Source organism: Capsicum annuum, chromosome 4 (genome assembly GCF_002878395.1).
Source record: "Capsicum annuum cultivar UCD-10X-F1 chromosome 4, UCD10Xv1.1, whole genome shotgun sequence".
Taxonomy (NCBI): Eukaryota; Viridiplantae; Streptophyta; class Magnoliopsida; order Solanales; family Solanaceae; genus Capsicum; species Capsicum annuum.
In genome coordinates, this window is record NC_061114.1 from 217,833,502 (window position 1) to 217,905,590 (window position 72,089).

At 36.1% G+C, this 72,089-nt stretch overlaps 3 protein-coding genes, 1 long non-coding RNA gene and 1 pseudogene across 4 annotated transcripts; 3 read left to right on the forward strand and 2 right to left on the reverse strand.

The window, feature by feature from the left end:
• The first annotated feature begins 11,377 nt into the window (after positions 1-11,377).
• On the forward strand, positions 11,378-44,221 carry LOC107867321 (symplekin). Its single transcript, XM_016713495.2, has 27 exons — positions 11,378-11,839; positions 12,968-13,127; positions 17,189-17,281; positions 18,472-18,568; positions 18,799-18,964; positions 26,561-26,735; positions 27,579-27,707; positions 27,821-28,390; positions 28,499-29,140; positions 31,321-31,401; positions 32,617-32,730; positions 32,802-33,038; positions 34,208-34,255; positions 34,379-34,522; positions 35,961-36,125; positions 36,206-36,268; positions 36,865-36,975; positions 37,064-37,147; positions 37,234-37,281; positions 38,377-38,451; positions 38,842-38,937; positions 39,211-39,291; positions 39,366-39,437; positions 42,695-42,739; positions 42,825-42,908; positions 43,004-43,107; positions 43,463-44,221. Exons 1-27 carry the CDS (start codon positions 11,637-11,639, stop codon positions 43,578-43,580), a joined length of 4,005 nt encoding a protein of 1,334 aa, XP_016568981.1. The 5' UTR covers positions 11,378-11,636; the 3' UTR covers positions 43,581-44,221.
• A 1,015-nt stretch (positions 44,222-45,236) lies between these two features.
• On the reverse strand, positions 45,237-45,721 carry LOC124897741 (annotated as a pseudogene).
• Positions 45,722-47,274: 1,553 nt separating this feature from the next.
• Positions 47,275-52,936, reverse strand: LOC107867320 (probable beta-1,4-xylosyltransferase IRX9H). Its single transcript, XM_016713494.2, has 4 exons — positions 51,123-52,936; positions 48,518-48,767; positions 48,194-48,411; positions 47,275-47,776 (listed from the first exon to the last, which is right to left on the reverse strand). Exons 1-3 carry the CDS (start codon positions 51,860-51,862, stop codon positions 48,241-48,243), a joined length of 1,161 nt encoding a protein of 386 aa, XP_016568980.1. The 5' UTR covers positions 51,863-52,936; the 3' UTR covers positions 47,275-47,776; positions 48,194-48,240.
• A 5,201-nt stretch (positions 52,937-58,137) lies between these two features.
• LOC107869480 lies at positions 58,138-58,916 on the forward strand. Its single transcript, XR_001673818.2, has 3 exons — positions 58,138-58,264; positions 58,349-58,435; positions 58,513-58,916. It is a non-coding gene; the product is annotated as an uncharacterized LOC107869480 (long non-coding RNA).
• An 11,295-nt stretch (positions 58,917-70,211) lies between these two features.
• Positions 70,212-71,717, forward strand: LOC124898077. The gene is made up of 2 exons (XM_047411699.1): positions 70,212-71,144; positions 71,370-71,717. The coding sequence occupies exons 1-2, from the start codon at positions 70,212-70,214 to the stop codon at positions 71,715-71,717; spliced, it is 1,281 nt and encodes a 426-aa protein (XP_047267655.1).
• The last annotated feature ends 372 nt before the right edge of the window (positions 71,718-72,089 follow it).

The following is a 72,089-nucleotide window of genomic DNA, read 5'->3' on the forward strand; positions in this document are numbered from 1 at the left end:
GCTCAGTTGGAAAAAAATAAAAAAAATAAAGAAAAGAAAGATCAAATGCAAATAATTTGAAGAATTTGGATAGATAAAAAAAATGACGATGAAGAAGAAAATTTGGAAATTTAGGAATAAATTTTAGGAGGAAGATGAATATATAAGACAATGGGGAGGGGGGAATGACCGTTGGGGGCCAAATGACGGCAAGTCAGCAAAAAGTGTCAAACTGACACATTTGATGTATTTTATTTTACGTATTTAAAATGAACACTGTCTACTTGATGCTTATTTTATTTTAGGTGTTTGAACTGAACACCGTCGATGGGTTCCGCCTTTTTAATTTCAATTCACTTTAACTTTTTTACACGTAGTGGCAATTTTTTATGTTCAACGAAAGTTGAATTTTTATAATGCAATAGATTCTCCATCCGTTGTAACAGTTATTCTACATGTTCTGACATATAGTTTATCTATTGCAGTAGGCTGGCCATCTGTTGTATTATCTCGATATTTCTATCTAAGTCCATCTGTTGCAATAATGGGAAGACCTGTTTGATAAATTCCAACAGATTACCTACCTGTTGCAACATATGTCTAAATCTGTTCAATTTTTTTCAATAAATGTGTCTCCTGTTGCAACAGATACATTATCTTTTGCAATATTTGAATCTAGTATTCATTTCAATTAATAAGTTCAAATTTAAGAAAAAATAAAATTCATAGACAAAATTAAATAAATTAAAGCCTTCAGAAATTAGCTGAAATAAGTCAACGAATAATTGAAATGTAAAAAAATTACTATGGGCACAGATCTCAATAAATACATCAACAATAATTTAAGTATGATGCCAAATATTACTTTGACAGGCTCAAGCTATAAAGATCTACTCAATATCGATAAGTTGTTCTTTATCCGGTTCTATGAAATTCGGCTTTGCTCGTTGTGGATCTTTATTGTCGCTTACGTATGGTTTTCTGTGCTTTTTGTTCTTCATATTTTCATAAAAAGAGTAACATATTGTCAATGTTGTTCAACAGTAGCTTCTATATTTACCTGGAAAGCCAGAATTGGTCAATGCTAATCACGGAGATACAACAAAGTGAAAAAGGATAACTCATCTGTTCTAGCAAATCAAATAGGTCTTTCTCCTATTTTAAATTGTCCCAAATAGATTATATTTCTTTTGCAATAATGAATCAACTGTTGGGACAAATTTTTATATGAGGAAGACCTGTATGATAATTTCCAATGGATGAACCATCCATTGTAACATATGAATCATGTATTGCAGCATATAGGTCGTATATTGGTACAAACAAAAGAGGTACAAAGAGATGTCTGATTTTCTAAAACAAACGAGACATATTTCACAACAGATACTTTATCTGGTGCAATAAGTTAGTCAACTGTTGCAACAGATGTATATATCTATTTGATAACTTTCAGCAGATGTATCATCTGTTGAAACAGATATGTGTCTGTTTGTTTTGTTAGTTGAAAGACATATTCGTACTGCTCTCCTTTGGACATTGTACATTGCTCAGTGCAACACACAGACAGAGGAGTTGTAATTTTGCTTTTTTGGATGCTTGATAATGCCTCGGAAATCACTTTCCTTCTCCTCTTAGCCCTAATCTCTAATGGAGCAAATGGAAATAAAATCTTCTTTGATGGAATGAGACCCCTCTTAGATGTCAATTCCTTTATAGAAGTAGTTAATGCATTAATAACATTAATCACTACATCATATTTCACCCTGCAGCCTTGACATTTGCATGCAAAACATTCGCTGGGAAAGGCAAAATCTGTATAACCAGTATGATCATACTCATAATGATTTGCTTTAAATACTATAAGAGGAGCATCATTAGCACCAACAGCAACACCACTACCACCACCAACAGCTCCATCACCACTAAGACCATCAACAACAACAAGCCCACCCTCAAAAATTATTTTTCTTGTAATGGATGTTGCTCCAAATAATTCTATTTTTATTCTGTCTATGACCTTAAGGTCCGATAAAGTTTGCACAGACCGTAAAATAAAAAAAATGTCATCTTCAACTCTCGATTGGTCGGAGCTAGTGACAGATGCACAATCTAACATAAATCATTATATATATTAGAATGATGATTAGATAATTCAAAAAAATTATTAATTAAAAAAATTAATTATAATTATACTTACTGCATCCTTTGGGGGGTGAAGAGATCAAGAAATTTTGCATTTTTATCAGTTTTAGCCGACAACCATCTCAAGATTCTTGGACAGAAAACTCCTTCCTAGCAGTTCACTTGTTGTCTCAAATAAGGAATGACTTCAAATGCCCAAGCCTATAAAATAATGCCAATGAATCAAAACCATTATTGAGTAAAAAAAAATAAATGATATCATAATAAAAAAAAGAAACATTTACCATGAAAACCCATGGGAAGCCATATAAGTTTATTGTCTTTGGTGCTAACTGAGTCAACAAATATTTGACAGTCATTTTGAAGCTTTCATAACTCCAAGGATAGCTGTTAAATGCCTCAAGATCCTTGGAGAGCATTATTAAACTGAGGCTTATGTTGTTGTTAATGTTTCTAGCCCAAAGAATATTATGTACAAACCAAACCAAACACAATGACTACTTGTGCTTCTTTGAAAGTTCTTTACCTTTCAATGCTTCTATTAAATTTTTGTTTTTAAAGCTTGGACCAATAGTGGACACCAAGTCATCACGATCACATGACTTGCTTTTGCCTTTTTGGGTATGCGGGATGCTTTTTGGGGTTAGAATAGGTATAACTTGAGAAGGAGGATAACATTTTAGTCCAGTAACTATGGCAAACTCCTTCTAACCAAAATAAACAGGCATGCCATAGTAATTTGTCCACACCTTATCCATCATATCTTTGTTTTCATACATAAACCTATGCTTGAGAAGTTCATATACTATTTTCATTTGGAAACGAGCATTGTTGCTCTCCGACAAATCAAGATATTTCTCAAAGCAACTGTTACTAAAATAAGCATCCAATTTTTGTTCCCAAAGTATTTTTCTAAAGGCGTCGAAAGATTTTCCCATGGCTGACTTAACCACGAAATCACCCATTAAATCTGTGGCACCATCGCACTACATTCTCACATGATAACGATCAATGATGGAGACTTTGACCAACTCTTCGGTGGAAGAGCTATTAGCATTTGCATCATCTCTTTTGGAATATTTCTCCTCCCCGTGTTCATCATATTCTGCTCTCGATTGAGATAACGCTTGTAAAGTAAGCTTATAGAGTGGTGGATATAGCCGAACTGCTTCACTTGTTCCTTTACTTGAACTTGATTCAGTTTCTATTCTTTTGAGAACCATATTATCTAACATTATGAGAAACATAAAAAATATATTTTAGTTGATTAATTCATGATTACAAAAGGATAGCAGTAAATCAAACAAGTAAAATAGTAAAATAACAGTTGCAACAGATCACCGCTCTGTTGCACTTGGAAGTATATCTGTTGCAGCAGATAACCAACCTATTGCAATGGATGAGTAATCTGTTGCAATAATACAAAACATATCACTCATCTTTTAAGATGGATAAATGATCTATGCAACAGATCATATATTGTTGCGACATATGAGTGATCCATTAGAATAGTTAAATTACCTGTTGCAACGGATGAGTAATCTATTGCGATAATACAAAATAAATCACTCATCTATTGAAAAAAATGAATGGTCTGTGCAGCAGATCACATATCTGTTGTAACATCATCTATTGCAATATATGAGAGATTTGTTGGAACAGTTAAATAACCTATAACAATGGCTGAGTAATTTGTTGCAATAATACAAAATATATCACTCATCTGTTGAGAAAGATGAATGGTCTATGCAATAGATCACGCATCTGTTGTGACATCATATGTTGTAACATATGAGTGATCTGTTGGAATAGTTAAATAACTCGTAGCAACGACTGAGTAATCTGTTTTGATCATACAAAATATATCACTTATCTGTTGAGAAAAATGATTGGTCTGTGCAACAGATCACACATTTATTTCAACATATGAGTGATCTGTCGGAATTGTTAACTAACCTGCAGTAACGACTGAGTAATCTATTGCGATAATACAAAACATATCACTTATTTATTGAGAAAGATGAATGGTCTGTGCAACAGGTTACACATCTGTTGCAACATATGAGTGATTTGTTGGAACAGTTATCAACGGTCAATATTATTTAGATTTCTTCCAACATAGGGTCATCTATTGTAGTGGATGAATGATTAGTGTCACGCCCCAAAATCCCATCGGGCCGGACTGGCACCCGAAGCCGAGAAGGCCCGGGAGAACCTATTCAAATACCTGTACTTTCACCTCCATGTCACCAAAAATTTGGACAGAACTTCGTTGCATATAGAAGGGTCTAATTACCTGTATCAGCACAACACACACAAATATATATATATATATATAATACTTGGCCGTCGGGGCCACCACATATACAAATATAACATCACTATATAAACTTTCATGACTTTACCCTTTCTTATGTCTACAAAGCCTCTAGGATATACATGACATAACTAAGGTCGGGACAAACCCCCACCCACATATGACTCCTGTACAATAATAAAACATAAGGGATCGACTTGGAAAGCTCCGAAGCAAACTGGAGCTCACCAACAATAGATGTATGACCTGGCTCCTATCTATGCTGTGAATGAGCTGAAGCACCTATGCCTGCAGTATGAAATACAGGTCCCCCGTGAGGGACGTCAGTACGAAATATGTACTGAGTATGTAAAGCTGTAAATAATCATATGTGGTATGGGGGATCAAGAAAATCAGACGCAAGTGAATAAATCATAATAGAAGTGAACCACACTTCATAAACACTTTTAGGATCATGTACATTATCTTATCATTAATCTGAATTGGGTTCTTGAATTCAAACACATTTGTGGAACGGTATATATTCGTTCATTTCATTCTTTACAATTATCATTCGCCATTACCTCCTCCTCCTCCAACCACCTAACAATAATCAATACTGTACCGTACTGTGACCATTAGGCTGCCCCCAGTACATATCAACTGTAATCATATCAAATATCGGGATCAGCCCATGCTAGGCTTAAGCCCCTGAGCTACCACCCACACGTATATCAAGTAAAACACATAAGAGATCTTTCCAATAACTTAGTTCAAAAGCTTTTGAGATTATTACATTAGTGTTCATGCCAATATAGTACCTTTGGAATAATGATACATCAATAGGAACCAAGTAATAGACTTTCTATACAATAACGATGTAATAAAGACTCATTGGTAGATCAACAATGTGTTTCGGAATCATCAATATCACAACAATGAAATAGGAGCCTTTCGGTATATCAATGAAACATTTTGACACTTTATAGAATGGAAACAACTTCGTTGGTAATGTAGAACAATACATGTTTTTGGACAACCTCGGAATCTTACTTGATGGAACATTGGTGTTTTCATGCCAAAGAACATCGTTAGAGTATGCTTTACATACCTCGTTGTAGATTCGGATACTAATTCAACACAACTTTCCGCCTTTACAAATCACTTATCTACAATGAAATGTTTGGCATCTAGTATTAGCAACCCAACACCACAATTCCCTTCCATAATTCCATACAACCAATATTTGCAAAGCATTCCAAAAACCAACTTGAACAATCGGTTTATGTGTATATATATATATATATAATCATCATTTCAATACCACATCATCACACCAAATCCCTTCACAATTCAATATAATCCAACTATGCACAAGAATAATCCAACATCATTTCCAATCATCTTTCAACAACAATCAAATAACATACTTCTTATGCTCACATGCATATATATATACATATCCATATAAATAACACCAACATAATTTACATCCTTACCATAAAATGGCCCTTTTGATTTCGAAGTCCTGTTGGCACAAATAAGGGGTGCTTCTCGAAGCCCTCGAGACGGTGAACACAACTACGGAATCAATTTGGATTTTCTACGGTTGAATCACAAGATAATTGGAGTTGAACTTAGGCTAGGGTTTCTTATTCTTCAATAGTTTGGATGATAAATGATGGATATGAGGCTAAGTATATGCATATAATGACCAATTTTCGTCCATGAGGTGATGGAAAATGACCATATTGCCCTTAAAATTTAAGTAAATCAGAATCTGTCCATGGTGGACTGTTTTGATAAGCTAAAGTAAATCGACCATAACACTTTGCTCCGATATCGGATTTGGGTGAAATTGGTATCGTTGGAAAGATAATTCAAAGGGCTTTGATTTAATATAAAGTAGGCCACCCAGTTCGTCCTGTACAAGGAGTTATGATCGTTTGAAGTTGACCCTAAAGATCTATTTTGAGAGGCTGAAGTAAAACGAGTATAACTCATTACTTAGATGTCGGATTTGGATGAAACCAATTGCATTGGAAAGAAGACTCAAAGATCTTTCTTTTCATAGGTGGCAGCTCTCCCAGTTCATTATATTAAGGGAGTTATGATCGTTCAAAGTTGACCCAAAAAAATGGCTGACCTCAGTAGTTTGTGTGCAGGAAATTTTCCTGCACATTTACTATTCCCAATATCCCGGCCACCGTTTTATAGTTTCGAACATGCTCGATTATATCCGAAACCTATCCGTTTTTGGAAATCTTTATATCGTTAGAAAGCTTATTCAATAACCTTCGTATGGAACCATCGACGGGCAAATTCCGGTATAAATAAAATAAAATAAAATTGATTCCATATAAATAAGACCAATACACGTGCTTGAATACGCCAATATATGTACTTGAATACGGGGTGTTACAATTAGTTGGAAAAATCAAGTCTTGGACATTTTCTGTTGGAAGAGTTGATAGAATTTTATCCAACAGGAGGTTCATCTGTTGCATCAGATTTTTTATTTGATGCTTAATCTGTTGCAACATATGGTTAATATGTTGCATCAAATAGTTAATCTGTTGCATCAGATAATTAATCTGTTGTATTAGAATTATATGACAAATCTATTGCATTAGATGGTTAATATATTGCACCAGATGGATAATCTGTTGGAGAAAATAAAAAACAGTAGCACGATTTTGTTCAACAAAAAAAATATCAATATCACTATTTTTACCAAGAATAAAAACAGAACAAATTTACCCAAATTGTTGTTTTGTTTTTATAAACACAAACAATAAAAATCAAACTTCAAAAAAATGCAACAAACAACAAAAAAACATAATTCACTTCGAAAAGAGAAGAGAAGAAATACCAGAAATTAGGATTTTATTCAGATCACATTTCAAATTAATGCAACGAATATTAAAATTGTTAACCAATGCTATAAGAGAACTTGGCTCAAGTTCCTCGTTTTCTTCAAAACTAAAAAGACCATAATTTTTTACCTGTGAAAGAGGAAAAGGAACGATGAAGAATTCGAAGTTGTTGTGGCAGGAGAGCAAGGCTGTCACGTTGTTTGAAGGTTGAAGTCGAAAAGAAACTCGAAGCCTAACTATTTGTAGTCAAATGTTGAAGTCGCCGAGGATTGAAATGAGAAATTTATAGAACAGTTGGTTGGGAGAGAGTTGAGAGAAGCTGTCGAAAAAGGGATGAGAGACAGGTTGATTTGAATTGAAGATGGGAACTCGAAGCTCAACTATTTATCGCCGGAGATGGAAGTCGTCGGGGATTGAAGGAAAAAAGTTTACAGAACTGTCGGTTGGGAGAGAGTTGAGAGAAGTTGTCAAGAGAGAGAAGAGAGTGGTTGATTTGGATTGAAGAGGCATGTGGGTTATTTGTATTTTTGAAAAGATTAGAAAGTTTTGAAAATATTAATCGAGTCCACAATTAACTTAATCAAGTTTCCTAATGATGTTTGACCCTTTAAGTTGGTCAATGCCACCAATCATTTATTCAAGACTTAAAAGATACATTTCCTTCAATTTTCTCGAGTAACTAAGGCCCCATTTGGCCATCAAAATATAATTTTTCGGAGTTGGAAATAGAGTTGGAATTGGAGTTGTGTTTAGCATAAATATAAATTGAAGTAATTTTGTGAGAGAAGTAGGAGCGAAAATAAGTTTTTCTTATTTTTTTACTTTTCCAAATACAATTTCAAATTGTATTTGATGTTTTTATGACCAAACGTTTTCACTTTTTTCACTAGTGAAATAATTTTTTGAAAAAAATGGAAAAATACTCATGATCAGACGACTACTAAATAGCGGTCACTAAAGGTTGTTTGGATTAACTTATTTTTTCAAGCTTTTGACTTTTAAACATTTTAATTTTTTTTGAAGGTATTTGACAAAGACAAACGGTATTTTTAAGTATTTTACTTTAGGCTTAATAAACATAAAAAGAAAAAAGAAAAAGAAAAAAATTGGTTGCTATATACTTTTGGCGTTTAGCTTTTAAGTTACTTTTAAAAAAGTTCATCCAAACACCCATTAAACCGCTTAAATAGGCGTTTGGTCATTAAAAAAAATGAAACTGTGTTCAACTATAAATAAATATAAATTGATGTTATTCTTGAATTTTTGTGAGAGAAGTGAGTGTAAGAAAGTGAAAACGAGTTTCAATTGTTTTTACTTTTCAAAATCCAACTCCAAGTTGTAATTGAAATTCTTATGGTCAAAAATCAATTTTAAATAAAGTGAAACTTTTCAGAAAAAAAGTGAAAAATTATTATGGCCAAACAAGGCCTAATCTAAAAATAGTTGGCAAGTATATATTATGTGTATAATTTATATATTTTATGTGTATAACTATGTATATCCAGAGATTTCTTTTTATTTTAAATGGGAAAAGTGTAAGAAATGTGATTGGCTAATTGTATAAAGATTTCTTAATTTTCAAAGTTTTGTTCTAGAAAAATGTTTGAACATAAAATAGTAATAATTTTTTGGAATCATTTTTAGGTTGAATTTCAAAAAATCAAATCACTCACACAAATTCATGCTCAATCATAACTCTGATTTCCAACTACTAATTTCAACCATTTTGTGTGCATTGAAACACTTGGGAAAGCCACCCGAATATGGGTATTGTAGGCATATAGGGTGGAGAAGGTTAAAGATTTCTTATGATGCGTAGGAGTAAAGTAACTGGATCATACGAAGTTCCGCTAGAATTTTGGAAGAATACAGATAAGACAGATATAGAGTAGCTGACGAGGTTGTTCAACATCATTTTCAAGAAAGCAAAGATGTCAGAATAATGGAAATGAAATAACATGATCCCTTTGTATAAGAATAAGAATGACATTTAAAATTACAACAACTATAAGGGTATTCGTTATAAAAGTCATTTATCTCGTAAGGAGGCTAATGGAGTTGTACGAGGAAAAAAAAAGGACTTCACATAATATTCATCGATCTGAAAAAGACTTTTGACAAAGTTGCAAGGAAAAATTTGTGAAGACGTTTAGAGAATAGAGGTGTGTATGTGGGATACACTAGGGTAACTAAGGATACGTATGAGGGAGTCAGAACTCAAGTAATAATTATGGGGAGAGACTTGAAGTACTTTTTAGTCTTGGTTGGGTTGCATCAGCAGGGACGACTCAAGCAAATTCGTGGCCCAAGGCTAAAATCAAACGGAGGCCTTATGATTTAAGAAAAAATAATTATTTTTATAAAGTCTATTTTAAAATTTATGTAATCGATTTCTTCTAATAATTTTTTTAATTAATAATAGAGTCAATACATTAATTTCTTAACACATAGTATTCTGGATTAGGTATATCAAACTCCATCTAAATTTTTTTATATTTAAAATTTATTTTTTTATATAAAAAAATTATTTTTTTCATAAATAGTATTTAATATATTTTTAAAAATTTATAATTTATTATTACTAAAAAAAAAATGAGGCCCTCAAATTTTAGGGACCTTAGGTGGCCACCTTTTTTCCGAAAAGGTTGTGCCTCCCCTGTGCATCAGGACCAGTCATTAGTCCATTTTTATTTGTCTTGGTGATGAATGTATTGAAAAGACAAATTCAAAATCAGATGTCATGGCATATATTATTTGAGAATGACATAATTCTGATTGATGAAACTCACGATGAAGTTAGTGTCAAGCTAGAAGTCTGGAGACAAACACCCAATCTAAAAGGCTCGGGTTGAGGGGAAATTGTTAAGCTTTATCAAATTTGGAAAATGTTGCTCGTCCCTTCATTTTTACCCAGGTTTTGGCTTTGTTATATATTTCCTTGATCACTTTAGTATACTTCACAAGTACATCTACAACCTTCAAAAATATTTGTGAAACCTTCATTGTTACTTTCTCGTAAGCCTTTTCTAAATTGATGAATACTATATGTAAGTAGTTTTTTCTCGTTGTACTATTTCAGCAGTTTCCTAACTGGATAAAAGGGCTTGTATACTTAAACGTCTTGGCATGAGTCCGAACTGGTTCAAGAAATAACCATGACCGACCTCACTCTCGTCCCCACCATTTTCTTCCAATTTTTTATAGCGTGGGTTAGTAACTTGATACCTCATATAGCTGTTACAAATTATAATTATGAATGTCACCCTTGTTTTGGCATAATAAAATCATGGTACTCCACCTATATCCTTATGCCATCTTGAAGTCTGAAAAATCATTAATTAACTTAGTTAGTCATTCCATACCTATCGTTTTCGCACTCTTTTACAATTCATCAAAATCTTCAATGGTTCGATCTCTTTGCTTACACATTTTACGAGTAACACCCTTAACCTCCTCAACCCTCATACACTTAGAACACTTAAAATTGTGATATACTGCTTTAAATCCCCAAGCAAGATGTGTTTGTCTCCCTCTTCGTTCAAGAATTTTGAAAGTCCAGTCATCTTTGTCTAATTAGTGCCTCCTCTACCCGTACTTTACTGTTCTCGTCCTTGATACACTTCATTTGATCCAGGTCATGCCCCTCATTTCTCTTGCCTTGATTATTCTTTACGTACAACTTCTTGTTTTCGCTTTTCTTCTCTAATTCAACACACAAGCGTACAAAAATCTTTGCTTTTGCTATCGTAACCACTAACTTCACTTCATTCTTCACCACCTTATACATTTTCCTATTCGTTCTCTTCTTCTCCTCACCCAAACAGATAATATTTAGTACTCGTTTAGTATGAGGGATAAAGAATAACTAATTTTGGGATTAATTTTAGAATGAGCTTGTACCATGTTTGATTGGAATAAAATTGACAAATAACTTACCCAAGGATTGTCATATTATTTATCCCACATTGAGGCTAGGATAACTAAATAATTTGTTCCCCAACCAAACGAGCCCTTAAGCATCAACTTTGAAAGTGCTTGTCATATTTTACGGGCCTTGTGTCCCCTAGTTGTATGAACTCGGCCCAATAATCGATCCAAGCCCCAAATTCCCTCAACAAATTCAAAATCCTCGTACAGATATCCCACACCCCAAAAAATTGTTCAATCCAGAAAAACATTTTAATATCTCCATTTATTATATAATTGTTTTGTTATATAACATAAATAAATCACTATTCCATACCTATTTTCTCTCCGGCGGCGGAGCACGGCGGCGGCGGACGAACTTTTTTCTCCGGCGTCATTGGAAACCCTAGTTTAAATAAACCCTAGCTACCGTTAACATGGCGGGACCAATTCGGGAGCAAGCGTTACCGTTACTGGCGGCGGCGAATAACAACGGTGATTTGGCAGTAAAGTTATCGTCGTTGAAGCAACTGAAAGATATATTGTTATCGGCGGAGCCATCTCAAGTTGCTGAGCTTATCCGGTATCTAATTGACCTTCAGTCTTCGCCTGAAAGTCTCGTACGCAAATGCCTCATTGAGTAAGTTCAAATTGAACCTTTTTAGTGAAATTTTAGTGGTTCTTTTTGGTGATATGGAGTTGTAATTGTTGGACAGTGGGTGCCTGAATTATAATTGGGTTAATTTCATACTAAGGAAATAAAATGTTGCGCTTTATTTGGTGATTGAGTTGGTTCTTTAAAATAAATTTTAAAATTGTTTTTTTTTTCTGGGTAACCATGACATTTGGGCCAGCTTTCGCGCACCTTGACTAAATCCACAGGATACTTGCAACCTCCCACTAGCAATAGATATACCACAGATGGGAAGAATCACCTAATGATTTTTTGGTCTCTGCTAGGATTTGAACCTGAGACCTCAAGTTCTCAACCCACTTCATTGACCACAAGGCTGCATCCTCGGGTGCTAAAAAGTTGGTTCTTTAGATTTGTATTAGAAGCTTATAGTGGTATATAGGAACTAAATATGTGTTTCAAGGTGTTTGGATTGTGTTGCATTTTGTGTCAGATATGGATTGAAAATTACACCTTGAGACCTTCTTTTTCCGTGCATAAGAGGCGAGTCTTGCTAGAATTTGATTACCGTCTCGATACGAGAGGGTTGCTATAGCAGTTAAGAGTCATTTACCTCTAATCAAAAGGTTAGGGGTTTAAAAGGATGGGGATTTGAGCATCAATTAGTGTTTGACCAAGCTTTTTAAAACTGCTTCAAGTATTTTTCTCAGAAGTGATTTTAGGAAAATACTACTTTTTAGCTTCTGAAACAACTTCTGCTATTCCGCAAAAGCACTTATTTTCTCATAAAAGCTTTGGCTAAACACCCTACTTTTTAAAAATAAGCACTTTTGGCAAAAAATAAGCTTGGCCAAACATGCTATGAGTCAGCAAAGGGGGAAGTGGTAATACCAACTATTGATCCTTGTATAGAGGATTTTCTCGGGGATGGTGCTGCGCACCGAACTGAAAATTTAAAAAGTAGAAGATTTGTTGCTGTTGCAATAAGTAATTGATAAGGTGGCATCAGCTGATGCCAGGAGAGGGTTGGAAAAGATGTTCTTTTGCATGCTTTTGGTATTTCTGATTTTTTGTGTACTTGTTTCTTTTCCATATTATTTTCATCATTTTAACTTTATTTTGTATGTATATCAGGGTAATTGAGGCAATTGGGATGAAAGCGAAGGAACATTTGTTGGTGTTAATGCCCGTAGTATTTGCATGCTTAAAAGATATGAATTCTATTGTGGCAAAACAATCAATTATTTCTGGCATGAAAATCTTTTGTGGCGTATTGGAGGAATTATCATCTCAGGTTACACACTTGTTCACGATTTTGTATTTGTTGTTTCTTGTTGACCGAGACCGAGCCCTCGCGCAACATAGGCTTGTTCCACTATAATCATGGTTGTGAGTCTTTTGAGGAGACCCTTGGTCGCTTTCAGCTCTTATCCCCAAAAAAAGTTCTATTTCTTCTGTGCGAGTCGTGTGCACGGGACATGTCATTTTTTTCCTGATGTTATTGTTAGAATATGGGTAGGAATAAGAATAATATATATAATCCTACTTGGAAAGGGAGTAGTCTAGTGTCCTACTTATAAAAGGATTGGAATGTAGTGTCCTACTTGGAAAAGGATTGGAATGTAGTGTCCTACTTGGAAAAAGATTGGAATGAAGTGCCTATAAATAGAATCTCAGTGTAATAATGTAGTAACAACAATTCAATGATATATTTCTCTAATATTTCTTCACATGGTATCAGAGTCTCTATGATCTTAACACAGAATCAAAGAGCTCCTCTTGCCGGCAATCCATATATGTCTCCTGTTTGGCCAATGACTATGTTAGCAAAAGTTGGGTCATCGTGCTTCTTTTCGATGACTCCTCAGATTTCATTTGCATAGTTTTGTACGTGTTTTCGGTGACTCCTCATATCTGATTTGCGTAGGGTCGTGCCATTATTTCGACCCTATCCATGGAATTTCTCTTTTTCAGTAGGGTCGTGCAGTCATTCCGACCCTACCCATATAATTTTTCTTTTCCAGTAGAGTCGTATCATCATTACGACCCTACCCATATAATTTCTGTTTTTCAGTAGGGTCATGCCGTCATTCTGACCCTACCCATATAATTTCAGTTTTCCAGTATTGTTGTGCCGTCATTACGACCCTACCTATATAATTTCTCTTTTGCAGTAGGGTTGTGCCGTCATTCTGACCTTATCCATATAATTTCTCTTTTTCGGCAGGCTTGTGCTGTCATTTCAACCCTACCCATATAATTTTTGTTTTCCAGTATGGTTATGCCGGCATTCCTACCCTGCCATATAATTTCTATTTTCCAGTAGGGTCGTGCCGTCATTTCGACCCTACCCATATAATTTTTCTCGGATATTGACCACTTTTCCGCCATCAAATCTAATAATTCGGTGCGTGAGTATGTTCCGCCCTGTTTTTCGACAAGATCGAGGTGACCCATATATTTTATACCAATTTTCGACAAGTTTCCAGTGATTTTCGAAGACGTTTACTACTTTTCTGTTCACTTTTTCAGCTTGTTTCTTTTCCAACTGCGATCGCCCAGACGTCCTTACCAGTTTTAATGTAGATATATTCACCAAGTCCCTCACTAGTCCTCGTATTAATTACATCTATAAAAAGCTCGGTCCATATTGACCGGTATGCACCAACTTGAGGGGAGTGTTAGAATATGAGTAGGAATATGAATAGTATATAGAATCCTACTTGGAAAGGGAGTAGTTAGTCTAGTGTCCTACTTAGAAAAGGATTGGAATGTACTGTTCTATTTGGAAAAGGATTGGAATGAAGTGCCTATAAATAGAGTCGTGTAATAATGTAGTAACAACAATTCAATAATCTCTCTCTTATATTTCTTCCCAGTTATGTTTACAGTTCTAGACCTGCTAGTATTTTAAGGCCATAATTGCACAAGTTGCTCAATCAGAATTTCGGATGTTATTTTCTGGCTACAGATAATATTTTAAAGAAGGTTGAAAGCTGATCTTGTAGGCTCTCTTTCAAGTTCAGAGGCACAATGTTTGGTTCTGAAATTTTTTGTTGGTGTTAGTTTTCTCCGGATCTTCTAAAACAAAAAAAATGTGTCTTAAACACATACTAGCTGGCATAGCTAAACATCTATATTTAATCCTCCAGTAGTGTTTCCCCTTGTTCATTTAGTAATGGTTGGTTGTGGGTGGACAAAGTGATTTTGGAAACCAGCGTCATCGACGATATCTTCAATATAGAGGGTTGTGCGGTATAAAGAACATGTAGGCAGGGAGGTTGAAGCTATAAATGTGCCTCTAGTACCTTAATGCTTCAGGCCTATCTTGTCAAGTTTCTGAAACTATGCTAGATTTGTGTAAGACAGAATACATAGTTTTCCCGTCCTTGAGCTCAAATCTCGTGACACACCCTCTAACACGGGCAACCCTTTACACACAACCTTTTCCAGAGTGTGTCTAATACACCATTTCTTGCTTGACCATTTTTTAAAAAGTTTGTGTAGTTTCATTCATCAATATGGTGGTGAGATGTGTCACTAAATAAAAACAAAAATATCACACTTTAGAATTACAATTATGTTCCATCTTCTTCTTCTTCCCCATCATGATCTGCCATTAACATGCTTCCATTTCTGTTTGTGCTATTCCGGTTCCATGCAACTGAAGCAGCAAGGTTATAATAATGAGGAAAGTATTCTCCGCGTAGAAGTTGAAGAATTTTACTATTTAGTTATTTGGAAATTCAGCCTTTAACAAAATTTTAATATGTGTGTATTTGCAAAAGCCCGAGCTATGATTTAATGGTTGGGGGTAATTTCAAAATATTAACCTTTTGGAAAATTTGACTTCGCCATGGCAAAAGCTCAAGCTAAGCTTCTCTGCAAAAAATTAAAAGAAAAAAGAAACCTATGTGCAAAAGCTTGAGTTGCTTTAATTGTTGAATTTTAGTAACAATTTTTCTACAGAAGATCTTACAAAAAGCTGACACTCTTATTTGTTGGTAAAGAACGCGAGCTGACCACATGCGCGAAGTGGTGTGTCTTAGACACTCTATGGAAAGGTTATGTGTGTGAATGATTGCATGTGATTTAGAGGTGTCTCACAGGGATTTGGCCTCGAAGTTGGGTTAACTTATGTATTCTGCCTTTGTTTTTAAATAAACTTGCGTTTTTGTGTTGGATAATGACATGTAGATATGGCAAATATACGAAATCACATTATTATTATTATCTTTTTTTTGGAGAAGGGAAATCACATTATTCATTAATCCACAATGTAGTTAGAAGGTTGAGACAGTATCTCTGAATTCTGATGTTGATTTTTTATAGAAGTCCAAATTTTCAGTCTCAGGTGAACTTTGAGTTTATACAGTTACGTTGGTGGAAAAAAGTTCAGCTAACTTAATGGCTTCGGATTTACTGGAGCCTCAGTTGATGGTAGCTCTGTTTTTCATTTTGAATGTCTGCAGCAGGTTATTAGTTGAATAGCCTTGTAAAACAAGTTCCATTAAATCTTAATGTAGAGCAAGGTTCTGTTTGCTGGTACTTAAGGTTTTCTCCATAGAATCTCTGTCATTGTTGGTATTTAGCTATGTAGTTGAACTATATATGTATTATTACCTATTCTGAAAAGACGGTAAGATAGAAATATTTTGGATGTTTATGGGGGCTACCAGCTGGATTGCAGTGTAATGCAACTCTAAGATGGCAAAGGCACCCATTGGTTGAGATGACTGTTTCTCCGCTGTCATTTCTTTGTGGCAGGAGTTCCAAGGGGCACATGAGTAGTGTGGATTCTGACATTTATGTGGGATATTGGTGGTTGTTAGAGGAGAATACAAACGTGTTCACTTTGAGTAGTTTGGCTTTTCTTCTTCGGATCAGGATGTGTAGTTCGTATGAAATTAATATCCCAAAGAAGTTCAAAATAGTACTTGTGAGCATAATGTGGTAGCATAGGGCTGAGCCTGACGGGAGAGCACATAAACCTACTGCACTACTATGCACAGGTATTGGCAAGATAGGTGTTGGGTGGTTGACATATTCTATGAATATGCTAGTGATATTTTATGGGGTAGATGACTGGCCAAGGATCTTCTTTTTATGTTGATACAAAACCTGGAAATTTGGCATGAGAGTTTCAATCTCATTAAAGCAGTTGTCTTAATTGCTCAGTATCTGTGAAGATGCATTGGGATTACTAGCTTTGATTCATTCAGTTTTATCCTCCCCCATCCCAGTTCTTTTTCTTATATACCATCTGTAACATGTTTAATTTATCATTCTTTCACAATACTTATCGTCTTCTCTAATACATTTGAAGTTCTAAAACTCTTCATTTGTAAATTATAGTTTCACCGGCATGGTATAGTTGAAAGGTGGCTTGAAGAGCTCTGGACATGGATGATCAAATTCAAGGATACTGTCTTTGGCTTTATTTTTGAGGTATCTTGTTCTGCTCGTGTAGTGGATATTTGTTGGCTAGTGAACTTAACTATGGTAATCAATTCAGCTGTCACTGGGTCTTGGGAACACATCATTTTTTTTAACCCGTCCTCACAGCAATGTGCAAAATGTTTGTTCTGAAACTTGCCCTTTACTTCTCCCTTGATCAACGGCTTTCAGTTTTCCTTTTAGTGGTTCTGCTAAACCTGATATTGGACAAAAGTAGATCACATTATTTAGCATGTTTTAAAAGAGGATCATGATAACAGTGTGGTCAAAGCGCGCTTAAGCCCTGGAACAAGGAGTCAAATGTGTTGAGCGCTTCGTCTCGCTTAACGTGCAACTTCATCTTCATCATCAAGGTTCCAAGGCATACTTTTCCTTGCCAATGAGCTTCTTCTGAAGAAGTGACACCAAACAATTAATTTTTCACTTTATCGTAATCTTTTTTCAATTTCGTTGGTCTTATATTTGTCATTCGTGTGTGTAATTATTTGTCTTGGACTAAATTTATATATTTGTGTTTTTTCTCCCTTGCGCCTTTTTTCATTAAAGCCCCCATTTTAATGCCCCAACAGACCTTTAAGCTTTTTTGTGCCTTTTGCTTTTGATGACATTGCATGATACTTTTTGAACTATAAAAAAGTACAATACTATTTTGTGAATGATGTTCAAACATTATACAAGAATTTTCGGCCGTTGGATGTGAGGATAATTCCTTTTATAGGACCTTTAATTTCCATCTATCTATTTATGCTGGTTTGGGGTGGTGTGGGAGATAAAATTTTCTTTACCGGATGTGACTACTCACTAGGCTACTACGGAGGAGCTGTCTATTTAAAGAATGAAGTGCAAGCAAGAGGACGTCCTGTTGCTTTGGTTAACTGTGGTTTATTTCATCTTTATTAAGCTTGGGGACAAAACATTGACTTATTAATATGTATGAAATGGCTAGTCACGCTCCCCCCTCTTTAGGGACAAAGAATATGTGTGTGTGTATGTGCATATATATATATCTTCTATTTCTTGTCTTTTGCGCTGTCAATATCCTGGGCATAGGAGGGCATGACAAAGGAAACAGACCAAAAAATAAATCCGTATTAGGCCTTGCTGATATGTTTTAGGGATGTCCCTCTGCTAATTGCTTGGCATGTACAAATGACATGCTTTTCTTGGATATGTTTTTACAGGCAGGCCCCATTGGTACAAAATTGTTGGCGTTGAAGTTCCTTGAAACATATATTTTACTTTTCACATCAAGTGATGGGGAAAAATCTGGAGCACAAGGTAATTTTTTACAGGACTTCAAGGATGGAAGATTCCTAGTACAGGAGATTTTTCAGGATTCACTTTCCGAGTACAGGAGATTTTTCATGATTCACTATTATATGTAGTAACTTATCTGAAAAGAATCACTATAAGAATTTTGTATTCATCAATTTGCTTTCCATTTTTGCCGTTTGCTGAGTATGATTTTTGTTGGTGCTTTTGGATGTATATTTTCTTTGTACCTGCAGCTAAACGTGGATGGACTTTTAATATTTCATGGGTAGTTGGCCATCACCCCGTTCTTGATCCAGCTTCACTTACGTCAGATGCAAAAAATAATGTCGGCATTCTATTGGATTTATTGCGCTCAGCTAGTTCTCTCCACGGTTTACTAACCATTTCTGTCATTAATAGGTGAGCTTCGTCTGTTATACACAAAAACCTGTATTATTTGTATATGGGTAAGTGCTATGTTTGATCTCCAGGCATGATTCTAAATTCATCTAAGCTGCTAGTAGAAAGCTTTGTGCGCATGATTCGTCTTTTTCTGTAGGAGAAGAGTCTTACTTGTTAATGAATATAGAGGTTGAGAAAATAGACTTGAAGGAATAGTGTCAGTACAAGGTTAGGTAATTGCATGAGTTTTATTGTAAGATTGAGTGCTTTCTATGGTAAGATCAACTGATAAGCTTCTAGTTAGGGTGGGGTGGTGCCCTATTATTTGTGATTATGTTGATCACCTTGGAAACATCCAGGGGGAGATTTTAATTCCTTGACATCATCAATATGCTAAGTTGAGCATATTTGAGAGACATCTGTTTTGTCAGCGTTCTTCTCATGCTGAAGTTATCAATGTGTAGGTTTTTGAGTGTCTATGTAGATTTTCTGCTACAATGCCCCTAAGGTGTTTTGGGGGCACGGAACGGATACTTAGATTAGTATTCTCTGCTAAATTGGGATATTTCTGCAATATTTTTACTTGATCAAGGATATACCTGCAATATGATATGCTCAGCTAGGATATATTAATAAAATGTTTGGCAGAATGTGACTTTTCAGTGAAAATTGCAATCCCACAAATATTAGTTGTTAAAGATTTGTGTCTGCTTTTGTTTTTGTTTAATATTCCTTGAGTAGATAGATTTTGACACCAAGTTGGTGTGACATAAAGAAAGGATATTTGATTTATCATAAAAAAATGCTACCAAAGAATCAACTGTTTAAGAACAAGGCACTTTTTATGAATGAAGATAATTGAGTTATTATCTTTCTTCCTAGGGAAAGGCAATCTTCATGTTATTTATTAACATCTTTATTAGCAAACTAGTCTCTGTAGGTTTTCTCTCATCCTCATTTTTGGCTGTCAAAATGTGTGAAATATGTTGAACTTCACGGTTATAGGCAAAAGCCATGTTTCAAGCTCAGTACAAACCCTTCTGTGTTCCATCTGTGATTGTGCAACTGTATTCTAACTTCTCTTATATTCCCCAATATTGTCCAAACTTTAAATTTGTTACGGTAAAAAAACCTCAAGTATGGAAGCAAATCAAAAGAGAACAGAAACTTCTATGAAAACAAGTGCTTATTATTAGCAGGTGGCAGATTTGAAATATATTTCAGGTCATTCGTCTTAACCAAAAAACATGCCCAGTGTAGACCCACCACAAGTGGGTCTGGGAAGAGTGATTTGTTCACAGCCTTACCCATACCTTGTGAAGGTAGAGAGACATTCGTTTTAACCCACATGTGTTGTAAGCCTGTGTCAGGTTGCGCGCATTCACTACTCTTAGCTCGGACTAATGTAGGTGCTGGGAAACTCTATCGACCACTGCTTAGACAAATGGGAAGAAAATCACCTACTTTATTAACCTTTGCATCTTTCGGATGCCTATTAATGGAACACCTTACATCATCCAAAAAAAAAAAAAAAGAAATCACCTGCTTAAGATGTACATTAAATACCATATTACTCCCTCTATCTCAAGGAAATTACACAATTTCCCTTTTGTCTGTATTAAAATTGTCAACTCTCCAGGGGTCTTCTTCCACTATTTATTTTATATGCCTGTTACTTTAATATACATCACTATTAAGTGTTATATGCCATCTCTAAATAATCTCATTAACCTTTGAGAGTAACTTTTAGCTCTATTTTAGGGTAAGCTTTTTCATATCCCATTATTTAATTTCAACCCTACTATTATTATTTGCGTCAAGTCATAATAATTGTATAAATATGTAAAGCAAGAGCAATATTCTGGGATTCTAGTCATGGCTTATGTTAGACTAACAACAGCCTTGTACATTTGTAATTTGAATGTTAATATTGTTGATCAATCTATAATTGATTGACAGGTGTTACTGGTTGATTTCATCAATGAGACACAAATTGTTTCTTAAGTGTCTTTTATGTGACATATATGTGTTTTTGGGACCTTTTATGGCAGCTGATGAAGTCTTTTTCTCCTGAGTCCTGATAGTAACTGGCAACTATGCCAGTGATCTCTGCCATAAGTTTTTGTTACTTTTGCCAGAAAAATCTAATCTAATGATCCCTTAGCATAACCTCTCAATAAACCCGTGTTGCCCAGTTAGATAAAACTTCTGATTTTGGACTCCAAAATTTTGGCGGTGATTGCTGTTTTGATTTATTATTTTGAATTTATGGAGACTTGACAGATGCTTGGTAATGGCTGTAGTTCAAGTTCAACTGCTTATTTTTGCTGTTATTGCAGCATGAGCGCAGCTTTTTAACATGGAGTTAAAATGTCATTTCGCTTGGAATGCTGAACTGACGGTTCAGATAACAGATGTATAAGTAAGCTGATTTCCACAAGATTGACAGATGGTAGGCAGATTAAGCGGTGGATAAATTGGTCACGTCAATTGGGATAAGAACTGTTTGGACAAGCTATTAACCAAGCATTGTACATTTCTGGAGAGAACATTAAAGCTTAGCAAATTTTTAATCTATTAAATTGTACATACAACATCATTATCTTGTAGTGTCTGAGACCTCAAGTATTGGTTGATAATGTATTGCTATTTTTTGTAACATTGACACACTTCTTATTACCCAGATAATCTAATGTTCAACAGGTTTTTTCCTCTGCATAAACCTTCTGATCTTACTTCTGTTTTTCTCTTTGCTGCTGTTACATTGTGAAGTTTACTGTATGACATGCTGTGTGTCACATTAATTTGAATTTAGAAATTGGTGGTACTGTACTTAGCAACCTTTTCTGTAGGCAATTGTGAATCTGTAAAGTTTTCCTACATTAAAAATCCCTCGAGGAATGCTTTCTCATGTCTGTACGTGCCAGTTAAATTTCTGTGGTATGATCACTTCTTCTTCATCTTGTCAAATATTTTAATTCCTCCCAAGCGTGGACAGTGTTTTACCAAGTGATATTTACATAGCTGAGCTGTTGTAGCATGAGCAAATCCAGCAAATATGTATTGGCTAAGCAAAACTACATCATTATCAGTGGTTTGATAAGCAAATCATGCATTAACACTTTTCTACTTAATGATTTTGGAATCAGAAACAGATAAAAAGCTAAACTGGTTTTTGACTGAGGAATCCAATACTCTGGAGAGGCTCCATGTAGATTGTTATGTTCTGTTGAAATTTCCCTGCTTTTATGAGCATTTCTTTATTGTGAAATTTCCCTGTTTCAGTGTCTTGGTTTGATATCAACTGTGAAGCAATGTCAACCAAGTTTTGCAGGGCATGTCTTAGAGTAATACATAATTTCATCAACAGCAGGACATTCTGTTCCGTTCTTCTTTTTCCTTGAAATGACAAATTCTGACATATTGTGATTTTTAACATGTTTAAAGCCTTTTCTCTTACAATCAGTATTTTAGCTGTTTTATAAGATGAAACACTGGAGATCTGTTTAGTTTGGATATAGTAGCACAGTATTATGTTAGCATCTCTTTTGACGCCATGTATGTAACAAGTAGCTTAAAGGGCAGCCCGGTAAACTAAAACTCGTGGTATGCTCAGGGTCCGGCGAAGGACTGGACCACAAGGGCTTTCATTATAAATAATGAAATTAATGGCTTTCATTGTGGCAAAACGTTAGATTAGAAAAGAAATTAAGTATGATCATCTTGAGCTTATTTCGGTTATTTGATAAGGCTATAACTAGTAATTCTATGGAAGGTCCTCATTATAGTTTCAGAAGAGACGAGATACTCAAATTCATGCCCTTAATTATGGAAGTTTGAGCTAGTTGATCAAGCATGTGAAACTTGATGTATGTAATTGGAACAAGATCTTGTTAAATTGTGCCAGGAATAGTTCCAGATGATTGTGCTTCTAGGTACTTAGCATTATTTTGAAAAATGCGCAAGACATCTGGAAAAAATATTGCATGTTTGTACGTAGATTATTTTTGGTGTTTTTCATCTTTTGTTATGGTTATGCTGGCTACTTATCATTTGGAAGTGTCCGGTATTCTAAAAGTTGCATGAACATGTTTTTTTAACACTTGACCAGCATGTTTACCTGAATGCATGTTTTCTTAATTGTGATGGTGGTGTCCAGAACAACATGAGCCTAGTTGTGGTAATTATTAAGATACAGTCAGTTGAATCTGAATCTAGTGGGTTTGAAATAGATCTTCCGAGCTGTATGCTACAGCTCACAAGTTTTGTTGCTAGATAATCCTACCCCTACCTAGACTGGAGCAGATGCTCTTACACTGAGTGTTGTAGTTGGGTTAGAATCCTGTGATCTCGGGTTCTTTATTCCTATGCATCAACCACCCAGCTGTCCCCTTCTTGACCTTTTGAGATTTTTTTGTGGCTTCTCCTCTTCTAGTTAACATAGTTGAGATGGTGTACTCCTTGATGCACATTTCGATTTATTTTGGGCAATTGGTCTGATCAAATTACTGTGGTGCGACTGATGGAGGATCTTTCTAAAACTGAAGTTCATAGCAAGCTTTGGCGTTCAGGCTTGCTTTGTTTTAAAGGATGATATGTATTCAAGGCATGAGGAAAATGGCTTTTGTGGTTGATTGACGTAGTTAATTCACTACATAGTATGTGTCTTAGAGTGTCCTGCTTTTGATGTTCTTGAAGATTTAGGATTTCTGCTGATAATCTTTTGCTGAGGACATTGTATTTTCATGGATGTAACAACCGATTAAGTATACATGTGTATGTGTACGCTACACGCACACTAGTATTTTGACAACACTTCATTTCATGGACTGCTTTCTCTCTTGCAGCAGATTGTCTTGGGTGTGTTTTGGGGGGGGGGGGGGGGGGGGTTATGTGTTTGTTTATTGCATGCCCAGAATTTGTTTACGATAGTGCAATAATAAGTACTAATCTTGTGAAACGATCTTGCGTCAAGAAACAATGCTTGTAACTCAAAAGCAAAAAAATGTGAGATTTTTCCAGCTAAAGATTGATGTACATGCTCAAGTATGAAGTGCTTCAGTGGGTAAATGTTGGTCGTGCCATTTAGTTCTTGTTCCTAATTTTTAACAAGATTTGAATGAAATCCTTTTAGAGTTGAGCTTCATCTTTCTCCGTATCTGAAATTGTTGTTCGATACTTCAATACTAATTGCAATAATGGAGTTGTTTGATTTCCTTACAACTGATTATAGTGGATGGATCTTGTAATCAATCCAATAGCTGAATGATTCCCACCTGCAAATAGGGTAACGAAGAGGGTGACATTTTTAGTCTAGTTGCCAAGACTGGTCAGTTGTATATTGTGATTTTGTTGTCAGTAGTGAGACAAAGTTTGGTTCTGGTATGCCTGGTTTGAAGTTGATCTTCAACTGGGATTATTCGTGGTAATTGGATGTTCCTTGACAATTGTTGTAACAGATCTAGTTTTTCCGGCGAACCTCACAGCTTTAGTGCTCTAATAAAGAGACTGGTTTGCTGTATAACATCTGAAGATGTATAATTACTTGTATGGGTTTGTTTTTAAAGTCTCCTGCTGCCATACAGTAATATGTTATAGATAAATGTAGTGGTTGTGCTTGTAAAAGAAGAGATAAATATAGCGGTTATGGTTAAGTATAGATCTGTTAAAAAGACAAGGGGGTTTATGTTCCTAGTGAATAATGTAACCTTCCTGTAGAGGTATGCATATTAAGGTTCCTTACTGCGTAGTGGTGTAATAAGCATGCAATGTATGTCCGTCTTTATTTTGTAATAGAGTATGATGGACACATTTTTATCTCGTATGGTTTCCGCAGTATATAAAGATCTTATAGATGTCTTTCAATATATTCTCCCCCAACTCAACACCCTTTCTGTGTGGTCCTTTTGTGGCAACAACAACAACAACATATTCAGTGTAGTCCCACAAGTAGAATTCGGAAGGGGTAGGATGCACCCCCTACCTTTGTGGTGTAGAGAGGCTGTTTCTGATAGACGGTTCTTTTCTAAAGCACTAAAGGGTCGTTTGGTAATTGGTAGGATGTATTATAGAAACTTATACATGTATAAGTCATTGTATTATTTAATCCTTTGTTTGATAGTTTTTTCAACCTATGTATAGCTAAACACCCTATTCAGTATTATAGAGTGCGTAACTAATACATAGCAACCATGGTAATAGTAATACAATAATTATTAATACATGGAAAAGCATGGTTAAAGACAGAACTGTTATAAAATATAATCCCAGCATAACTAGTTCCATCATTACTTTTTTTTTTTATGAAGTTAATAGTTATCATTGAGAAACATCAGGAAGATGCTATGTGGCATAGATTACGAAAGATGGTTCGCTCCATTACAATAAAGTCTAAGCTAAACACAGGAGCTAACAAAGTCCCAAAAACTGTCCATACTAGTTAGAGGGGAGCTATGGTACCAACTAAACTAAAGGACTAGACATCTGGACTAATCCCATGAGTACTATACACCCTATTCTGTACTATTCTTATACACTACCAAACTATCTGTTAGGGGATTAAGGTAAAAGATTATCCAGTAAAACTTTCCTCATAATATGAAATATATGTTCATGCTTTAACGTGCTGTTTTATTTTATGCTAAAGTTCTGAAATGTGTCAAAAACAGTAAATTACACGAATAGCAAAACCGTGTTGTGGTTTAAATTTGTCAGAGGGCCGTAATTCATGCTTCAACTTGTGTAAAAACGTCTGTTTGATGGAGTGTTTCTTATCTCAAGAAGATATGGACATGGATAATGCTCAGGTAGTTTTTGGTTGAGAATAATGTGTGTGCTGGTAGGACATTAAAATATAAGAGAGTACAGCTTACACAATTGCATCCCAAGCTAAAAACTATTCTCTGTATTCATTAAAAAATCTGTTGACTGAACTTCCAAGCTATAGATATGTCTCAATTTCTCTTTTGCCTATATTTCCATCTTCCCACATTGCCTCTTAACAATTTCAAGGACTTCCTTAATTAGTGTTATTACTGACATCTTCTGATTGTAATCTTCTGCAATTTCTTCGATTGGTGACTTCTGCAATTTTTCTTTATCCAAATCTAGTATACAGCAACAGCTGGCATTGGGTAGACTACTAGAGAAGCCAGCTGTTTTCTCTTAAGATCAAACATGAAACTGAAGATGGTAAAGAATTGAATAATGAACATGTAAGCTGGTCTGAGGATACTTTATCCAAAGAAAAAACTACTTTGCTGCCACTAGGCTGGTAGAAGGGCTTATCTGTTCTTAATTTCTGGCCTACTTTGCCTGCTGTCTGCTTATGATAGACCACCAGTGGTGCATTGTTGAGTTTTGTGATAAAAGGTGGACAATTTAAATCGATTTTATAGTTCTCTTATGTCTGAATAAGTAGTTCATTTGTGGTAAATTATTAAGGTGAAGTTGTAATGTTTAATAGTTGTCAGTGGTTTCTTTGTTTTCTTTTCTATTTCCTTTCCCCTTTGAATTCCTGTTTATGATTAATCATTTCACTTATTTCATCTTTGACTTGTATAATTATTTGTTTTATTTTATACTTGATCTGATAATTCTTACTATTACTTTCAGTTTGGCAGTTGTAGCAAGGAGGCGACCTATCCATTATAACCGCATTTTTTCAGCATTGCTTGATTTTGATCCAAACTTTGAGATGACAAAGGGTGGACATGCTGCCAGCGTTCAGTATTCCGTGAGAACTGCCTTTCTAGGATTCCTGAGGTGTACACATCCAGCCATTTTGGAGGTATACTTGACATGTCATATTAGAGCCTTATAGTTCTTTATCTATGCCTTTCCCTGTCTTTCAATTGCTCTGTCTCTTTTCAGGGTGTCTACTGCTGCAACTTTTATTCCCACTTTTTTTTGGTTGGTTATTAAACAGTGGTGTTTCTATTTCTACTGTGATTGATAATTGCACATTGATTGAGAGAATGAATTGTATTTCAGTTATAGGGAAGGAAGTTTTGTTGAAAGACCTATATATGCCGGTCTCAATACGAACTCAGTTAAGGATAGAACACAATGAAAGAAAAGATTTATGTAGGTGAAAGCTTCTAGTTGAGGATAAGTTTTAGACTTGTAAAGGACTTCTAATAATATTATTATTATGATGATTATTTATATATATATTTATCTTTCACTTCCATTCTATCTAGTATGATGATGATATTATATGGGCGTAAATGAAGAAGTGAGGTTTCATATAGCGGATCCCAACTTGTTTGGGACTGAGGCGTAGTTGTCATTGTTGTTGATAAGTACTTCAAGTAAATATGTCATTCTTAATTCTTGTACTAGCGACCTGTAAATCAAAAGGTATTTTCTTTTCCTTAAATTTCAGCTGATGGTGGTTATTTCACTTTCTTATACTTGGAAAGACATATTTACTTGAAGTTAAAAGAAGCAATAACATGACTACATTAACACAGTCTGATTTTCTGTGATGTAATGCAAGTCAAAGTTGTATAGCTTCAAAAGATCTTTTTGTTCTATACTTTATGAGAAGTGCTATCAATATCTTTTCAACTCTAGGACTCTAGAGATTTATTACTGATAACTACTCAAGTGTGTTTATTTTTGGATATAGTCAAGAGAAAGATTGTTGAAATCGTTGCGAGCAATGAATGCTGGTGACGCTGCTGATCAAGTTCTTCGGCAACTCGATAAAATGATGAGAAATAATGAGCGAGCTTCTCGTGATTCTAGATTGAACAAGGTAATTCACTCAGTAAGAGAGTCTGTTTTATTAAAGACCGAAGTATCAGTATTTCAAGTTCTGAAATATATTTTTCCAAAGCCGTTCTCAGAACCTTCCACTTTCCTTTTCAGGATGAGCTGTTATCAAACAACTTCCCCATTTCAGCTGATCCAACCAAGAAGAGGTCGACTCCATTAGATAATGAAGATCCATCTAATAACTATGATTTAACTACAAAAAGGGTTCATTATGGCCCTAACAATCACAATCACACAGCTCCACTAGTTGAGAGAAATGATTCTGGGAAAGAATGTGTCGATGAGGAGGACCCAGTGGTTGCACAAATGATTGACATGATTGGTGCGTTGCTAGCAGAAGGAGAAAGGGGTGCGAATTCTCTTGAACTTCTAATAAACAGGATTCCTCCTGATTTGTTGGCTGATGTAGTCATAAGTAATATGAAGAACTTGCCTAAAAGTTGCCCTCCTTTAGAACGGTTTGGAAGCTTATCATTAGCTCAGGCAAGTGATTCTACTAATCCATCCCAAATTATGGCACCAATGGATTCCTCCTTAGGCCAACATGCTTGGGTTCCTGGATCCCAGACACCAATCTCTTTATCAATTGCCACAAGCAGTTCATTACCAGAAATGCCTACTTCTGCAAGTCTTCCTTTCGATTCAAAACGCGATCCTCGAAGGGTGAGAGAAACTAAATAATTTATAGTTTTTTCTCTGCTGCTTATACTTAAATCTCTCAGTAGCGACAGTCTAGTAATAAACTGTTTCTTATATCATGATGCTTCACAGGATCCACGGCGCCTTGACCCAAGGCGTACAGCTGTGTCTGTTGAAGTATCACCACCACTTGTTGCAGAACATAATACAAGTGCTATGCAATCTCCAACGCCGCAATCAGAAATCAATCCCCCCAGTTCATCTAATATTGACATTGCAGTACCCTTGGTGTCAAGTTTTGAATGTATGCTAACGGCATATCCCAAGATGGAAACAGACTCTGTCACTGCTGAAAGTCCACCAGGACCAGGGGCCAGTCTGTTAGCTCCCAAGGAGGAAGTTCATGATGAAGACTGGAATGAAGCTATTCCTGCTCGCGAGTCGGATGCTGCAACACATGTTCCATTATCATCTCCTGGCAATGCAGAACAGGAAGTGATGCCAGATATTCCATCTGAAGTTGGAATGACAAATGAAATTTACTCTCCTTTATTAGAAACAGATCAACTTTCTCCTCCTATTTCAACTGCTGCAACCCCTGAAGATGTATGTGAGGAGTTGCCTGCAGTACCACCATTCATTGACCTAACTCATGAGCAACAAAGAAATATGGGAACACTGGCTGTTGAACAGATTATTGACTCATACAAAAAATTAAAAGAGACAGACAGTAAGCATACAGGAATGGCATTACTTTCTCGGTTGGTTGCACAGGTGGGGTCAAACATCTAGATTTGAACTGTTTGTTTTTGTTTTATCATGGGCCTACTTTTGTTTCATTAAGTTACTAGATGTTGGTTTATGAACAATTTAGAACTTGGTGATTATCTACTCATTCTGTTTCGACTGGTGTAATAGAATATTCTTTTTGATGGGAAGCAAGCTATGCTATTCAGTTGAATAAAGTGCGGTTTGCCACTTCGTCACCCTTGTAGACTTCCCATCTGAGACACTCATTTTTGGCATACCTCTGTTGGTATTAATACCATAGAACTTCATCATTCTAGCGCTCTCTCCTTGAAACATCAGTTCTATGGCTTTTCAATAAAATTTTATGAAACAGACATAGAACTTCATCATTCCAGCGCTCTCTCTTTGAAACATTATTTTTTTTCTTGCAGTGTCATATAATAATCATGCGTTGGAAGACATCTGAGTTGTTTCTAAGAAATCTATATAACTTGAATAGGTTTTAGTTTGGATGCGAAGGAGACCTACCTGTTGGATCAATTCATCTTTCAGATATGCCTAGACTTTCAGCATTACTCCTAGTGACTTCTCTTGCATGCCAAGTCGGATATGACAACAAATTAAGCAGGAGAAGCTTTGTAAGATATAGGAAGAGCATCTACTGGCCAAATTTTTGCTTTTCTAAATTACTTTACATATTTTGGAACTGGGGCTGGCTGGGATTGTGGTTAATAGTTTACAGTCATAAGTAGCTAAAATTGGTACCTGATTCAGGATTCTTTTGTTTTAGTACAGTTTGTGTACTTGGGCAGTTTGTAGTCCTGTATTATTCTGAATTCAACATGCAGCTGGATGTGCTAAGTACAAATACAGTATTGTATATTCAAAGTGAATTAGTAAATAAGTTGATGCATTGTTAATGAGTTACCCCTATATATGCTAATTCTAGCATGATGCCAACATGCAGCTGGATGTGCTTAGTACAAATACAGTATTGTATATTCAAAGTGAATTAGTAAATAAGTTGATGCATTGTAATGAGTTACCCCTAGATATACTAATTCTAGCATGGTGCTTGTAGAATTATAATTTTATATTGACATAGTAACTGATGTGGTCAGACTTAACCCACCAAAAATACCTGTCATTGTGAAAGTAATTTAGGTAGATGCTACTTAGATTTATTTATGAAGTCAAAGTTAATCTGAACTTTTGGTTCACTGTAGGAATTAAGCTGATGCATGATTTGAGTAGTGTTGTAATTTTAGTGGAGATATTTGAGAAATACTTCCGCGGCCTCTTGACAGATTAAGTCTCTTAAATAATTCTCTGGACTTCCTAAATCTCGGTTGAATTGACCATGATTGTCTGAGTTGCTTCATATAGCTGCTAATAGGTTCTGCAGTCGTGCAAAATTTCTTGGGATGATCTGCAATTGTTGATTCTTTTGAGTAATATTTTGATAGCAATGGTTGCGGACTATTCCAAAAGAGAGAAATGTTATTTTTTTTAGGATACAGTTGGGGGAGTGGGGAAATCTAACAAAGAATGTTAGACGTTATTTATGGTGAATAGGAGGGATGCTGATCAAGGTACTAATGAAATAATGAGCTACCCTAGGACTAAGCCAGAAAGATATAAGGTGAACTCATCATGTTGATCAAGCAATCTAGTATGGATAACCATATTTGTATAACAAGGAAGTGTAAATAGTGCTGTCTCCTTTGTTAATCTTATGTTCTTGCTTTATGTGCTTAATTCTGTATATAAGCTGATATACAATGAATAGGTCAAATTATATAAGTGCCTTTGCAAATTTGTCTTACTTTAATCCTTCTCATAGCTTGACAATCTTGTTCTTCAATTTTATTACTGCTGTTGTTTCTTTTACTGTGGCTACTTTTACCATTTTTGCTGTCAGTACTTGATATTTTCATCATAGCTTGTTACTCAAGTATTTTTCAAACCTGTTCTGTGAAATGCTTTTCTTGAACCGAGGATATATCAAAAACCAGGTATATCAAAAAACCACCTCCCTACCCCGCAAAAGTAGGGGTAAGGTTCGGTGCACCCCACATTCCCAGATTCCACTTGTGGGATCACACTGTGTATGTTGTTGTTCTCATAGTTTGACAAACACTAGTCCGAGCCTCTGAGTGGATAGTTCAGTATTTAGTTACCTTTTGCTTTGTTTAACCCTGCAGATTGGTGCTGATGCTGAAGCTGATGCTCATGTAGTTGTGATGATCCAAAGGCATATTTTCTCAGACAACCAACACGAGAAGGTGTACTTTCTCCCGTACTCTGATAATGTTGTGCAGTCGATCAACTATGATTACTTCTCCTTTTGTGTTTGTAAGCTTGGTTTTTATTAGGGTGTTTTAGAATTACGATTTCAGTTAAGTGAAGTGTATATTCTGCCAGTTATAGGGCTTTAATGCCCTTGCTGCTGTCCAAAAAATTCTCGGAGTGAGTCTCTCCCATGCGTCCTATTGTTGCTGCATATAGAATAAAGACGAAGTTAAAAGAGTTCATCAATTTTGTCTTTCGAATGCTGTGGTAGTTCAAAGCTCTGATCACTCAATGACTTTTAGCAACCACATTATTTGCAACACACTGAAACAAATAACAAAAACAGACAGCTTCTTTTTTAATAATTAAAAACGTACTGTATTAAAAGTCCAGCAACCAGAAGGTGCTGGGGGTAATTTACAAGGGGTAGCTCCTTTACATATTGTGTAATGAGCTCAAATAATCTATCGTGGCCTCTATATTATTTGCAATTGCCATGTTACACCAAAAAATCAGTTGGGGTAAGCATCTGTACTTAGTACTACGTACAGATTCTGATTTGCTTTCAAACATCCTTGCGTTCCTCCTTCCAAATGGTCCACCATACTGCCGAAGGGAGATATTCCAAGTTTTCATCTGTCTTATCCAAGTGTTTTATTACCAGCATCGGAGCAGTTCTGTCGTCCTTGGCATTGTCCAGTTAACCCCAATGGTTCAGAAAAAACACCATGCCCGTCTAGTGAAGGCGCAGTGAAGAAAAAGATGATTGGCATCCTCATTGTGTTGCTCACACAGAGCACATCTACTAGAAATGATCATTCCTCTTCTCCGAAGGTTATCTTGAGTTAGGCACTGTCCGTGACCCACCATCTTTTGTGTAGTGTACATAATTTATAAATAGTTCTGGAGCTTCAGCTTCATGCGTGCGTGTTGGTCTTCCTTTAGAAGTTTTGATCTTCCCCTGTTGCTTGTTGTCATAATCCCCCTTTATTGTTCTGTTTTTTTTTTTTTTTTTTAAAAGTTCGGGCAATTTCTTAATTTTTTGTACTTGGATTTGACTCCATATTTAGCAAAGGGGCGTAGACTGATAAAGTTTATTAACAACAAATTCCTTTTTATGGTTTTTGTTCTGCTGTATATCTTTCTGCAAATGAACTTTTGGTGGAAAATGCGGTTGCAAGCTAACCATATATTGATTTGACCCTCAGGTGCATGAGCTTGCAATGCACGTACTTTATCATTTGCACTATCTCATGCTATCAGATACAGTTGAAAACATTTCACCTGCTGCTGCTCTATATGAGAAATTCCTCCTCAGTGCGGTAAATACATTAATTTATTATCCTTACCTACATCATTCCGAAAGTTCCTTTAGTAAGTTCTTTGCGTGCAGGCAAAATCATTGCTGGATTCTTTACCAGCAAACGACAAGTCATTTAGTAGGCTCCTTAATGAAGTTCCATATCTTCCTGAATCTGTGATGAGGCTGCTACTTGATCTATGCTCTGAAAATTATCTTGGAAGAGATGGTCGTGATGGTGACCGTGTAACTCAGGGCCTTGGTGCAGTTTGGAGTTTGATTTTGGGGCGTCCCCCTAATCGCCAAGCGTGCCTGGATATAGCTTTGAAGGTATATGAACATCAAATATTCCATGATCATGTCGTAATTGCAGGTATTAGTTGACTTTGGAAATATCAGAAAGCACATGCTAAAGCAACATTTTTAGGAGTTGACAGTTTTCGAAGAAGGATTCAATAAGCGGACAATTTAATTGAACAAAAAGAACTGCTTTAAATTACTTGTTTTACATGTTTATGACCTTAAGTGAGCTTTTTAAATTGGAGAAGTGCTGGTGTCATTTCTCAATTATTGTATTGGACTCCTGTATGAGTATTGAATTCAAGTATGTATCTAGAGTCCTAATTCTCTCATAAGGTTCTCTGCGCATTTGAAGGATTCAAACAAAATTTCATTTCCGTGTTTAGCCAGCTGAGACAGATGCATCAAGGTAAAGCATAATTTGAGTAATATTGATTTCTTTTAATCAGTAGGGTCCCAATAATATTGATTTTTGACATCAAGGTATGTTGAGCATGATGGTGGAACAACACAAAAATAAGTAATTGCTCGCTATAGAGAGATGAGAACGATATCAAGGGTTTGACTCCTAATGTGTTTCAAGGAGATGATTGGGGCGCAAATATAGATATAGGTGTGGAAAGGGTGGCTTTTATACCATAGCTAGCCAATGGGTTGGGTTGCCAATGGAGTATTATTAGTATCTAGAAATGGCTGCAATTTACATTTTGTTATAATGTTGTGCCATACATCGTATCTGGCTTTATTAACGTGTGTGTGTCATATATCATTTTGTTATTTTTTAAACTTTTTCTTGCATTGTGTTTTTTGATGGTGGCTACTTTTCATGTAAATGGAATCATCTTCTTCAGGCAAATAAACCTTGTAACATTTGTTTTTTAGTATCTTCTTCTTCTTTTTGTTTTTGTGGTTGGGGGGGGGGGGGGGGGGGGGTCTGTCTATGGAAGGAGTAAGACCCTGTACCTAAATGGTATAAGGTGGAGTTGCGTATCTATGTTGATGTTTATTTCTTCGTTTAGTAATTGAGTGACGCCTTGTCTTGTGGTAAAGCCATGTGTTCAGAATTGTTATCTGTTGAGTCCTGATATACCAAATATACACAACTCTTCGTCTGTCCTACAATTTTGCAAAGCAAGAAAAAAGTAATGCTTTCCTTTGGCAGAAATAATAGTTCTCATTAGATTCATTCTTTCGTGCAGTGTGCTATTCACCCTCAGGATGACGTCAGAGCAAAAGCTATTCGCCTGGTATGCAAACTTGTGACTGTTTTATGTTGCCTGCTGTGGGTTTTCACCTACTGGTGACCATTCTTTACGTTTATAATCTATGGATTATTGTATTTGAATCTCTAAAATATTCACTCTTCATAGGTGGCAAACAAACTTTACGTGGTTGGTGACATTTCAGATAATATCGAGCAGTTTGCCAAGAATATGTTCTTGTCAGCTTTAGACCAGCATGTCACAGATGCAGAATATTCCCAGTCTGGAACCTCAGTTCAGAGAACAGGAGAGGTGTGTTCTTATTTATGTGTTTCACCTTTAAATTCTCTCTGATGTTTGCTTTGTTTAATGCCTGCACGAGCAAAATAGTTTTTTTGACTTGATTCCTCATTTTCTTTTTGTACTTGCTGCATTTGTTCCTTTAGTATTTGATCTGGAAGTTGTTGCTTGTGGACTGATTGGTTTAGAGGGTTCTGGTCGTTCCTTTTTGGAAATTGTTTGTGGTTGGAGCTCATGTTCGTGTTTGAATATCTTGTTTGGTTAGTTTCATTCAGCTTGACCAGATTGCAGTGGCTTCGAAGCTTTTTTTTGGGTAAATAATATCTAACTATGCGTTGGAATATGATTCCTGTAAACAAATTTGATAACTGAATAAAATTACTAGTAAATGATACTTTTTACATTGTAGGAAATATTTAAAGCTTGTCTTAGGTAGTGGCCGAAAATACATGAAGTTTCACTAGCGAATAGTGAAACAAGACTTGCAATTTTAAAAAGGTGTGAGTATTATTTTACAGTTCCAACTTTATCCTCATTCAACTAAGATATTTAATTTTATCGGTAAAATACAAATTATGTAGTTTACCTGAGAATCCCTGACTTTTGAGATAACTTCATTTGGAAGTCTACTAAATTATGTGATTCTATTTTAGAGAATTATACTCAAAAGTATTTAGATTAGCTATTTCATCTGGAAGTACCAGTAGCGGCGAAAGGGAAGCCCGGTGCACTAAAGCTCACCCTATGCGTGGGTACGGGGAAGGGATGAACCACAAGGGTTTATTATACGCAGCCTTACCTCCCATTTCTGCAAGAGGCTGTTTCCACAGCTTGAACCCGTGACCTCCTGTCACATGACAACAGCTTTACCAGTTATTCCAAGGCTCCCCTTCTGAAACATTAGAACTTTCTGTTACTCACTATGAGCAGGAATATATATTCTAAATTTTTTCTTTTAAAATGCGTGTTGTTCTGTTGTTGAACATTAACAATTGCTCAAAATGGTGTTTGGAAAGCAATCGGTTCAAGAACCCAAAACGTATCTGTGAACACATCTGAGCTAATAATTTTATTCTTGATAGGACAAAAAATCTGACCTGCTTAAACAGTTTTTTTGTTAAGAATTATCTTTTACAGTGAAACTTGTTATCCTGACTCTGTCCAAAGATAATTTTAAAATCTTGGATGTTTCAGATTTGTATTAAATTCTTGAAATTATAAATTAGTTTTATGTTGCTGCGAAAGTCCAATATATGGATTAATGAAGAAAGAGAATTTTCTATTTTTGGACTTCAGTAAGTGGAGGAGCACTTACCTTCTGAAATTGTTTGTCTAAACTGTTCTTTAATGGACTGTTTCTCCTTTCTATGTAGACAAATTCTTCTTCACCCAAGCAAAATATCTTTTTCTTTTCATTTGAATATTAATCTAAGAAAAACATGATTATCAGACAGGAAATCAGGAAGCCTCAGTTAGTGGTTCTCAGATGTCAGAACCAGGATTCGCTGAAAATGATTATGTTAAGTCTGCAGCATCTGATTCTCAAAGTGATTCAGAGTTGTCTTTAGCTCAAGCGCAGCGGCTTATCTCATTATTTTTTGCTCTTTGCACCAAGGTTTGGACAATTTGATAAGTAAACGGATATCTGTTGAACATGCACTTATCATGGTGCTGACTGAGCAACTTTTCTTGCAGAAATACAGTCTTCTCCACCTTGTATTTGATACCTATGCACGTGCTCCTAAGGCAATTAAGCAGGTCTATTTCTTTTGTGCTCATCTTTTGCATTCCTAATAGCTGACTTAAATAATGGTTTGCTTTAGGTGAATTAATCATTCTCCCCGATAGAACTCTAAATAGGCGAGCGATAATTTGAGTGTCATCTTATCAGAAAATAATAATATTAATTTGATTGTCAAATGTTCATGTGAGATTAGAAAGTTTCCCTTAATCTGGCTCAGTAGGGAGTGTTTGAAAACTATCTTAAACACCAAGGTAATAAGACTAATAATTATCACCACATAAGTGCATCTCCCTCCTTTATTAGAGGTCGGATTCAAGTCCTGGGAATGGAGACACCTAACAAGGATCGTTTTACCCTCAAAAGTGGGACTTTCCGGTGAATCTAGATTAGTCAGACCCCAGAATCCAAAAAAAGAGCAAGACTAGCAGTTTGATGATCTACTCTCGATTTAGTTTTCCAAGATAAAGCTTTAACGAGGATCCACATTGCTTCTCAGGAACACTCTTAACAATTTCTCGTTAAGGTGTACTGAACTTCTTGTGTTGCTCTTCTTGTTCTACTCATTTCAGTTTGATTGACAATCCTTTTATAAATTTTTGGTCTGATGCAGGCTGTTCACCGTCATATGCCTGTTCTTATTAGGGCCATAGGCTCTTCATGTTCTGAACTGCTTCATATAATATCTGATCCACCTCAAGGCTGTGAAAATCTTTTGACACAGGTAGGTTCCTAAACCTCACGTTTTAAATATTGCTTTTCATCTTGAACTCTCATCTTTATCATGACACCATTCTTTTGTTCACTGCAAGGTGCTTCATATTCTCTCTGAAGGTGCAACTCCTCCGCCTGACCTAGTTGCAGTTGTCAAACGGTTATATGAAACTAAATTGAAGGTTTGGCGTCTTTCTTTGTTTTTCCTTCATAGGGCTCAATCAGAAACTTCGCAGTTCCACCAGTGATACCCTAAATTGTTTTGTAGGATGCAACTGTTCTTATTCCAGTGCTCTCCTCATATTCGAAGAGTGAGGTATTCTTCTGAATTTTTGTGTATTTTTATTCTACACGCATTTTCAGTCCTCTTTTTTCCTGTGACCAAATAATGATGTGATCTTACCCTGCATGCCATCTCTCTTCCTTTGGTTCTCCGTTTGTTATCCTTTGAACTTAACTATAATATATCACACACTGTCCTTTTCAATTTTGCTGGCTCACAGGGAGTTCCTGTTATGTTAAGGGTTTTCCTGATAAAAATCGTTGTCTGGTTAACTTGGAAAGCTTTAGGGCTTTGTTCAGGTTATGAATTATCCTTTGTTATATAAATATTTTTAGTTTTGTGAGCAAGGCGATATTTCTTTCTTAAAAGAAATATCTTTAATTTAATTATACAGAACATAGTTGGCAGAGGTCAGTCTGTGTGGGGTTTCCTCACGTGAAAGGCCTACTTTTGCATTGGCTCTCTCTCGTTAGGTAATTACTGAGGTAAAAGCAGCTCTCTCAGAAGTCAATCTCCTCGCCATCTTAGTGGGGCTAGTCTAAAAAAATTTCACTTGAACTGGCAAGACTTTTTTTATGCGGGAAGCCCTTTCTAGAATTACGTTTAACGTCCCTTTATGACTTCACGATCAGCGGCTCGGGCCAATTTCAAAGCACACCTTGTGGTAGGGCATTTCCCATTTTTATAGGAACTTGTACCAGGGACAATCGTATCTCCAATTATATGGAAATTTCACTCTTTATTACATGTTTCGTTTCTTATTGATTGCGTTCAGGTAGAAAAGAATATTTGATCACAACACTTAGTTCGATAGGGGATAGTATCCATTCAGTACGGATAAGACATTTAGATGAAAGACGGATGAAATGAAATATTAAATCAAAACACTATATATGGATAGTATGAATTCTCTAAAAAGGAATTCTTGAACAGCAAACAACCAGTTCCTGTCTTGTTCACCTTTCTTTTTCTTTGCTATTTTCTTTGTTGAATTTGAATGATTGGCTCAATAGCTTTCTTCTTAGGTTTCCTCTTGATGAGATATTGAAATATTTGTATCCTTTCCTTCGGGACACTTCACTTGATTCGGAAAGACTAGCTTTTCATAGCTCTCTGTTTTCGTATCAGGTTCTACCTATTTTCCCAAGGCTTGTTGCTCTCCCACTGGATAAGTTTCAAATAGCCCTGGCTCGGATATTACAGGTTTGATTGAATTTTACATTCAATAGATGTTTCACTTTTCTGTAGTTTTTTGGTACCTTCTGCTTTCTGTGAGAATGACTTTTATGCTCATTCTATTTAACCATGATACTCTTCTGATCTTCATTGCCGCGTTCGACTCTTTCTTCTGAATATCATGCTCATTCAAATTATATTATGTTTGAATTTTTCGTAGGTAAGTGATTTTGTGGTTCTTTAATCAAAGTCCACAAGTACCTTTATGTTTTAATAATCAGATGACAAAAAATCTTCACCCCGATGCTCCACTGCTAGTAAAGCATTCCATAGTACTTATTGTAATCTGATCAGTAGTGTATATTTGTTTCTGGAGATAGCCAAAAGATTTAAGGTCCTTTACTTGATTCACGGCAGGGTTCCGCTCACACTGGTCCAGCACTGACCCCAGCAGAAGTACTGGTCGCAATACATGATATAAATCCCGAGAGGGATGGCCTTCCACTAAAAAAGGTATGTGATGTTCCACTTCTAAAAGTGTCTTTGGCTTGATGGCTGTTGCACGTAAACTTATTACAGCATGTAGAACTAGAAAATGGATTAATATCTTGCCGTCAGGTGCTTTGCCGTGTATTTCCTTAATTGTGTGCTTCCTTTGTTTTGTTTTGTTTTGTGGTGAATTCTGTTTCTTCTCCCTGTTCCTTACTACAGATTCAGGATAGAGTGAAAATGCCCTGGTGGAACTACATACGATTTTTGTAATAATTTGATGCTATTGTCTTTCAGATAACAGATGCTTGCTCAGCTTGTTTTGAGCAGCGGACTGTTTTCACGCAACAGGTCTTGGCTAAAGCCTTGAGACAGATGGTATGAAAAATCTGCAAATACATACATAGAGACTATGAATAATTTTCTAATCTCTGCAATATTCATTTAATCAGGTTGATCAGACTCCTCTCCCGCTGCTCTTCATGAGGACAGTGATTCAGGCCATTGATGCCTTCCCTACTCTGGTAATCACTGCCCCTGTTGTTAACTTGTATATTGATTAGTTGGGTGCATGTAATTATGTTCCAGCCTTTTTACACAATTGATCTGCTATAGGACTTTTTTGGGTTATCATCTGCACAATGCCACAATCTGCACTAATGTTACAAGGCCCACAAATAGGCACATTCATATATTCTGCCAAAGAAGTATAGAATTTATGTGAGTATACAGAATAAGTTTGGCAACAGTTAAGGGGAGTCTGATGCTGCTGATAGCTTAAAAGTTGAGCTCCTACTGCCACAAATAGGATTACTACTTTTGAGAAGTAGAATATGACAGAGAGAGTTTATGGGTGTGACTTTACGTCTCAGGCTTCATCCTTCTATATTTTTCTAATGTGGGACATGGACAAAACTGTATTAGCCTATCTAATACCGACCCCTCAAGCATATAACATCGGGTGTGTTGAGCATGGTACATATATAAGTAGCTCGAGGACCTGTGATAAACTTGGTAAATAGGTGTGCAAGTTGATCATTGGACATCACGGATCACGTTACAATGTTTTTGAGAATATCTCTTTTTTGATAAAGTGACTCTTGAGTCTCTCTGTGGTTGGTCCTCTCATGGAACATGGATTTGAAGCATTATGCAGCATAGTTTGATTATCACGGACAAGTTCCATCTGAGTAGTTATTCAAATTTCAATTCTTTCCATAGCCGTTTAATCCATGTGTTCACAAGTAGCAACTACCGTGATTCAATATTCAGTTTCGACGTAGGTCTTGCACAGCAGTGGATATACTCATTCAGGAGGTTAAATTGCCTCCAGAGAACAATATCCAGAGGTAGAGTGTATCAGGAGATGGCCATGCTAAATCAGCATCCAAATACCTAACAATTTTCATGTCCTTGATCATCACACAATAAAACTCTACTTTTTTTTTTTGAAACTGGTAAATATAATTCTTTACTTAGTGAGTCTTATATACCGAAAGATACATGCTATTGCATCCCAATGAGCTTCACATGGAGAACGTAGAAACTGAGTGAGAAAATTCAGTGAAAAGGTGATATCAGGGCAAGTTACAGTGAGATAAATATCAGGGCAAGTTACAGTGAGATAATGTAGCTTGCCTACTAAATTCCTGTATCTCATAGGGTCTCATAGGGTCACTGAGCCTATGTTGCTCGGACTCGGCGTTTATGCTGTTGAACCCGCCCCGACGCAACACTGGTGCGGATGCCGGCGTGGGATTCATCTCCGATTCGGTCAAATGAATGCGGAGACGTTGACCAAGCTCAAGAAGAAAGTTGGCTTCGTAGTCGAAAGGGAGAAACCGGCGACTGTAATTGTTGTCGTCGGAGGAAGGGTTGTCGTCGTCGTCGAAATTTCAATGTTTCGTTGGGGAAGAAAGCTTCGATGGGGAAGAAAGAGAAAACGGTAGAATGCTCAGATCTGTTGATTATCGGTGTCGACTGTTGAGTGGTTTTATTTTTTAATAATTGTATTTTTTTAAAATAAATTATATTAAAAAGGTAACCTAATTCATCTAGATCTGTCGACTGTTTGATTTCCCATATACTACTACTAATTGAAAAGAATCTACTTTTATTTCCATTTAAGAAAAAAACTACTAATTTGAAAAGCAACTAAAAAAAAGTTACCTGAAAAGTGGCAAAGGTAAAGAATATTTTTTTAGGTATAAAGTTTTCTTGACACATAGGAAAAAGTAAATTGGAATAACTGTTTAAATATGGGAGTAGTCCAAAATTACGTTTATAACTCTATATTTATAATATTTGATTTTTTTAGCCGAATTCCCGCACCCGTATCCATAATTGGATTCGCACGCCCGAATCTTAAAATTTAAATTTTGACGAATCCGACTCTCGGATCCGCATCTGTCTCGGATACCTGCACCCGAGTCCATGCAACTTAACACTTAGCACTGAACAGCTCCTCTGTACCAGGTAGAAGTTTGACACTCATTTCTGTACTCCTATAGATCTACAGATATGTCAATTGCCTTGAGCTGCTTTAATGCCTAGGAAATATAGTGATTTGCCTTGAACCTTAGTATGAAATGCTGAAAGAGAAATCATTTCAAGCTATCAATGCCCTCTTGGTTAGTGCCAGTGATAACTAAAAGTCTGAAATCGTGTCCTATCAAATAAATACGAAGATATAAAGCTGAGTATCCATATGCGAAGGGATCAGCTTCACTCGGAATGATGCCAAACTATTGTACTACTACTTTTTTACTAATCCATGCTTGATGAGAATGTTTACATCGTTTAGAACACACTGCAAAATTCTTGAGGAATATAGAATAACTATGTCTTAAATAGATAGATATAGGAGACTGCATTTTCATAGTTTGTTTGGGGAATCGTCAAGTCCATTTGTCTTGATGGTTATAGATAGAATAGAAAAAACTTCCAGCATGTACCCAAGGCACAGTAGTATATGAAGGAGAAGCCACTAATCATGAGAATGCTTCTTAGGCGAACAGTAAAAGCAGAAAGGGTGCGAGGAGCTTCTCATCTGGTCGCAGAAATATCAACATTTATGGCACTCGATCTGCTTTCCGTGCACATTCACTATTTCAGAAGACAAGTGGTGAAGATTATGTTAAGTTACCAGTTTTTGGAAAGATTATGTTAAACAAACATTGTACTGATAATTATTTTGTTTGTGGCGAAGATTATGCTTGCCACCTTGAAAGAAACTCAAATAATATGCGCAACTTGTTTTGGGGTGCTTTATATTCCTTTTTGCTTTTTCGAATAATGTTTTGTTTCCTTTGTAAGTGCATGTCCCTATACACATAATTAACACGTCTTAGGATCTTAATTTTATCTTTTGATATTTTCATTCCTCAATCTCTCGTAGTTTGCATTCCCTCGGCCTACCATATTACACGTGAAGGGGCACTAACACCGTATGGATGTGATTATTGGTCTTGGGTTTTGAAAACTATATAATCCAAGATAGGTAATCCGTCTGTTCTTTTTCCTTCTTTCCTTTTGGTGGTGGTGGTGGGAGAATTCCTGGATGTTTATGAGCTTGGTCTGATATAGTACTGCAGAAGCATTTCATCTAGATGTTGATGCAGCTGGGTAACTTTAGAATTTCAAAGTCAAAAAACAGTTTTGAGATTTGTGCTTAGCAATTGACATGTATATTTCCTTGACAGCGCTTCTTACTGAGCATATATTTGTTTGATGTGAAAGGACGCAGTCAATGTGTGTGACATTGTCTTTTTTTGATGTTTAGGTTGATCTTGTGATGGAGATACTCTCAAAACTCGTGATTAGACAGGTAGTTAAGCTTAGATTTCCCCCAATCACAAACTGTCATTATTGCTCTAAGAATGGATGGTCACGCTATCACCCATTGGATGCAGGTATGGAGGATGCCTAAGTTGTGGGTTGGATTCCTAAAATGTGTCTCACAAACGCAACCACATTCCTTTCCTGTACTGCTACAGGTATTATTTGATAATTTATATTTTTACTATATATTGTGCACGGAGGCAACTTTATTGCTGTCTTTTGTCTTAAAATGCCTGGATCTTGTTTGCAGTTGCCACCACCGCAGCTTGAGAGTGCTCTAAACAAATATGCTAATCTCCGAAGCCCATTGGTTGCCTTCGCAAATCAGCCAAATATTAAAACTTCACTCCCTAGGTATATTTTGTATCTGATCAACCATATGTTTATTCCCCACCTTGTTGACATCTGTTTCTGCATTTTGTCAACCCGCCTCAATTGGTTTAAGTTCTTCATGACTCATGTACTGCGTCTATTTTTTGAGACATTATTTTATGTTAGTTATTAAATACACCAAAATAGAAATTCAGATTGCATCTTCATGTGAACCTTAAAGATCTAATTGCATAAGTTGTCACGGATCTATGTCAAACGGAGTACATTATGCTCAAAAAAATTCCCTCATGATTTACTTAACCAATATAAAAAAAATCATGATTATTATAGATCAACTATTCTTTGTGTTCACTTGAGTTGTTTGGCATTGATGCAGATCAACCTTGGCACAACTTGGTCTTTTTAATGAACCGAGTTTGCAGCAACCACATCTCTCATCTAATGTGCGTGCCTCGGAGACGGGTGCTTCTGTTAATGGAACAACACTAACATGATAGTGTACTTTCTTAGAGGAAAGATGCAGTGAAGTAATACATGGTGTAGGCACCATGGCTACTGCAGCCCCTTGTTGCGACAATTTTCTATGATTCTCCAGGGTCCGCATAACTTGTGGCTAGTATCTGCGCCCCTTAGAAATCGAGCAGAATCTGCTGGAATCAAGATGACACATGGGATGGCAGTGCCCAAAAGATTGAGGGATTTCCCTTTGGAGAATGTATCATAAGATGTCAATTTCCCTCGTGTTTTCTTATTGGCTAGCTGTTTGTCATTCATTAAATTGTTGTTTAATTTGTCTGCCCACTGGCATCAGTTGAGATGTCTAGGCAACCAATTTGTGCCGTGTAGTAGTATAGCTGGTAGGTCGGGTTCTTTTTAAGCTTTTGTATGAGAGGGAGGCAGGCCGGAAGTGTATAACTGTACTATAGTTTTATAGCCCCACCCCACTTCCCCCTATTCCTCCCCCCACATGTCGTGCTCTTGGTCCAATTATATGGGTTCGATGAAGGAACAAAGTGCAAAGGAAAAAAAAAAAGTAAATGACACTTTCTATGTCTTCTGAGAAGCTCTCAGGAAGACACAAGAAAAAAGACGTTTATTGGTGAATGGCAGATTTGGAACCTTCTTTAACAGTAAATTGGCCCACGGTTAAGCGATATGAACTTTAAAAATTATTACCAGTAGCCAGAATTAGGATTGGTGGTTATATTAGCGTTTGAAATGTAATCGTAAAGCGAGTTTTTCGTCGCACAGACCTTTTTGCCCGTATTTCCTTGATCGTGTCTGCTTTTCTCGAGCGAGACACTATTTTAGAGTTTTACTTGTGGGAATTGAAACTCCAGGGAAGTTTTCGAGTTACTTGTCTTAGGAAACAATGACTTTTTTAAGTTTATAATGTTCGTGGTACTTGAACACATATTTTGTTGGGCAACGCCGTCCTAGCCTTTTCAGGTAGATTCTGGCGCATAGAATTTTTATTTACATGATGAATCCAAGCTTAATTTGGAGTTTTAAAGTACTTATGGAGTGAGAAAGGACAAAGAATTGTTATAGCATCGTGAAACATTATATCCAACGTTAAAGCTCATGTCATTTGACTTACTAAGTCCACACCGCTATCCGAGATCGAAAAGGGGATTGTATATCCACGAAAATTTCTTGAAGTCCGAGATATTTTAAGTTGCTCGTATCATAGAAGCTTCAAATGTTTCTGTCTGGGGTTGCTGTTGTCCAAGTTGTGTTCTGTATTAATAACAACAACAACAAACCCAGTGTATTCCCACTTAGTGGGGTCTGGGGGGGTAAGATGTACGCAGTCCATACCTCTACCTCTGATGAAGTAGAAAGGCTGTTTCCGAAAGACCCCCGGCTCAAGTCACGAGATATCACACAAACACATAGTACAGCACAGCAGCAGATGACATAACATAGATACGGCACCCATAGGGAATATAAAACAGAGTAAAGCAGGATTGCAGGAATATAAAGCAGAGGAAAGCACCCAGATTCGTAATAGACATGGAACACGGAACACGAAACACTGAATATAGAATCATAACAGGAATACACCCCCACCAATTAATTCCCTACACTAGCGACCCGAACTGGCCCTAATCCTCTGCCGTAATTCGCATCTTCCAGACCTTCCTATCTAGGGTCATGTCCTCGGTGAGCTGTAACTGTTCCATGTCCCGCCTAATCACCTCACCCCAGTACTTCTTCGGTCTACCTCTACCCCGTCTAAAACCATCCAACGCTAGCCTCTCACACCTACGGACCGGGGCATCCATGCCCCTCCTCTTCACGTGTCCGAACCATCTCAATCGTGCTTCCCGCATCTTACACTCCACTGAAGTCACACCAACCTCTCCCGGATAGTCTCATTCCGAACTCTATCCCCTCGGGTCAGTCCACACATCCAGCGCAACATCCGCATTTCTGCCACCTTCATTTTTTGGATGTGGGAGTTCTTAACTGGCCAACACTCCGCTCCATACAGCAAGGCCGGACGGACTACCACCCTATAGAATTTGCCTTTAAGCTTGGGCGGCACCTTCTTATCACACAGCACCCCCGATGCGAGTTTCCACTTCATCCATCCCGCCCCAATACGGTGCGAGACATCCTCGTCAATCTCACCGTTACTCTGGATCACGGACCCGAGATACTTGAACTTATCCCTCTTCCCTACCTCCTGTGCTTCTAGCCTCACTACTACCTCATTCTCCCGCCTCACGTCATTAAACTTACATTCCACATACTCTGTCTTGGTTCTGCTCACCCTGAACCCTTTAGACTCCAGAGTTTGCCTCCACAACTCTAATTTGTCATTCACACCCCGTCGAGTCTCATCTATCAGGACTACATCGTCTACAAAAAGCATACACCACGGCACCTCCCCTTGGATACGCCGCGTCAACACATCCATTACTAACGCAAACAAAAAGGGACTAAGAGTAGATCCCTGATGCAATCCTGTCAGGACAGTGAAATGCTCTGAGTCTCCTCCCGCCGTCCTCACCTGGGTTTTCGCTCCCTCATACATATCCTTAATTACTCGTATATATGCCTGCGGTACTCCACTCACCTCCAAGCATCTCCAAAGCACTTCCCTGGGGACTTTGTCGTACGCCTTTTCCAGGTCGATGAACACCATGTGCAGATCCTTCTTCCTCTCCCTATACTGCTCGACCAACCTCCGTACCAGGTGGATTGCCTCCGTCGTCGAGCGGCCGGGCATAAATCCGAACTGGTTTTCCGAAATAGACACTATCCGTCTCAGCCTCACCTCGACCACTCTCTCCCATATCTTCATAGAGTGACTCAGTAACTTAATCCCCCTGTAGTTATTGCAACACTGAATGTCCCCCTTATTCTTATAGAGGGGGATCATGGTACTCCACCTCCACGCCTCGGGCATCTTTGCCGTCCTGAAAATTTCATTGAACAATGCAGTCAACCACCTTACACCAGCCTCTCCAACGAACTTCCAAAACTCCACCGGTATCTCATCCGGCCCCGTCGCCCTACCCCTTCGCATCCTGCGGACTGCCTGTCTAACCTCGTCTACCTTAAAACGTCTACAATAGCTAAAATCCCGACACTCCCCTGAGTGCTCCAGTTCCCCTAACACAATAGCTCTGTCCCCCTCGTCATTCAAGAGCGTATGAAAGTACGACTGCCATCTCTTCTTTATGTGACCGTCCTCCACCAACACCCTACCGTCCTCCCCCTTAATGCACCTCACCTGATCGAGGTCACGACCCTTCCTCTTCCTAGCCTTAGCGAGTCGAAAAGTGGGTAAGTTTTAACTTTTAATTAACGGTTTGAAAAGTGGTCATATGGTTTCTTTCGTTTGGACCTTATTATTGGTTGATCCTACAACTATCTGAAATTGAAACCGCCACTCAACACCTTGTTGGGCTTTCATAAGTTATAATTCGAATCAAGACCTCCTAGTATTGGTTTTATACAATGCGAAAATCAGTTGTAACATTTAGTTGAATTTGGGTTGGCTTTATCCGAATCATTGCTTTTGAGCAATCTATCTAATCACGAATTTGTCTTGATATGATGCGAGACAACAGACTGTCGATGGATCGTCCCAGTTAGTACTCAACCAAACGTGCCTTTCAACAGTTAACTCCACAGAAAAATTGAAGTTGGTAAAGGTACATTTAACATACAAAGTAAGAAAATCTGCATAAGTAAAACTCAACAGCTTAAATTTAATTTGCAAAACCTCTGCCGTAACAACCTTTTGCACATCAAGAAGGGGAAAAAGATGGACCACTGTACCTATTTTGAAAATTTTTGTAGCAAATGTTGTATAATAACTATTCCATCAGAACACAATTGTAAAAGACTACAATTTGAACTAAGCATCACTTGCTTCCTGCTTCAGAGGAGGATAATTCACAACCATTCCATTCTACAGCATGCACACATTCCACCTTTGGTGATTGAAGAAACCACACCCCTCACCTCGGGAAAAGCAGCAAACCTCCACAACAAAACGAGTTCTGATGCGATCAAAGCATATATTTTCGAGAAAGTCAAAAAGAAAATCAATCACTCTTTTCTTTATAGCTATCCTGTCATTTAAGGCATCCATTGCTGCTTCAACTTCGACAATCTAGTAATTCCCTGATCAGCTTGAAAACGATAGCTTCCTATTGGAACTGGCACAGGCCTGTCAAAAAGAATTGCAGCTGAGTGCCAAGCGCCTTCTTTTTTCTTTGTTCAGTCAAACTAACTATGGACAGAATCAGAGAAAAAAACAATAATGCCAAAAGGGTCTCCAGATATTTGCAGCAAAAGGTTTTGGTATCAGATACAGTGTGTCCTAACCACCATGATATTAAAGGTTACAAAGTATATTGTTTGGCGTCCTAGGAAATGCTCAAGTGATTAAAGATAAACAGATCTGTTCCAGAGAGGGAGCGGGGAGAATGAATCTCCATCTTGATCCTGGGAATAATATTTGGTGAAGTTAAATAAGAGAAGCTATTCCTCAACCCACCACTCCCTAGTTCACTAACTTTGCGTTTGACCTTTTCTTTACAAGACACCGAAAGTTGTAGGTTTAGTGATGATAAGAGGCACTGACCTCCTTCATGGACGCCATTTAGAGTCTCTGCACCTTGCTTGTGTTTCTCATGTGGAAAAGAAAACGGCATCAAGGTTCTTTTGAAGTAGCCAGCCTCTCGGATAGATAAGTCCACGAGCTTCCAGGTGAAGGTGCCAAGTCAATACCCTTGAGCAACCAGGAGGGACAGCCTCCATTTGGCTTTCGTCTTCAACAATTTGTTCTATGAAAGTGGTCTCCTGCAAGTAATCAATGAGAGTAAATTTCCAACTTCAACCTGTTCACACAAACCTCTATCCCAAAAGTAAGAAATCAACGATTTAAAAGGAGAAATATGATGCATACCTGGAAACCCTCCTTCACATTGTCCAACTGTTGAATGGGATCTGAAGTTGGTCGGTGCCATTTTTTTGGATCCCATAATATGGTGCTATTGAAGGCAAAGCCAGACATATCAACGTGAAATCTTCTAAGTTGCTTACTCTTCTCATTAGTGTGCCACCCAATAACTCGACTTCCATTGCACACAGGCCCCTCAAGTATTGCTTTGCTTTTGCTTTGTGCTAGCATAGCAACAGGCCAAGTGCCAAAACGGCTATAAAGAGGAGATCACAAGAAAATAGAAGCAGATAAGAAAAGAGAAGACAAAAAAGAGAATATTCCAACAATTACATCAAATCTGCAAAAAAAAATTGTGCTCTCCTTCAAAGTATAGTCTAAAAAGTCACAATCACAGTAAACGACATACATATTACCTCTCATACCAACAGTAACATAAATAGTTACTTATGTCCTAGGACAACCATTTTTCCTCACCATGCTTCCTAGATAGGAGCGAACATGCAAATTCTATTTTTGGGGACACAAGTTACGTACTGAGTGTTCTTCATGAATCAAGCAGCAATCAAAAAATGCATTGCATCTTTCAATGAAGAAGACAACAGTCTAGCAGAGATATTTCTGATTCATGTTCGACATGAATATACTATTTCCCAGTAGCATCAGTAGTAGTTACTGACTAGTCTAGTTTTTTTCTTAATCAGTACTAACTTGTTTTCGGATGAAGTAATTCATGGCATCCAGAAGATGCAAAACAGTTACAAAAGAGTGAGCACAAGTATGTTTTGAATCGGTATTGACTTGTGTTCTGGATTTAATTCCCGTAGTTGGTTCAGGATTCCAGAATTTTAGTCATTTCTTTTGCAATAACTACTTAGAATATGAGTTCTAGTTATCTTGGATATGGATCAGACTTGAGTAGCTATGTATAGATAGTCTTACATTGTAGAACCATATCTTATTATAAATGTCTCTTGGTTGACATTTAGCTTCCTTAATCCTCCTTTGTCACGTTTTAGCTTCCTGTAAAGGAAGTCCATTGAGGCTTGTTTTGTTAGTTGCATCACTTCCCTGTGCTGGAGAATTCGAGCTCACTGCTCTAATTCTCAGTGAGACTTATTTGCACCATATAAAGAATAAAATCATGAAGGAATATCATACAATAAATTTTTTGGTGACAAGTGTAAAGACCTATTGACCAAGGTAAAAGTTTTGGAGCAGTGGCAATTTTTTAAGCTTGGTTGTGGGAGGTAGACATCAAGAAGATGAGTAGCTGCTGCCCTTCAAGGAGCAATACATAGGACACTCAAAATCACTATTGCAAGGGTCAGTCTACCAACTTATGGAAATGAAACAAGACGCTATTAAAGTCATTTATGTAAAAGTGTTCTAGAAACTACATAAAATTACTTTTCCTACATCAGACAGATATGAGTAAGTTTTATTTTTTTAAAAAAGATAGACAAATAAGTTAATTTCACCTATGGCTATAAACAAGGACTCATATAGCTAGATACAGTACTTTTTATAAGGGCTATGATTGTTGACTATGATAGCAAGCATGCCATACTAACTATGGTAATGAAGTGTAGTATGGCATTTACATTTCCAATTAACAAGAAAAAAAGGGAAGATTTTTAGTAAGGAACGTAGTTTGACTCTCAGAGGAAAGACGAGAAGACTAGCTCTTTCTTTTAGACCCCTTGAAAAGAAGATAAAGTGGACGAAGGCATTACAAGGATTTTCTATGAAGAAAGTTAATGACAAAAAGAAGTAAGGCATCTCAAAAGATTTTCTATGAAGAAAGTGGATGACAAGAAATCAATGTATCAAAGTTAGGGATCGAGCAAGCAATCTTAAGTTGGAAGGGTGTTTTCGCAAAGGTAAATCAGTGCCCTTAGCATCTACAAAAGAACAGGTGTTAGAAGTCTAGTGCTTGTTCTTACTCTTACTTCTTAAACTAACTTCCATCTTTGAGTGGTTTCTCTGTTCTCTTATTTGGATTTAAAGATCTCTACTATAAAAGTTGAAGCACATTTGTCCAACCAAGTGATTGAAGTATGTCTCCGCCAAGCCTAGCTTATTCTTTGACATCAATTAAGAATGAACAAACACATAATCCCACTAATGAGTAGTGATGAAGATGGTGCATCTGGTGGGCATATCAGGGTTGAATACCTTCTTAAAGTCGATCATCCAAAGCGCATAACTGCTTTTGTCCATTAATCAAATACAGACAATTTATATTTTACCAGAAGAAGGGGATTCAATTATACACTAACAAGGTGGACATTTTCTCAGCTTCTAATCTACGGACTGCTATTCTGAAAAGAAATGCAATTATTATTAAGTCCAAAATCACACAACCAATGGTCAAATCAACAACTGCCCCTTTTTAGAAGATATTACGAGTGGTAAACCAAGAATGATACCAGTAAAAAAATTTGGTTAGTGAAGACGTAATAAAATGAGAAATAGCTCCCGACTATTAACCTATTATCAACTTGAATATTTATGTAAACGTAAAGCACATAACATCATCCTGAACATGTTTACAGCAGGATAAAACAAAGACTAGTAATGTAAACAAGAATGATGAATCTCAACTTACTTGATCGATCTAATGCTCTCAAACAACTCAAGTGAGTAGATATTATCATCATCTGCAAAGTAAACAATTCCATCGAGTCTATGATGTGCAATATGCTCCAATGCAACATTCCTCTGGTGCACCCCGCGGTCTTTTATATCTGTCATGTTCTTGGAACACACCAGATGCCGATACATAACCCCTGTTTTCCTCAAAATGTCTGCAGTTTCTGCAGATGCCACATTCATCTCAACCACAATCCACAACAAAGGTGATTTCACGAGCTTCAACGCCCCGCTCAATCTATTCAGATAGTAAGCTTGAAGTGCCCTATTATAAGTCGGAGTCACCACAATCAACAGTTTCCTCGGTACATAATCAAACTTTCCCTTCACTTCATCCTCCAAACCTGGTAACTTAACTGAGTTCACCACAACATTCTCAACTCTCGGGATTACCACAGCTTTCATCTCCTCATTAACATTCACCACCGGTGCCTTGATCTCAAATGAAAAATCACGGCTCCTTGCATCATCAAAACCACCAAATGGTGCCATACCTAATACAAGCCCTAGCACGAAAAATATCAAACACCTATAGAACAACTTCTTCCTGGATATATTATTTTTCCGCGAATACAGTAACGGCGAGCTTTTGCCATTAATAATAAGCTTATGAGATGGCGATTGAACTGAATATTGATTTCCATTCTGATAATGCCGTTCGTTACTCGGTGACAAAGTTCTCCGGATCGATGCCATCGATTAGGTGGCGAAACTTCCCTATTACATCAACTTACACGCAATTTTCCACTTTGTTCACACAATAAATCAACAAAAAACCCCGAAATGCACGAAAAACCAACAGTGCAGAAGATCATACCAGTGCAGATGATTCAATTTGAACCGAAACTTCGCCGCAGGACAACTGATTACACACTGAAACCCTAGATATACTAATAGAACCTCTTCTCCTAATCAAATCTGCCTGATTTGGTAAAAAAATAAAAACGAAATATATGCCCCAAAAAGCACAAGTTCAGCAATAGTATTAACGTGCTCAACAGCTTCAGTTACTCAAACGTATCAGATTCAATAGAATTCAGAATAAAACCTATGCTGAAATAAATGCATAATTTCAGCAACAGTATCAACGTGCTCAACAGCTTTAGCTACTCCACGTATCAAATTCAATATAATTCAATATAGTAACGTGCTCAACAGCTTCCGCTACTCCACGTATCAGATTCAATAGAACTCAAAATGAAATCTACGCTGAAAAAAATGCACAATTTCAGCAAGTATCAACGTGCTAAACAGCTTCAGCTACTCCACTTATCAGATTCGATAAAATTCAAAACGAAATCCACGCTCAACAAAATGCACAATTTTCAGCAACCGTATCAACGTGCTCAACAACTTCAGCAACTCAAACGTATCAGATTCAATAGAAATCAACGAAATCTATGCTGAAAAAAACGCACAATTTCAGCAAAACAGTATCAACGAGCTCAAAAAGAATCAGATTCAATAGAATTCAAATGAAATTATAGAGAATTCCAGTGAAACGACGGCGGAATTAGAGAATTTTGAGTGTCGGCGGAAACGGAGCTCGAAAATGAGTCCTGAGTGGCTGCCGTAGAGGCACAGTGAGGGGGGCGTAGTGCGCATCAAGTATTAGAATGGGCGCCAGATAAGCAGAGATGGGTGTTGGTTGGGGCTAAAACGCGCCAGGTTGGTGGGTCCATATAGGAAACTGACGCGTGTATTGTTGTTTTATAGGGAGGCAAAGCTTTGTTGCTAGTGTCGAACACCAAATTCAATTCAATATAAATAATCATACTGATTACGACTTTAGCACATTCTTTTGAACCGTTTGGCAAAGGTAATAATGTTTCAAGGGTTCGTTTGGTATAATTAATCCTAAAATTGTACTTTCGGAAATTTTTTGTATATAATGTGATGCATACTACTATACTAGGGACATGAATGATCAATCACTGTTAGAAACTAGGAAGATTTTAGTGAATTCCTGTACATAATGTTATACATAGGTACATGAATGGTCAATTATTTCTAGTAAGAAATTAAAATTCACAAACACAAAAACATTGATAGTGAAGTGTTCAATGCATAAAGCCAGCCAGATTGACCACTTTCTCACAATGAAAATTACAAACATTAATTAAAACATCTTGATAAAATGTGACGTTTGCTTGAGACAAAGAAAAGTCAGCAATAATGTGAACAACCCTATAACATCATCAAAATAGTACTAACTGAATTGGATAGAATGACATAATAATCTTGTAATAACTAGACCTTTATTTTTAGTTTTAGTAAAGTTCCATCTTACTGATGGGGAGTTAGGCTAGACTCCAACCCGTTCATTCCAAAAAATCATAATTACACGGAGGAGGACGTACATCTTAGCCTCTATTACATGATGAAGGTTGATAGTAGCCAACCTTAGTAGAAATAGAGTGAGGTTAATAGACAAAAGATTGAGATCCTCTTCCTAGATCTAGGAGAATTATAGCGTTTGTACATAGTGGAATACATACAAATATGTTATAAGAGATCTACGAACGCTAATATAAAGCTCCATTCTTGATAGTATAGTGCTTCCTTTTTGTTTTGAATCTGAAATTGGGAATTCCCTCTTGATCAAACTTCAAAAAAGCTCTAACTTGGCTAGGCATTGAAACAGCTTCATTGAAGACATCATGGGCTCTCATAATTACTCCTAGGTTTGCCAAAAAAATCTGCAATGCGGTTACCTTCTCTAAAAGTATGTACAAAAACAAAGTTACCATTACTAATGATCTCCCAAATCTGCTCTACTATATGCTTAATCTGCCATTGAATATTAGTCTTCTTGTTGATCATATTCACAATCATAAGGGAGTCGGATTCAACCAAAACATTTGTGAGCCTCATTATGTTGCACATATGTAGACCTTGAAGTATCGTTTTTGCTTCCGCAATATTATTGCTACACATACCATAGAAACCAATAAAGGCCTTGATCAAGTTGCCATTGTGATTTCTAATAATTCCCCCTCCACCTGCCAACCCTGGATTACCCTTACTACAACCATCAACATTAAGCTTGAACCAACCTTGATTCGGCTTTTCCCAGGTAATAACTTGGGATTGAATCACAGGTTTCAAGTTATTCACAATCTTACACTTATCAAGCCATAAAGCAGGAAGTTGTAAAGCAGGAAAGTGACATTTAAGAAGAAGGTTGATATAGTTTGTGACTTGATGAATGATGAACCAACTAGACATTTCTTTGTTATCAAATTTGGACTCACACCTGTTTTTTCATATCTCCCAACAAATAACCAGAGGAAGACACTGAATCATAGTATCATGAACATCATTCACTGGTCTAGTCAGCCATCACATCATAAGTCTTTGTTTAATGTAATGGTTGTTATTTTGAACATGACTAGCTTTGCAGAAGTGGGACCAAACAAAATCAGCAATTTGACTTCCATTAAGAAGGTGACCAACATTTTCCTCCCTATGTATCGAGCAACAAGAGCATCTGGAAGGGAACACAACACCAAACTTTTAGAGGGCATCATCTGTAGCAATCTTGTTCTGTAGGAGTCTTTTCACAAAGAAGGAAATTTTAAAATGAATGCCTTTATGCCAAAATTTCCTACTAAAAAGAGTGCCATCTTTTCTTTCCCTAAGTAATTGCCAAGCAGATTTAGTAGAAAAAATTCCAGTGGGTTCAAGAAGCCAATAGGGGCAGTCTTTGCAATTAGCATTAATTTCCACTTTTTCAATGATGTTGATGATATTTATCGGAAGGAGATTGTGAAGTTTATCATAATTCCACGTCCCATTCTGAACGAAATCTTTTACCTTAATATGTTTAGAGGCCCTCTCTGGATGAATAATGGAAGCTAAAGAACCTAAACCGGTTCAACTATCCCACCAGAATGCCACCTCTCCACTATCAATCTTTCATAGAATATGAGGTTCAACATCCGTATTGATGTCTATCATCCTCTTCCACGTATGAGAATGACCATAATTCCACTTTTTTGCCACAGAATGAGATCTTTTACAGTATTTAGAATTAAAGAAATCCTTTAAGAGGGTGCCTTAAGTCCTAAAATTCCACCACAGCTTGACAGAGAAAGCCTTGCACACATCCTGTAAATTTCTAAAACCAACTCCCTGTTCAAAAATTGGAAAGCATAAATCTTTCTAAGCATTCCAGTGTCTCTTGTTCCTATTGTCATTTTCCCCCCAGAAGAAATTTTCCATAATCTGATCAATTTGTTCAAGAGTCTTGTTTGGAGGTTTTACCACTGAAAGAAGGTGAATAGGCATGGGATGAAGTACTGACTTAATGAAGACTGCTTTTTCATCATAAGAGTAATTTACCGTGCCATCCTTGCATTCTATTGGAGATTTTGGCCACCATATTATTGAAGTAAATAATTTTCTTTGCTCCCAAATAAATAGGACAACCAAGATAAATCATAGAAAACGAACAAAAGAAGAAACCAGTGATCCTTTGAATATCAGCAACTATACGATCATTTTCGTTGAAGGATACATAGAAACCTGACTTGCTCTTGTTAATCAATTGTCCCGACACTTGTTCATAGAGATCAAGATTGGCTATTAAAAGATTCAAGGACTGGGGATCACATGATGAGAAAAGTATTGTGTCATCTGCATAGCATAGATGAGTTATGTTAGGTCCTTTCTTTTTAGAAAAGTAAGGAATAAAACCCGAGTCTAATATTATTCAGTAATCTAGATAATAATTCAGCACTAAAAACAAAAAGAGATGGATATAAAAGGGTCTCCCTATTTGATTCCTCTGCTAGACTTGAAGAATCCATGCCTTCCACCATTTATATTAATAGAGTACCAAACATTTGTCACGAGTCTCCAAACTATACTAATTCAGCATTTCGAGAAACCCATTTGTCTCATTACTTGACATAAATACTCCCAATTAACCCTATCATAAGCCTTGGTCATATCAAATTTAATCACTACATTTCCATTGGAAGATGATTTATTGATACTATAAACGATATCTTGTGTAAGAAGGATATTTTCTGCAATAGATCTTTCTTTAATAAATCCTATTTGATTTGGCGTGATCAATTTCTGCATCAATGGACTTAGTCTCTGGTTAACCGGTTTGGAGATGATCTTGCACGATACGTTACTAAGACTAAGAGGTCTTAGTTCGGTAAATGTTTAAGGGCATGCAACTTTAATACCAAGCATGTGTGAGTGAGGGCCTTGGGAATTGGAGTACCTGCAAAAAAATCAAGAATCATAAGAAGTAAATCATTCTTGATTATATCCTAACAAGATTGATAAAACTTCCCTGACATCCCATCTGGACTTGGTGCACCTTGTAAGCATATTGAGAAGACCACATCCTTTATTTCATCGATGGTAGGAGGATCGGTAAGCATTTTGTTGTCTTCATTAGTTATCAACTTAGGAATGCAATTTATAATAGAAAGATCATGATCATGATCATCTCTTATAAATTGTTTCTAAAAGAAGCTCACAGCCTCATTGGCGATATCATCATCTCCCTCTACCCATTCTCCGTTATCCTTCCCCATCTTCTTCAAAGTTAATCTTTTTTTCTTCCATTGACCACAGAGTGAAAGAATTTAGAATTTACCTCACCCTCCACATACCATTTTAAACCAAATTTTTGCTTTCAGAAAGACTCTTCCTTCTTATAAGCTCTAATAAGAAGAGCATTAGCATGATTTAGAGTTGTCCTGTTAATCTTGGAGTTATCAGAGATTAACGTGGTTTCTAGATTGGCGACCTTATTATCAAGATCTTTAATCTGGTCAAAGATGTTGCCCACAATGTTTCTAGACCATTCGGATAGTTTCTTGCATGTATTTTTCATTTTTAGTTGGAACCTCCACATATATGACCCAAGCTTATTGTACCACTGAGTGGAAGTCATCTTCTTCTGTCCAGAAATCCAAGAACCTAAAGTATTTGATATGGGTTCTTTGTTTGTTATTAGCAGTGATGAGGAGAGGAGAGTGGTCTGGCCCAGTTCTAATAAGATGATTGACACTGGTAGAGTCAAAAAGGTTCATCCATTCCTGATTGACAAGGACTCTATTTAACCTTTTCCATATCTTTTTTCAGTAGGCCAACCATTACACCAAGTATACGGTGATCCTGAAAATCCAGGATCAATAAGATCACAATCCATAATACACTGGAAGAAAGGAATGCTTTTGGACATATTGTGGGGGTTACCCCCTCTTTTCTCACAAGGGTCAATTATCACATTGAAATCTCCAACAATATACCAAGGTAATGAATACTTATCTGAGATTCTTTTTAGACTGTCCCATAATTCTTTCCTTAGGTTAGCATCACATTTGGCATAAACTGAAGAAATAAGTACCATAACTCCATCCTATTTGATGGAAACTGTAACTTGTTGCTCATCATCTTCAACCACCTGACATTCCAATGTATCATTCTAGAATATTCATATTTGGCTATTAATATTGGAGAAAGCATTGTTATACCCCAGGAGCCTTTTATACTTATCAAGTTTATCAGCTATATAGAAAGGTTCACAAAGAGCTATAAAAGGAAAATGTTGCGAGCTATAAAATAACCCTGTTACATGCTTATTGGTTTATAATTCAATTTAATTTTCGTCATTTTATGAGGAAAATCAATTGAACCCATAACTTTTGATACGAGCATAATTTAGATGCAAAAATTTATTAAAATTATAATAAATAGGAAACATGAATTCATATCTAACTTTAACATACAATGAATCAATATTGAAAATCTCAAAAGATGGAATTCAATTTCTTTTTTTTTATTTAATTTGTATTTTATTAATAAAAAATGTCAAGATGGACCAACCCATCCATCATAAACCAAAATCTGTAAAAAGAGGATCGGCCCAACATGTTGACCTGGCCCAAACAACTAACAAATAAAAGGGAGTGTAGGGTTTTCAAATCAAGCTTAGAGCTAAGCTCCACTTCAGACAGCCCTCTTCCACCATGTTCCCTTTCAACAATGAAGAGTTCACTCTTCTCCGGCTATGGGTTCTCAATATTGTGCCATGGATGCATCAATTTGAAGCTTTTTCAGCTTGCATGAGTGAGTATTCCTTCTCATTACTCCATTTGTTTCATTTTGCTTATCTTAGCTTCTGTTCATCTTCTTTGCTTGGTAAATCTACAGTTGGGATTTCCAGTTTATGGATGCTACCAGTGTATTTTGGTGCTAACATATCGGGTCTAGTCTACTGAGGCTTGTGTCTTCCTCCAAGTATGACATGTACCCCTGTTTGCTTAATGTCTTCCCTGTATCTTCCTTTCCCTCTTTGTAATATGTTTGAGCTACAGGTATAGCTGGGATGGAGATTCTGGGATGCTCAAACCCGTTGATAGTTGGATAAGTTCAAGTACCTCAGCTACTTAAGATAAATCTGACCATGAGACCCCCTATCTGATAAGATTTCTATTTTTTTGGCTGGTGTAGATAGGCTAATTAGCATTTTCACCATTTTTGTTTACCTTCTCATGTTGTAAATAATGCATGTGAAACTTGTTGTAGCCCTTCCAGTTCCTTACCCCTTTGTTGGTACTAGTCGCACATATGGACATTGTTGTTTGCCACTATTTAGGATCTTCCTGCCTAGGCATGGTAGCTGAATGAATGATGTGAATGTGAAGTTACCTTGCTAAATTGCTAAGTTGGCTAAATAATCAGCCAATTGATTGCCCTCTCTGAATATATGTTATATGATTACCTGGTTTTATTTCAATGCTTGCTTTATCTGTTCTACAATGTTAATTATTTTCCATGGAACTTCCCACTTCTGATTTATAAAGTTCTGCATAGCTAAAGAATCTGTTTGGATGATGAACATTTGTTGACATGATTGCTTGGAATGATTAGCTGCATATAGGATTGCTCTTGTTTCTGCTTCCATCAGTCCATGTTGTCTGCGTCTTCTATGACTGATCCTTCTGCATAAACTAAATCACCTTGTGCATCTCTTAAACAATAAGCCCATGAGCTTCTTCCTGGGTTCCTTGGATGCCTCATCTATATTGTACTTATACCATCCCTGTTCTAGCATCTCCCATAATACTAGCTTGCATCTGATAGTAGGTCTCAATTGGCTTGGCCATACTGTAGGAAACTCCAGTCTTGGCTTTCTAACCTTTAGTAACATTCTCAAGTGCCTAGTGACATTAGAAATTATCCTATGACCTGTCACCATTTTGCCTTCATGCTTTATTGTGTTTCTTCTCCTCCATAGATCCCATATGATGATTGTTGGTATTGGTCTAAAGTATATCTTCTCTCTCTGCTTCAACTGAGCTTCCCACCAAGCATGCATTATTTCTCTTAAGCTTAGACCTTGAATATTGATTCCTGCAAAAGAAGAAAAATAGGATTATGTCCTATTAGTAGCATAGGATCTCAACAGCACATGTGTTATGGTCTCTTGTACTGGGTTGTGACAACACTAGAATTTGGAAGAACCATGCATTCCCCATCTCCTAATTGTATTATCCACAACAATTCTTCCTTTTCATATTCTCCACATGGAAAAAACATCTTAAATTGCATCCTTTTTATCCACAACTGCCTGTAGAACTCAGAAGGCTTCTCCCTTTGTCTCACATATTCCCATTTTCTTTGTTCCACACTTCATATTGCTTTATCTTGTATTGTCTGTTGGTGGCCTGGTATTATATTTTGTAGCACATGCTCCACTATCTCCTCAGGCAACACTTGTTTCATTAACTCTTCATTCCATCTCCCTTCAATCATTAAGTCCTTTACACTTTGCAAATTGGGTTCCCATTCTTTACTGTCTTGCAGGATAGAATAAAAATCTCCCAGACCACTTCAATTGTCAAACCATAAATGAGCATTTCCTTCTATAACCTTCCAAAAAATAAGATGACCAATGATGTCTCTAACCTATAGCATTTTTTTTCACACTTGAGAACCCCATTCCACTTTCCACCAAACTTCATTGGGATATAGCTTCTTGCAGTACTTTTTAACTATATACTCACTCCATAGGGTATTTTTAGTTCTGAAATTCCACCATAGTTTACAAAAAAGGGCTATTGAAACATCTTTCAACCTTCTGAAACCCAAACCTCTTTCTGCCTTAGGAAGACATATTTTCTTCCATGATACCCAATGTCTTTCTCTTCTCCCTATTGTACTACTCCAGAAAAGCTTAGCAAAGATTTTTTGAATAGTACATAGCACATTCTTAGGAGGATTCATAGCAGACAAACAGCGTATGGGGATGCTTTGAAGTATATGTTTAATTAAGACTGCCCTACCTCCAAATGAATACAATTTTTTTTTCTATGTCTGAAGTTTGTTTGTAATTCTATTCATGATCTGCTGATAGTACATCTTATTCTTCCTCTTATAAAAGACTAGACATCCCAGGTATGTGAAGGGAAAGTCCTGTCTCAAAATATATGTTGCTACCTCTGCTACCACCACTGCTCCATGTGAGACATTCTCATGAAAATATAAAACACTCTTCTCCTTATTGATTTTCTGACTAGAAATCCTCTCATACTTCTCCAATATTGTTGTGATCAATTACAATGTAGCCTTACATAATATGATCATATCATCTGCAAATGCAAGATGATTAAGCTTTGAGCTTCCTCTAGGTATGCCAAAAGACTTGAAGTCTTTTTTTATTAATAGTTGTTTCAAGCTTCTTGATAACACTTCTGTTTCTTTGATGAATAATGTAGGAGATAATGGGTCTCCTTGCTTGAGCCCCCTAGATGACTTGAAAAAACCTTTAGGCTGCCCATTAAGTAAAATAAAGTATCAGTTATTAGCCAGCAATCTGAACACCATACCTCAGGACTTTAGTGAGAAAAAGCCACTCAACCCTGTCATAGGCCTTCATCATATCCAATTTCATCACCATGTTGGGTGGTTTTCCTCTCTTCCTGATTTTTGAGACTATTTCTTGTACCAGCAGAATGTTTTCAGCTATACTTTTACCCTGCACAAATCTATCTTGTTCCTCAGATACTATGTCAGGCAGCACACTCTTTAGTCTTTCGTGAATAATTCTAGAAAATACCTTATTCACAAAATTGCTAAGTGAAATAGGTCTAAGTTCAAAAAATGTGTTTACTACTAACTTCTTTGGTAGTAATACCAAATTAGTGTGAGTAATAAACCATGGGAGCTCTTGACAACAAAAGAAAGCTATAACCATCTAGTGTATATCTTCTACTATTATACTCCATGCATCCTGAAAAAAGCACCTGTCATGCCATCAGGACATGTCATGCCCTGTTTTCGCCAAGGTCAAACAAGCACGACTTATGTACTCTAAATGAATTGAATTTTGTACACAGTTGCCACCAAATTTGTAAGGAAAATAAAGAAACTTGTTTATTTATTAACATGTATGATTGATGTTTTTAGTCTGCGAAAAACTAATTGAGATTCTAGGTAAGGGTTTCAATTATCACGAAGGGAAGGGATTAGGCACCCTTTGGGATCCACAACTATGGTACCCGGCTAGACTAAATTTATCAAAGAGGGAGGAGGTATATGAAAAAAGTATGTATTAAGTATAAAATGATTCTTTTGAAAAATATAAATGTTTAAAATTATGTAAAAGTATATGTATATTAAATATATATATTAAATATATATATATATATATATATATATATATAATATTGTTATAAAAATATGTAAAAGACATGTATAAAAATGTACAAATACATGTGAAAAGGAAAAATATTTTATGATGCATGAAAAAGAAATGTATTTTTTGTATGCCATAAAAATAAATGTATTTACAAGTAATATTTTTTATCTAATTAAAATTATAAAGAAAAAGTAAAATTTATTTGAAAAGAAAAGACTACATAATATGTGAATTACTTGATTAACTTGATTCTTTTATGTAAGTGTAATAATATATATATTTGAAAAGAAAACACTACATAATATGTGAATTAGTTGATTAAATTAATTATTTTATATAAATATTAACGGCCTAAGTTTTGCTTAAAGCGATGAAATTATGTAAATGAAGAATATCCCCATCCGGCACCCAAATAGTAAAGTTTTTCTCTATAATAATATTTTACAAATATAAAAAATATAAAAATACAATACAAAATTTAAAGGCCTCTTTGAACGCAACTCCCACCGAGTATTCCAAAATAACCTGTATGATTTAAAGGCCTCTTTGAACGCAACTCCCACCGAGTATTCCAAAATAACCTGTATAAACACTTGTAAAAATGTTAGTAACAAATAGATAATTATCAAAATAAAATTTTAAAAAAAGTATGTAAATATGTAATTTTAAAAATTATGATTTTTATTTAAAGGTGCGCTAAGATTAAGTTTAAGACTCGTCATGACTACGAATTAGTTGCTTGATTAATCGGCCGTCCTAAAACGCCTTACCAAGATACGAATCATACAACCTTTTGTATTATCGTGATGTTATAAAAGTTTCGTCATCGCCCGAAAATATTTATTTTTGTTACGTATTTGTATACGTAAAATCCATCCTTTTATTTGTGAAGGCCTCGAAAATCAACGAATAATTTCTTCATCGGTCATGCGTCAGCCCTTGATATAAATTAATATTTTAGGAAAGTAAAATCCGTCTTTGTAATGTGATGGCCTCAAAAATTCGACGAAAAAATAATATCATTGGCCATGTGTCTATTTTTGATATAAAATAAATAACTTGAAAAGTAAAGATCTATCTTTTGTATTGGGGTAACCTAAGTATCCGACGGAAAGATAATTTCATCGGTCAAGTGTTTGATGTTTATAGTGAAATATCAACAAAACTGATAACGTACAAAAATGATTAAAGAAGTAATTCCAACATTAATACAAAATCAGCAACATAATATGACCAAACAATCCAAAATTCTTCAAAAATTGAAAATAGTGCGAAAAATTAATTTGAAGAAGAAAAAAAATCAACTGAACAAAACATACAAGTTATACCAAATGTTTAGTACCAAAATCACGTATTAAACACCAAAAAATAAAATAAAATAATTAACAAATCAATATGTCAACAAACAAGATAGAAAAATACAATTAATTGGAATAAATACATGACAAAATAAAGTGATGCAAGTCATGGAATTTCAAACTCCCACCAGATCTGTACAAATGCAAAATAAGAGTAAAGATTGAAAGAAAATTATGTTACAACAACAAAAATAGGAGGAGAGAGAAGGGCAGAGTGGTTGGTGACGGAGTTTGGGTTTAAGGGAGTGGTGTCTCTCCGAAGGTAGTGGGTTGTTCGGCGACGGAGAAGAGAGAAGGAGTCGTGTGTGGTGATTTTTTGGCCAGGTCTGGTTCGTGGGTTGGTTTTTCGGCCAGATCTGGCCTGTACCTCCGGCTAGTAGTGGCGGCGGTGAGGGGTGGTGCAGCTGACGGATCCGGTGGAGATGGCTGGTCGGTGTTGGTGTGGTTGTTGTTGGGTTTGTCTTCTTGAAGAGAAAGAGAGAGAGGCGTGTGGGTAGAGGGAGAGGATCTGATTATGGTGTTTTTAGTGTGTGTTGTGGCGGTGTGGTGTGTATATGTTTGTTAAAGAAAAAGTAAATGCCCCCTTCCATTTATAATAAAAAGGAACCTATATTTTATTCAAAAAATAAAAAACTACCTTTTAATCATCAAATAGTATTTTATTATTAATCAATAGTATGCTACTATTAATCAATAGTGTGATACTATTAACCAAAGGAAAAAAAATGACATTTTTAAAAGTTGACATGATTTTGATTTGATTGATTTATGTTCTGTGTATTAAAATAATTAAATCGACTCACATTTGCAGGTCGTATTAAATAAAGTATAAAATAATGAATGCCAATGTATAATTACAGAAAAATATAAAGAATATTAAAATTTAATTAATTTAGAAATACTGTAAAAAATGTGACATCATGCCGTGCACGTAAGCGGGTGATTGTAAAAGGTTAAAAACAATAATGAATTGATAAGAATCCTAAAATAAGAAAAAAAATATTAATAAATTATAAAAAGTAAAAATATAAAAATAAATTGATAAAATTCTAAAGTGAGGATGAATATCAATAATTTAGTAACAATTATAAAAAATATGTGAAAATTGTATTTTGTGCCCTTTAACGGGCAGGAAGCCCGAAGACGTTAATTTTAAGCACGTAGAGCAAAAATTGGGTGTCAACAGGACCCGCAGCACTATTTCTATTCAATCTCAGTACTGCTACTTTCACTTATTCCATGGTAGGAATATTATTCAATTCTTCATTCTGTATTTCTGTTATGAACTTTGGAAGAACCTCCAGCATTGAGAAATCTTCAACATCCTCCTACTTTTGGAACTGTTGTTGGAAAAAAGAATTTGAGCTTCAGCAATCTTATCTTGATTTTCCAACCATACTTCTTCTACATTTTGGATTTTCTGAATTCTTAGTCTGGCTCCTCTACCCTTTACTACTGCATGAAAAAATCTAGTATTCCTTTCTCCATCTTTGAACTATTGGAATCTTGACTTTTGTTTCCAGAAATCCTCCTCCCTTCTCAATTGCAATGCTAACTCTGCATATGCTTGTGACAGCTTAGCTCTATTTGTACTTGAAGGCTCTTCTTCAAATTGTTGTTCCCTAACCTTTATTACCTCCTCCAAAGTGGCAATCTCTTGGAAAATATTTTCAAAAGTTTGTTTGTTCCACTTAGCCAGTGCAGATTTAGTATTCTTTACCTTTTTCTAGAACTTCAAAAGAGGACTTCCTTCAAAATTTGTACTCCAGCTTTCCCTGATGACTTCCATGCATGATTCCTCTTTAAGCCAGAAGTTCAGAAACCTAAAAAGTTTAATCAATTGCTCTCCTGAAGTTTTGATTGTAGCAACATTGGACCATGGTCTGATCCACTCCTCACCAAATATTCTATCTCTATATCATGAAATAGTTCATGCATCTTATCATACACCAATACTCTATCCAGCTTCTAGAAAATTCAATCCTCGTCTATCCTGCCATTCCACCATGTATACTTGCTGCCCTTAAAAGTATTTTCCTCTAAGTTACAAGTATTAATACAATGGTTAAAATCATTAGTCCCTTCAATAGTGACTGGTAGGCCCCCTAGCTTCTCTTCCCCATTTCTAACAACATTAAAATCTCCTCCTACCATCCAAGGATCCTAGATTAAACTAGCCAATTCTCCCAAAGACTCCCATAGTTCTAATCTCTCATTCTGAGTGCACTTTGCATAGACTAGAGTGACAAAAACAGTTGAATCTGCAAACTGACTTTCCACTTTGAGAGTAAGCAACTGTTCCTCATCTCTAATGATTCTATACTCCATGAATACATCCATAAATGCCCAAATCTTACCTGGTCTATTAACCACATCATGTTGTATTCTGAATCTACCCTTGTAATCCTCTATCTGATGACCATCCTGAAATAGTTCCATCAAACCAATAAAACCAAAATGATATTTTCTTTACATTATGATGAGCCTTGTAAAAGCTTTCTATGTATTCACTGATCTGACATTCCAAATTAATACATTCATTGTGAAAGTGATTTGGTGGCTTGACTCTTTATCTGCGTTGTACTTTCTACCACTTTATTTCTTTTTTTCTTTTGTTTCCTTCCATGTTTTGCACTTAGTGATTGAATTTGCTTAGGAGATAAATCACATTCATTAGCTATCTTTTCAATGTCATCCCTTAAATCTTCATCATCTATATCTTCATTATTTTCATTCACCACCTCCATCATACTTTTTGCATCCATTGCTAGGGGTTCCACTCCTTCTATTATCCTCTATTGCTTGGCATCCTTGTTGTGAAGAATAAACATTAATTCTTTGCTAGTTGACGGTTCTTCTTCATTCACTCTTTCTTGCTCTTGTGACTTATTCACTTCATGTACTTGTGATGTTGTCACTTCTACTTGGTTCTCATTTTCTGTATTATGAATATCTATTTGTGTTTACTTTTGAGACTGTTCTTCTGTTACCTTCTCTTGCACTTGCCAAAAGTCTCATTGACCCACTCTTTTGTACTTTGTTTATTCTGTTGGATCATTGATGTTTCTTGTAACTCCCTGTGTTCTTGATTTTGGGCCTCAAAAGCATTTGAAATCTCCATATCCTTCCCCTTTTCCTCCACAGCTCCTACAATATATCCATACTTGTCCTTTTTGTACTTGTTCCTTCGATGTTACCATTGATTCTTGGTGCCTGTTGCCTCTTTTTTCATTTGTTCAATCTGCACTTCCTCTACTTCTTTGCTTTCCTTACCTTCTTTATTTTGCCTCTGTGTCTTCTCATAGAGTTCTGGATGAAGGCTCTAACAAGTCGTCTCATTATGGCCCTGTAGACAACACTCCTTACAATATTTAGGCTTATAATCATATTGTATGTTAATCTATTTTGATTTTATCTCTCCAATAGCATCATCTTCTTCACTGATTCTCACTCTATGTGGAAGTTTAGCAACAAGATCCACTTCTATTTTAACTCTGGCGCAACTAGGCCTTGTATGATTTTGTGTATCCATATCCACTATCAATGGTTTCCAACTGCTGAAGCTATTGAAAAAATAGCATCCTTGGTAAAAAAAATTGGTGGCAAATCTGGCATTGAAATTCATGCAATTCCCTTCATGATTTCTACATCAGACTCAAACCAAGGGTCCTACTTCAGCGTTCTCATTTGCCAATACATATCATTAATCTTGATATAGTATGCAGTTATTGATAATAATCGAACATAGTCCTCCAACTGGTTCAACGTTATCAGTATATGACGTGAGTTCAACATTCCGATATTGCATTCTCCCCTTACCCCACATTGTGTTGGTATTGAATTACGTAATGCTTGCACATCTGGTTTGCCATATGAGAACTTACCCACTATTGCATACTGTAGGTTCTCTTGTATGAATAAGTTCTTGACCTCAAAAGATTTTCACGTGATTATGAGTTCCCCATGCATCATACCAACAGGCTTTGGGGGACCCTAATGTTTTCATGCACGTATGTTTTAGGTTTCAGTAAATCTGCATACTTTAGAGCTATGGAGCTCACTTTCTCCTCACCTCTTCCACACTGCTTAGTCTTTTCATCCCGTGGGTCATTCTCACCGGAGATCGTAGTCATAATCATCGGAAAAAAATAATTTTGGATGGTTTTTTTATGTGCCATTGTTAGGGTTCGAGAAAAGTTGAGGATCTGAGTTAAACCTAATTGAATTGAATTTTTATTGGATAATGATGACATGCATATTAGAATGTTGTTACACTCAAATTTGGCACCCCTAGCCGTTATATAAAGACGAGCACTTTAGCTAGAATTGCCTAAGTTAAACTATTTTCAGTCATAATTGGTACTAGTTGTTTAGGTTATTTGGGTAACAACTAATAGTCAACATGATTAAGACTCTTATGGTTTGATTGATTGGTTGAGATAATAATGGTGGTATAAGATTTTGTATTGTTTAATCTATTTTTTGGGTTGAAGTATAGGTTGTGAATTGAATTCATCTTGATGAGATTGTTAGAGTAGGTCAAGAAGACTAGTATATATGTACTATCGACTAGATTTTTTTTTTCATTTTGTTTTAAGACCCATTGATCGATGAACTAATCGAAGAATAGTACTCCGACCGTTTCGTTTTAGTTAGCCCTTATTGACTTGACACATCCCTTAAGAAATTATTTAATAGAGGTTTATTTTACTAAAATAACCCTATTAATTATGTATTGGAAATATGAATTTGAGTAAATACACTTTGTTTAGTCATTTAATGTTGAGGGTAATATTGGAAGAACATAATAAAATCTCTTGATTTCATCAAAGGGACAACTAAACTGAAATAAATATTTTTAGAAAGAGGGACAACTAAAACGAAATGGAGGGGGTAATTAAATTTGATGAATCTTTATTTATATTATCTCATCTTTATCACAATTCTTTGTCTTCAGAATTATTGTCTTAGAATTATGCATAGGTAATCCCGTTGTGCTAAGCTCATCTCTTGGAGGGAAAAATCAAAATATAGTTATTTCGTTCATTCCTTAAATTAAGAGGAGTTGTTTGATAGAGTGTGTTAAAAAATCTAATGCATGTATTATGTGTACTATTAGCATTTTGTTTGGTACTTTTTTAGATTATGTATAACTAGTGCACACATCAGTTACACACTCTATTGTGTATTAAGTTATGTATTATTAATACCATCATTTTCTATGCATTAATAATACAAAGGATTTCAACACATGCATTATCTTATTCGATGACAAAAATGTCCCTCAATTCCCTACTAGAATATTTCCGCAAGTCATTTTTCATCGTACTTTACCACTCTTCTCTGTACTTTCCCTCTCTCTTCTTTATATTAGCAATCGAAAAGCAAAGGTGATTTTTACCGAACCTTTTTCTTCCTTCTAGTTAATCAGTTATAGTTTACTCTTCTCCACTAATATTGGATGTTTTGTTATTGGGGTATGAATTTGAATTTGAATTTGAATTCTTTGTTTTTGGAGGTTATAACTCTAGAGCAGGAGGATTTGTGCTTTGATGTTTTGGATTTGTTTGAGGAATTGCATGTGGAGGGGTTGAATGTTGAGGGCCCCAATTCGTTAGTCTAAGAAAGTGAGAGGGTATTTTTATCAATAAATATTTTTTTATAAAAATTAAGCAAGGCATATTATTTTTAATACATCAAACCAAACAATGTATAAGAAATAATACTATCGGCATAACTAATGCAAGTATAACTAATACCGGCATTACTAATAAACCTTATTCAATATTTTTCTTATACACTCTACCAAACGACCCCTCTGTTAGTTTTTTTGCCTAATTTTCTTACCAAAATTTAAGTTTTATTGTTCTTAGAAGGAAAATAAAAGTAATACCATAATTACTTTTACTTTTCTTGAAAGAAAAATATAAAACTTTTTCATATTTGACAAACCTCTTTCTTGGAGGAAAAGTTTTAGAACTCTATAATTAGAAGACCCCTCTTCTCATAACATCTGAAATTTCTTGCTACCGACTCAAAACAGGGAGAGAAAGAATTCTTTATAAAGGTATGGATTGCTTGTTAACTTTTTTCATGGAAAATAACAATGTTGTGACTTCTATGAAGAATTATTCTGCTGCAGTATCCAAAAATAACATTGTTGTGGCAATCCAGTAAATATTGATTAGAAACACTTGAACATTCATGCCAAGTCGAAGAAATTTTTGGTACATTAATTTGTAGAATTAGGAAAGATGAAAAAAAAAGTCAGATCTACGATTAAAATATATTTAAGTTTATATATATTATATGTTGAGAAATAACCAATTGTTCAGATGAAGATATTCATGAAGCTAAAAGATTTGGAAATGTCCCAAACATATAGTAATATTAGGGAATGCAAAGATGTCTAATAAGGGGAATTAAAAATATTCGTTTCAATAAATGAGAATCAAGCGGAGTAAATAATACTTACTACTAAATTTAGTTGCTTGTTTAAGCCGTTTTGGTTAGAAAGTTATGGATATTATTAGTTCAGTTTTTCATTTTTCTTTGCATTTCTATTGATTTTTGGCTATTCTATATAGAAAAAAACAGATATAAATTTTGTGCAACTTATAATTTATACACTAAGTGATGGATTACTCTGTTCTTTTGTTTAATTATTATTGTGTTCATTGCTCAACAAGCTCTGCCGTTATGCAGTTCGGATCATTAACTTTTTGTTAGTGGGTAAATGAGAAATTAATGTGGGGTTTATATAACCTTAGGCTCTCCCACCTCAATAGCTAGTTTTCGGGACTTGCCTATTATGCCTGATATGGTCGTGCCAGATATGATTGTGGTAGAACAATAAATGTTTAAAAAATTTCATAAATAACTATTGAAAACGAATGGTCCTTTAATCCCTGAAATGTATGAAAATTACTGTTGGTGTTTTTTCTTCTATTATTGTTTTGTTTCTCTTGTTTTTGTTTCTCTTCTCTATTATTATTGTTGTCGTTCTTGTGTAGATATGAAAAATGAAGATCGTACATGGATGAATAATAGATTTTATCCTAACCATGCGGGGTTAAGGGAGGAATATAAAAATGGAGTACCTGAATTTATTGCTAAAAATCCAGCTATTACACTTAATGATTTTCTTACTGAAGGAACAATTAGGTGTCGTTGTAGGAATTGCAAGTGTTGCAAGTTATTGAGTCCAGATGTTGTTACATTACATCTTTATAAGAAAGGTTTTATGTTGAATTATACTGTGTGGACAGCTCATGGAGAGAGTAGTGCTGCTAATAATTTTACCTTTCAAAATTATGTTGAAAGTCCAATAAGAAAGAATAATGTTGAAAGTTCACAATATAGTGAGATAGTCAGGAATGCTTTTGGAACACACTCAGGGGCTCAAAATGAACCAAATAATGAGGCTAAGCACCTTTATGAACAGTTAAAGGAAGTTAGTCATCCATTGTATGAAGGATCAGTGCATTCTAAGTTATCCATTGTCGTTCAGTTACTAAGTATTAAGTCAGATTATTTTATTTCTCAAGAGGGTATGAATTCTATCATTGGACTTATGAATGAACTTAATCCAAATAAACTTGACTTTTCCAAAGATTTCTACACAACAAAGAAGTTGGTTTCTAAGTTAGGACTTTCATCAGAGAGGATTCACTGTTGCGAGAAAGGTTGCATGTTATTCTATAAGGAAGATGCAAATTTAGAACATTGCAAATTTTATAATCATCTTCGTTATGAGGAAGTCACACATGCCAAAGGGAAGAAGGTTTCTGTGAAGTCAATGCATTACTTACCCCTTATACCATGGTTAAAGAGGTTGTATGCATCAATGAGCTCTGTCACTCTTATGAGATGGCACTATGAAAATAAAAGACCACCTGGTGTTCTATGTCATCCGTCAGATGGAGAAGCATGGAAGTATTTTGATAGTGTGTATCCGGATTTTGCTAGTGAACCAAGAAATATTAGGTTGGGATTATCTACTGATGGATTCACTCTATTTTTTATCTCAGCTACACCATATTCATGTTGGCTAGTGTTTGTGACTCCTTATAATCTCCCGCCTGAACTGTGTATGACGAATCAGTATATATTTCTAACTTGCATTATTCCATGTCCTCGCAATCTAAAAGTTTTGATTGATGTATATCTGCAGCCATTGATTGATGACTTGAACTTATTGTGGCATAAAGGTGTGGAAGCATATGATGTATCAATGAAACAAAACTTTAGATTGCGTGCTACTTTGATGTGGACTATAAATGATTTTCCTGCTTATGAAATGATGTCTGGGTGGTCCACTGCGGGCAAGTTAGCTTGCTCTTGTTGTATGGAAAACACAAAAGCATTCACTTTGAAACATGGGGGTAAAAACTCATGGTTTGACTGTCACCGTCGATTCTTACCAATGCAATATGAGTTTAAAAGAAATACTAGTGATTTTATGAAGAATAAGACTGATTTTGAGGAGCCATCGTCAATTTTATCGCAAGAAGAAATTTGAGAGAGAGTGAGAAATCTGCCTAAGATAACAGAGTTTTCATCATCCAGGATACCTGGTTATGGTGTTACACATAATTGGACTAAACGAAGCATATTTTGAAAGTTAGATTACTGAAAGGATAATCTTCTGCCTCATAATCTGAATCCCATGCATAGAAAGGGCAGTTAAAATGTATTTCAAAACATCTCATCGTACGTTAAGGATGCATCATGTCTGTTTGAGCACCAACTGATATTTTACTGGGGAAGAACTTATACTAGCACTTAAATGATATAAAAATAACCTTTATTTTGTTAAATTCTTGAGAGGTTTTATTGGAAGTTACTGCATATAAATTTTTTATTCATTTTGCCTTAGATATTAATATTCTCT

Excerpts from the sequence above, each read along its gene's own strand:
- LOC107867321 (XM_016713495.2), top strand. The coding sequence starts at position 11,637 with ATGGCGGGACCAATTCGGGAGCAAGCGTTACCGTTACTGGCGGCGGCG. Across the intron at positions 33,039-34,207 it reads GCCTGGATATAGCTTTGAAG|TGTGCTATTCACCCTCAGGA; the intron begins GTATATGAACAT and ends TCTTTCGTGCAG. Across the intron at positions 37,148-37,233 it reads TATATGAAACTAAATTGAAG|GATGCAACTGTTCTTATTCC; the intron begins GTTTGGCGTCTT and ends ATTGTTTTGTAG.
- LOC107867320 (XM_016713494.2), bottom strand. The coding sequence starts at position 51,862 with ATGGCATCGATCCGGAGAACTTTGTCACCGAGTAACGAACGGCATTAT. Across the intron at positions 48,768-51,122 it reads GAGAGCATTAGATCGATCAA|CCGTTTTGGCACTTGGCCTG; the intron begins GTAAGTTGAGAT and ends TCCTCTTTATAG. Across the intron at positions 48,412-48,517 it reads ATGTGAAGGAGGGTTTCCAG|GAGACCACTTTCATAGAACA; the intron begins GTATGCATCATA and ends GATTACTTGCAG.
- LOC124898077 (XM_047411699.1), top strand. The coding sequence starts at position 70,212 with ATGAAAAATGAAGATCGTACATGGATGAATAATAGATTTTATCCTAAC. Across the intron at positions 71,145-71,369 it reads CATGGAAGTATTTTGATAGT|CCATTGATTGATGACTTGAA; the intron begins GTGTATCCGGAT and ends GTATATCTGCAG.